A 62,697-nucleotide genomic window follows, 5' to 3' on the forward strand; every position below is an offset into this window, starting at 1 on the left:
CTCGTCGCAGGGGCGGGGGCAAAACCCCTGTGCGGGGGTAACAACCCTGTGCGGGGCAACAACACCCCTGTGCGGGGGTAACACCCCTGTGCGGGGCAACAACACCCCTGTGCGGGGGTAACAACCGTGTGCGGGGCAACAACACCCCTGTGCGGGGCAACACACCCTGTGCGGGGGCAACAAACCCTGTGCGGGGCAACAAACCTTGTGCGGGGCAACAACACCGTGCAGGGGCAACACTGTGCAGCCAGTTCCTCACCCAAGAAGTGGTTCATCCCTCAAATCCGTACGGTTCCAGTTACGATACCAGGATGTCATGCAGGGCAGAAAGAGAAGGAGAAAACATTTGGGAGGAGGAGACACCGCACAGAAACGTTTCGCACCCATCTGCAGAGAGAGTGTGGAACTTCAGAAGGGGCGAACATACATAAAGGAAGAGAAAAAGAAAATTTCATCTGGGGAAAAAAAAAACAAACAAACAACAACAAAAAAACACCACTAAAAATGGGGTTTAAATCTTTATGTTTTGCACCTTAGCTGATGTCTCATACATTTCAGTATACATACAGTTTTCCTGAAAACGCTGCCAGGATCATAGTTCACCCTTCTGAAATTCTTCTTCAAGTGACGCCTTCTGTATAGAAATTGTCCGTCACCTTTAGTCCTGTGTCACAAAATGTCAAATGCTCAATCTCAGCATCGTAACACCTCTTCTTCTGCCCTTATTGCTGGGTTGCCTTCTCTCATACCTGGCAGTACTGGCAATGGAATCAAATTACCTGCAGATTGCTAAACTGTGTGGCTCAACAAAAAAATTACTCTTTTTATCTGCTGTTTCAAACAGCAACTTCTTCTGAGGCACCTACCATGGTTTTGTGTATCTGATTGATACTCATCAATGCTATAATGCCGGAAGGCAACTGCTTTAATTCACCTATAAGTATCTTTCTAAAGTACAGCTACTATTAACCATAAGGGTGAGTTGATCATATTCAGCATTTCATTAATCTGAGACAGATTTATACATTTAACTTTCTACAGCACAGAAGTCATTGGAAGGTGTATGACAATCCATTTTGAAATAAGTGCATTCCTTTTTACTTCTTCATTGAACATATAACATGCAATCATGTATGATTAATTTTTTAAACCTTCAAATGGAATTGAATTTCTTGTAATATTAAAACCTATTTTAAAATCAATAAAAATATCCCCCACTTATCATTTTGTCTTCATTGATTTGCATAGAAATAAAGCAGAATATCATGTTGCTGACTACTTCTTTCATTAGGAAACTCAGTTAAAAAAAATAATAGATTGAAATAGGGTTTTTTCCCCTTAATTTTCCTCTCCTGCATTTTTTTTCCAACTTGTTTAAAAAAAAAAAAACAAACTAGGTCTCTCCTGATGACATAATGCTCTTTGTTAAAATATAATCAACCCTAAGAGAAGGAAGATTTTATTTGTTTTGGGGAAAAGATGGAAACGGCAGGAAATAAAATCAAGACAAACAAATGAGTAGGAGAAAGTAAGTAGCAAATCTATGAAGTGAAACACTGCAGAATGTAATATATGGTTTTTTTCCAACTTCTGCAACATTTACTCCTGTGGAAAAGCAGCATCTTTGAGTCCAATGGGAAAATAAATTGAATGTGAGGTACTCATTTTAGCCACCACACGTTTGGTCAGGCAACTGTGAGAAGCGCATGGTTGGCTCTAAAGAAAAATAGCTGCATTTTGAGAAACTTGAAAGATTCAGTGGGCAAAAATCAGCAGAACATCAACAATAATGAATTTCAACAGTGCTTTGCAATGCTGGACCACCAAATCCCAAAGCAGTTTAGAAGAACTTTGATATCCAGATATACAAGCATAGTTTACAAAATCTGCTTAAGTGGTACCACACAAAATCCAAGTGAAATACAGAATGGTAAGGAAACACAAACGTTTTGCTGGCTTATGGTCAACTTGTCCACCGGAAATTACTTGCTTCACCAACAGTCCTGGGATTGAGGTGGGGCTGAACAACTTGCATTTCCTCAGATTCTCCTTGTACTTTCAGACAGTGGCTCTGTATTTTTTCCAGGTCACCTGCCCCTTTCTCCCACCTCTTGTACACTTCCTTTTTATGTTTGGGATTAGTCAAGAGCAGCTTGTTCATCCATGCAGGCTTCCCACTGCTCTTGTTGGCTTCCTGATGTCAGTGTGGACTGTGCTGAAGCTTTCAGATTGGTGACCTTGAAAACCAAACTGCTTTCCTGGACTTCTCTTCAGTACTATATCCCATGAGATCTTTCTAAACTGATCCCTGAGGCCCCTGAACATGTCAAAGTCTGCTCCCATTAAGTCCAGGGTTGTGATTCTGCTATTTTGCCGTGTCTCTTGGTCACTGCAGCCAAGTTCTTCCCTAAGTATAAGATCCAGAAGAGCATCCTCCCTCCTCAGCTCCTTGATCACCTTTGCAAGGAAGTTATCAACAATGTGTTCAGGAAACATGTCATTGTAAGGGCAGCAAAATTTAGCCTTTAAAGACACTAAGTCATACTTCGGTCCATCCAAATATGCAAGCTCTGAGATGGAAAACATTGCTCTGATTGCTCTGAGTGTCTTCCTTCTATCACCAGCTATGCTAGTAGTACCACTTTCTGTGCTATGAGAATCAGAATACAGATTAAGCAGAGCCAACTAGATAATCAACACAAGGAAAATAAATCTTTTGCTAGAAGTGAAAGACCATAGGTTGTTTCCTTTGGAAGTGGGGAAGAGTGGGCTAGCAGGAAACTTATGAAGTTCAACAGAGAGAAGTGTAAGATTTTGCACCTGGGAACATGTTATCCAGGAGCGTAGTTCAGACTGGGATCCAGCTGGCTGGAGAGCAGCCCTGTGGAAAGGGACCTGGGGGTTTCGGTGGATAACAGGCTCAACAGGAGTGAGCAATGTGCTGCTGCATAAACAAGGGCATCACCAGCAGAGATAAGGAAGTCATCATCCCACTCTACTCGGTGCTTGTCAGATCACGCCTGGAGTACTGCATTCAGTTTTGGTCCCTGCTCTACAAAAAGGCTGCAGACAGGCTGGAGAGGGTCTAGAGAAGGGCCACAAGGGTGATCAGAGGACTGGAGAACCTGCCAGATGAGGAGAGGCTGAGAAAACTGGGTTTGTTTAGCCTTGAGAAAAGAACATTATTACACCGTCCCAGTGCTTAAAGGGTGGCTTCCAAGAAGATGGAGATTCCCTATTTACAAGGACTCACATGGAAAAGACAAGGGGTAATGAGCACAAGTTGCTCCTGGGGAGATTCCAATTGAACACAAGAGGTACATTTTTTGCATTGGAATAGTTTCCCAAGAGAAGTGGTAGATTCCCCCACATTGGACAGTTTTAAGTCTCAGCTTGACAGGGTCCTGAGCCGTGTCATATAAACTATAGTAGCACCTAGATAGGTTGGGCCAGATGATCCTTCTGGTCCCTTCCAACTTGGCATTCTATGATTCTATGATAGGAGAGGAAGGAAAGCAGCTGGGTCTTTGGTTATGGTTCTTTCCCAAAGCTCCTCCCAGCATGGTACAGCTGTGTCTTAGCTATGCTCAGGATGGTGCTGGAAGAGGCAATCTGTCCATTACTATTTAAATTTAATCCTAAACACGGGTATGTTCCAGCATATTGTCACTATTAATGTGTAGCAATGTTGTCCGTATTTGTTACACCATTTGAGTTAATTGTCTGCATACTTTTCTTGTAAATTTCTTTCCTGAACAGTCTGTGCTACAGTATTCCATGTTGCAGCCAGGATCAATGCTGACAAGTGTCTCTGTCAGGAATGAAGGGAAGTCTAGAAACAGATACCAGAATAAAGGTGGTGAAATTCATAACAAAGAGGGAGAGACTTTTGGATTTGCCCTTTATCACTGAGAATTTCCAACATACCTGTAAGTGTAGCACATGAGCAGGGACATTAGAATGGCAGGGACTAAAGTTTCATACCAAAGATTGAAGTTTCTGAGGTCAAGCAGAGAAAAGAGTATAATTGAGAGTTATCAAGGAAATCATAAGGCGTATCATATAAAATTGGTAGAGTCAGTACTTCAGCCTTGCTGAATTGTCATGTGCATACAAATGAATAAAGAATAAATCTTCCCAGCCACTGCATGAGGATTAGAGGCTGGAAGAGTTCATTGCTCCTAAAACCATTTGTATGTTTCTTTAATTACCAAAATATACTATAAAAGCAAAAAGAGGCATGAGCTATGGACTTCTATTAATTTCTTTAAGTAACATATCCTGAAACATTAAACAATAAAGAATGTAATGTTCTTTCTAGGTACTATAATAATTGTCTGTATGACACTTTTGGTTGACTAGATACCACAGGGAAGTATATTATACAAAATCCTAAGCTGGAACTAATCATGGCCTGCAGGAATTACAAGAGTACAATTATTCCTTGAAGAAGATGGTATATCCAGCAAGAAGCTCAGGTATCTTTTGTGAATAAGAATGTTAAAATAATTCATGCACAAGTGAATCTCCTCTGCTGTAAAAACTGTTAAGGAAAATATATATTAGGGAATTTTACAAATGCTATTTTAATATTGTCATTCTTCTCAAGGACATTTTCCTTCTAGCCGCAATGGTGAAGCAATAGCTATAAGAGTCTTTTCTGTCTGATAACATTTGTGTAGTTTACCAGTGCATTTTGCAATTGTCTTTTCCAATAGATCTGTTGCAGGCTTTTTTTAATGGTATAAAACATTCATTGGTAGTCCTGATTGTTTTTATAATACAACACCTGTAAAATAGTTCTGCTTTATTCTGATTATTTGTATAGTGATGTAGGTATGCATAGCACTCTTCAGGCATAAGAATACTAACAAAACATAGCAAGAATTTTCAGGCACTACTTCAGGACCTCAATATAGCAATACAGGTCAAGTATATTTTCGATCTCCTCAGTCCCTTTATTGAAGTAGTATTAGCTAAAGGAGAGGTGGACCTGCTCTAATGCTGAAGGATACTGCAGAGAAAGCAAGGGTCTTTTTTTTTTTTTTTTTAAGGGGGGAAGATGATAGTTTTTGACAGGTACCATCAATTTCAGCTTTTTTGCAATAAAATGGGATGTGTGTGAAGTGTTTTACATCTCCTAAATAGATTACCCAACACAGACACACACACACACTTGTCACAGCTAATGGCATCCTTTCTGCTGAGCCTGACAAATTCTAGTCCTAAATCTAAACAAGAATGAATCCTGGCCAAATGTTGATATTTCACCCTCTGTCTGGGGCTATGTGGGGAGAAGGGAAGCTTTTTCAGCATCCTGAGCTGTAACAATTAGTGCTGTTAACCCTGCAGAATGCACTGTCCTCCTAACGAAGCAATCTTGCTTCTAACATTTTATGTGGAATGCACAAAACTAAAAGCAATACTACAGCTTTCATTCATCATAACATTTTGTGGGCTTGATCTACAGAGAGCTCAGATCTTTTGCTTGCCATAAATGTGTTTCAGATCAAGTATTTTAAAAGCAGAGCTAAACATTAGTGTGTCACCCAGTTTAAGGTTTTCCATTCACAAATAAGTATACAGCAAGCTAGAGTACTCAACCAGAAAAAGTTTGGCAAAGTGAAATGCATCTGTAAACTTCAATGTACAGTTTGCTGTCATTGTATAAAAATACTACATGCAATGCCATTTATAGATATTCTTCTATATTGCCCTAAAATACAGGGAGATATTCCCAAAGATCAATTACATATATATGCTCTGTAGTGTATTCAGCTGTGTGTCTTACCTACTTAGCCAAAATATCCAAGGAAAAAAACGTGCATGTGAGACCTTGAGCATCATGCTCAGCTGTAGGACAAAGTATTTTAGCTGATGGCAAAGGAAAGAGCAGTTCTCCAGCAGTTAAGTCCTTCTGATACCATTTGCTGTCTCCTGGTAAAAATAGGGAGTGGGCAGAAGAAATTCTAGCCTGTCTTGGCTGTCTTTCTCAAAAGTCTCCTGCAGTTTGATGCTTTCCTTCAGGCTTTAGCCTTCTAGTCTCCTTGGGTTAAATGAAAATCATAGCTTTTAATGGAAACTGTCTGTGGTTCTGGAAAAAAATTAAGAATTCAAAACCTTAGCATCTCTAAACCAACAGTGAAATAGTGAAGAGTGAACAGGAGTTTAGAGGGAAGGAGAGGTAGGGGACATAATGTTCTTTTAAATACTTCTTTTCTTTCTCTTTTTTGAATACTATTTCTTTCACAGAAGAGAGTTTTATCTCATCTGAAAGGAAAGGATGAAGTGGCTGATAGGGGATTCCGTGTATCCTTTATAGTGAGAAAGGATCTCTGAAATCTCTCGTTTTTTAGTTGTTGATAGTGCTGTTGAGTTTGAAATAAAGGTTCAATATAGAATGTTCCTCTATGGAAGTTGTTTTTTTTAATTAATGTAATAAAAATTCCTCCCACAAAATTTAAAAAAAAATAATAAATAATAAAATGTTAATAGCTGGAGGCAACAGAGCTTTACTGACAAAAAAGCTTTATTTTGACAGTTTAATTTTCTCACTCCTTTTCCTTTTTTCTCCCCTGTCCCACCAGCAGGAAGGGAGGTAGCCACTAGCTGTGTGGGCTAGCAAGGGCCAATGCACCACAGTATATGACACAGTTCAGGATGTAAAACAGCTATACATATAAACCCTTGGATAGCATAGGCAGCCAGTATTTGGTGGCTCTAGAAAAATGTAAGTACTGGTTTAAAAATCTTATGGAGGAGTTGGGACAGGTTGAGATTTGGTGGGTGTTTGCCTGTTTCAGGAAGCTGCACATGTTGGCATTCTGATACTTTGGAATCACAGACTCTTTAGCATTTATTTAGTATCTACAACACTAAATCAAATGGGGCCAGAGACTGATCCTTTGCCCTAAATCCAGCTCGCACAGACTTGCGCACATGTATGCTGCCTAAGACTAGCCTCCCTTAGGCTAGGAGGAGCCTAAGTGGCTAGAAGGAGCCTAGTGGAGGTAATACACATCTTTCCTATATAGTGTTCAAGCTCCAAGTGTCCTGAGGGACCTGGCAGTACTGCGGTCACCCTAAAACTTAATTATTATTTTGGGGAATATTTCAGGTCAATGTTGTAATGTAGAGGGGGAGGGGAAGGTCTTGCCACCCATCAAAAGTTGTGGTTTAGTAGCATGAAACTGAAGGGCTGATGAACGACTTACTGTGCAGAATGACACAGAGATATGTTGGATGTATTTTAGATTTAGAGATTGCTGGAACACTGTTGGAGGGTTTTTTACGGTAGAAGGAACTAAACGTGGTACAGTTGTATCCATATTGACTTTCCAGAGGTCATCTGGCATGAACTATCCTCAGAGCCAGGCCTGGATGTTGTCCTGGAAAGACTTAGTTAGGATTGTCCAAAACAGAGCTAAAAAATAAACTACCATCAAAGCAATGTGATTGAGCTTCTGATGCTTAGGTTTGTGTTACACCCCTCTTTTTTTGAGCAATGTAGATGTAGACTACTTAAATTCTACCATTACTGTTTGCAGCAAAAACTTTCTAAATTTCAACAGGAAACAGATCCTAGATCTGAATTTTACATACCAATTTAGGATTGAAGATACAGCAGCTACAGCCAGATTAATTATAATCAATTATTGTAATTAAATTTGGGTTATTAAGACATCAGTCTGCACAGGTTAAGAAGAATCTAGATATCAAAGCTGGATTTTTACTAAATAGGGTGCCATTAGGCACAGCACTTACCCCACAAACCTTTGCAGTCCTTGGACCTGACTGTGCTATCATTTTGTTCTGCCTCTAACCTCTCTGCACCTCATGTATTTAGCTCACAGTCCTACATAAGGGACTAAGCTTGATCCATACCTTTGTTTGCCAGCACCTTGTACAACAGAGAGAGAGAGAGGAAGAGGAATCTGGATTGGGATATGTTAACCAGGGCCTGCCTTTAGCTGTGCCTGGCAGCCCACATGAGGCAGGACAGCAAGCCTGATGACTCAGATTGTGAAGTTTCATGCTTTTGATTTCCGGTAAGAATACAATCACTGTCCAAGACAAAATGTCTGTGATCTCTACAGAGACTGGAGGTAAACCCACACATCTGCTTCAAGGCTGTGAGGCCCTTTGCTCTTTTAGCAGTGCCTGATATCTGCCAGAGGAGACAGTCCTGCCCAGGCTAACCTGAAACACTTGGGAACAAGAAACTGCCTATGTTGGCTGCTGGCAACATCAATAATTGCCTAGAAGATATGACCCAGCAATGTCTTACAGGCTAAGCACATTAATTTGTGTACAGCTTATGGCTTTAAACAACATGAGCCTAGGAGGGATGTAGCCTACCCTTGCCTCCTAGGCAGTTTCCAAACCAAGACAGGAGCTTTGTGAGTGAGCACAATGATTAATGGTGCAAGCAGTAAAAAAATAATTGGCATCCATCCCCAGGGAGCTGAGCCAGCTCCCTAGAAAATGTCCCAGAGACAAGTTCTTTTCCTAAAACCAAGAAGACAGACTACTGCCAATGTGGCATGTCTTCTGTGTGTGTTTCAATGAATGCCACATTGTTATCTCAAGAGATATTTGGATTAGCAAGATCAGGGGTTGGCAGAAGGCAGGGGGGTTGGACTTGATGATCTTTCGAGGTCTCTTCAAACCCCTAGGATTCTGTGTGTGATTCTCTGTTTGAGAGAGGCCTTGGGTGGACCATACTGGACTCTCCCAAAATGTTTCTCTGTGTTCATAGACCAGACTACATCCATCACAAGCCAAAAATGAGACAGCTCTGGGAGGAGTGCAAGGGACTATGGACCACCTGGTCCCTTTGCAATGCACAGCCATTGCATGTCTCTGCAGAATGATTAATGTACAAATGAAGATCATCCCAGCTGCAGAGCGTGTTAGGAGGGATGATGGGAGGGAGAGACCCTAGGAGGTATGTGCTGCTGGATGTGGCAGGCCTGCCAGGCATGCTGCTCATGATGAGGTCCTGTGCAGCACCCCAAAGAGCACCACGAACATCTGGCAGCCTGTGGCTCCCCATGTGGCTCTTTATCTTGCTGCTTTTCCAACATGTGTGGGGTGTGCTGTGAGACCTAGACAGTCTTCTCAGTCAGGAAAGCTAGACACAGCATCCCTTCAGATGTGATCACTGAAGGTATCTGTGTTTTCACTTAAGATCGTGTATTTGCCCTTTATTCATGAGGTAGAATTAGTAAAGTCAAAGTAAAAAAGTTTTCTGATTGAGCAGAATTGAAAGGCAGAATTGAAGTTGCACAGGACCATTCCTTTAGTATTTATCTGAGCGTTAGGTTTTAGTTTCACTTTCATTTTTCTTTGTACATTCCTGCAAAATAGAAACCATTACTTTTATCTTTCTTTGTACACTCCTGCAAAATAGAAACCAGCAACCAGTTATTCCCCTCTCTCACAGGCAAATCTGAAGTGCTGGGGTAAAAAAGTTATCAGAAATACAGCTTTCAGCCGAACCTCACTGTGCTTATGCCAAAACAGTCTACCCCAAGACTGCACAAGCTGTTGTGGACTGTTTTATTAGTATAGCTCAGCTTTGCTGTCACCTTCTGACTCCAGTCTGCTTAGGTGCTGTGGCTCAGATGACCAAACTGAGCTTCATCAGGAGGACTCAGAAATAAATGCATGGATTTACATGTGTTGCAGCTCAGAGTCCACCCAGGGGGGCGGGTCTTACAGGGAATCGAAACCAATCTGTAAAAACTCAAAGTTTTGAGTCTTTTCCTAGCCTAAGCTGCAGTACTCCTTTCTGACAAGGCAAGCCGCTCCCAAAGCAATGTCTGGTGTTGGAGGTTGGAGGGGTGGCAGCAGGTACAGGATGGCTGCTGCCTCCAGTACCCCATTTTCTTCTCAGGGTTACCTCTGGGATGGCAACAATAGAAGGGAGGAGAAGGCTGAAAATCCTCAGAAGCTGACAGCATCTGGAGAGGAGAAATGTGGCCGAGCATCGGTCAACCAACAACAACAGCAAAAGCAGTAGTAAGTAGCAAGGAGCCTGGCTGAGAAGGTGGGGTGTGCACTTACTCAAGGTATGAACCTTTGAAGACAGAAATACTTTAAAGAGAGCGTGTGAATGGCATGGGGGACAGAAGCAACCTGTCCTTGTCCTCTCAGAGCCATCTGCAGTCAGCCTGAAGCCTACTTGTGAGCAGTGCTTCCTACCTGGCACTCAAGGTGTGATGGCATGGCTCACACATGATGCTATAGCAGTGGTCAGTTCTGTATGTTTGGTGTTGCCATACATAGAGTGGGTTTCTTGGCATCTTTTTTCAAACTGAAATTTCAAATCTCATTTTAGCTCTGTGTTTTCTGTCTCCTAATATTTCATCTTGGAAAGTTTAAAAATACTTCCTCTAGCTTAAGAGATGGATATAGGCTGTGTTCCAGCACTGATCTGAATGCAGTCCAGGACATAGAACAGCTTCCAACAACATACTGCAAAAGTAAAGCTGAAGCTTCAGCCCTCAATTTTATTTTAGGCTTCATTGATATCTATGCTCATTCCATCAATGGTTCTCCAGTGACAATTCTTAGATAGCTTGTATAAGCTCTAGCTTGCAAATATAATAAAGAATAGAAACTGAGAGTAATGTATTTTATACATGTGTTTAATATATATATGTGTTTAGCTGACCAAGTTGAGTTATTTAGTCTTTTTTCTCCAAATGTGTTTTTTCTGAGTTGTTAGTAGCAGTGCATGTAAGGCTGTTATTACTGTGTGCTGAGTTTGCTTAGCTTGCCTTTTTCCCCCCCCCTGCTTTTTAAAGTGCTGCTGACAGAAACTGAGGGCAGTTTCGGTTCCTTTTCCTTCTTTCTGGATGAAGAAGGTGGTGCCACACTGTGAAAAAGGTGGCAGGCTGCAATCACAGGCAGCAATCAGCAGCCTACCACTGTAACCCATGAGTGCTTGCCTACTAGGTAGTAATGATGCAGGGACTATTACAAGCTGGGTAGCTTTGAAATTCATCAGCACTTTAATGACTGACTTTCAGGCGAGCAAAGAACCATTCCTGAGTTAGTCTATGTTTGTTTTTCTGCCACTTCCAAACATGAAAGACCTTGTGTCTTGCCTGCCCTCCAGCTGGCATACATCCACAGTACAGTGAGAGCAGTCCTAGTTAGCTTTCGCTGTGCATTTTTTTTATTGGTAGGTTCATCTTGGGTTTTTTGGCAGGACAGACTGGATAGTGGGGGTTTTCACACTGGAATAACTTCCTGGATTTGGTCTGGGATACAAACCCTCTGGTATAGGTTAGGTATGTACTTAGTCAATTGGTTAACCTGAGCTCCCTGCAGAATTTAAGGCTGGAACAAATATATCCACACAGATTCTGATCCAAGGATGGGATCTCCTGTAAAACTAAGTGAGCTTGTGGGGAAAAAAATAATTTAAAGCCCTAATCCATTTTTCATCTTTATGTGATGCTTTCAGACAGAAAGTTGTTGTGTATCTACTGCTTGGTATTTTTTTATGATGCAATAGGAAAGATTCTGTGTCTTTATAATATTGTAACAAAGAATTAATTCCTAACCCTGGAGTGTACAATTAAATTCTGCAGTAGTACACAGTTAATGAGAAGGTGGAATGAGGGAAAGGCAGGTTCAAACAAACCATGTAATATGAGTGGGAAACAAATACTCAAAAAATAAAGTGAACAAAACTGGGGTTTGCTCCCTTCCCTTAAGGAGGGGGTTGCCAACTGTAAGTTTTAATGGGATGAAGCCACTTAAACTGTGATTTTCTTAACTAACTCATATTGAAGTGGTAAAAGGTATCTGAAATACTGAAGCAGACAAGGGGAGATTTTTATACTTAAAACAAAAAAATAACTGTTACATTCTTTGTTGTATCTTCGTTTTGTTGTTTCAGGTTACCTTTCAAGAAAAGTCTCGGGTTAAGATACATTTCAGCAATGATCATAGAAAAATTTGGATTGGAAGGGACCTTAAAGATTATCTAGTTCCAACCTTCCACTAGACCAGGTTGTTCAAAGCCCTGTCCAACCTGGTCTTGAACACTTTGAGGGAGAGGCCAATAAATGATAAACAAATTACAAAGCTGTCTCAGATTTTTAGCCATCAATCCTTTTGAACAAGATCCTTAAAACTAGAATATTATGACACCCTCAAAATGATCCAGATTTTCAGGCTCTGGGATAACTAAAGACTGAACAGAGCAGTTGGAGAGCTAAAGTCATAGGCTGTCAGTAGGGAAAAAATGCACTGAATGGCATTAATCTGGAAGGCTTTCTGGATACTCATAGCAGAGGGAACATGCAAGGCCCAAGTAGGATACCTCTCTGCTAAGGAGTGATTCCATGCCAACTTCTGTGCTTCTTGCTTTTTTCTGGAAATAGCCAGGATATGGTTTTAATGCCAGCAAAAGCAGGAGTCGGAATCCCTGTTGAAGCCTCTGAGTATATGTCCGAGTTCCACACAAACTCTTGGTCTTCAGCTGGTATTTCAGAGTGACTAGGAGTGAGAAAACATCTTAGAAGCATCATATGGTGGGATCAGGAGAACTTTCATGTAGACTGGACACGTGACATGTGTGTCGTGTGGCATGTTATAGTTTCATTCACTAGTCAATATTCAAACTTGACTTTAAAAGTACAAGGTGGGCAGCTAGTATTAAAGAGTAATTTTTCTCTTCCTTTGGAACAGCTCTTATATGATATGTCAAGGCTGAGAAGTGATAATAAATGATGCTAATTAAGTTAAGAAAAAAACGTATTCAAATGCAAAATTGAAATTAAGTTTTTACATCCCCCTCCTTTTCTATATGGGATGAGGTTTCAGGCTGTGGAGAAAAAAATCATGAGAGTGGCAAGTGCTTGAAACTGCTTATAATAATAAGCTTGCATTTAAGTTACTTCACTTTGTCTGCTAAGTGCCATGAAATTAACTTGTAGAAAGTGAATTCCCAAATTGCCCCTGTTCATGTCTATTCAGAAAAAAAAAAGTCTGAACAGAAGAAAAAGTGGAGAAAAGTAAAGAAATTAGAGGTTGAACTATATCTAGTGCCTGAAAAAGAAAATGCTGCCCCATTCAGCAGCCTGTCCTTGGCACCTTTAAAGCTAACAAGAATAATATTGGTCCTGGTAAAACCCATTAAAAAACTCAAATTCAAAATAGTAAAATCTAAAGATATATTGTTGCACAGCTGGTAACAGTCCCTCATTATTTTGTGATAAAGGAGAGCAGAGTTACTAGAATGTTTGTCTCATGAAATTGTATTATTTAACTACTAGAACCAATCCACCAGAGCTTTCTTTCCTTCCTTTTCCAATCTTCATCCTGAATGAAAATAAATAAATAATTTATCTGTTGTGTTGTAAGACTTCTCAATCTTTTGCTGATATTTTTAGAATATACTCCTGAAAATTTTCTGTTCTGTTCTGAAGATTTTATTTTATTACCTGAATGTAGTTATTTATTTAAATGCCAAATTAGTCTATGAAACTGGAGGCAGATGTTTAGCAAAATTCTTCTTTTGCCCACTGCCCCAGAACTGGTGGGAATGTTAGAAGGGTCACGTGAATTTTGGGCAGTCTGTTTAGAGCTGAGGTCTGCATTTGCTACCCAGGGCACATCTCCCAACTCTATCTTTCAGGGAGAAATACTAATCTTTACAGCCCAATGAGGTGATCCAGCTTCACTGTGATCAGTAGCCAACCTTGTCTCCAGTCAAGTGTTTGATGGCAGGGTCTGTATAAGAGGATAACTATGCAGTAAGATTTCTGTCAGTCTGGACAATGGGGGTTGCTGTGTTCCTTATAATGCTTGGAGGGTGGGGAGGAAGTCTTTCTAACTCCTATAGCAGAAAGGCCTCTCAGAAGAGCTTGATTTGCGCAAGCCCTGCCTTGTTCCCTTGATGCATAGCTTGATGAGGAGCTGCATTGAGATGAATAAGGAACATATAGGAGGATAGTGTGTTTGGGCACAGCCAACAAAGGGACAACAAATACTGTGGTGCAGAAAGAAAAGAGGAGGAAATATATTGTGGAAGAGAAAATGAGAGAAGCAGAGAGGAGCATGCCACTAGCTTAAGTCTTCATCTTCATGTGGTACAGTGTCTGACCTGCTCAGCTCTCCAGACCTGCTGGAAAGCCTGACTCACAACACACAGACACCTCTGTGGGGGGCAGCTCAGCTCAGTGCTGGTGTTGCCAAGCCCAGTGCCTGGCCTGCCCATGCTTGTGCTCCTCATGGCTTCTGATTCCCAGGTGCTCCAGCTGCCTCTGGCTTGCTTGCTGTGTCCCCGGCCCTGTGCTGTGCTGAGGTGACTGAGCCGTTTTGGGACCTGGTGACAGTATAAACATGGCCACATCCAACTTCACAGACTTTGTTGGGTCGAATATTAGCCCACCACACTGCCACAGCAAAACTCTTATGTTGGTTTAGCCTGCCCATGACCATATGCTAAGTACTGGTAAGTTAGCATTTTTAGGGAAGAGACAAAGCTGTGCTGCAAGCCGAGTTTGGGTGGAGAGGTACTGCTTTGGCTTCCTCATTTGATCCATCACTGTGACAATTTCCTAGGAGCTTTAGAAGGTGGTTTAGGTTGCCCGAAGTGGGATGCTGGCTGAAACACCTGTCTTTCTTTCAGCTGTGCTGTTGCATGCTGAGCCCAAACCAAGCTGCTGAATCTGAGACCCATCTTAACTCTAGGAAATTCAGTTCTAGTTTTCAATTTTATTCTTTGGATCAATTTTTATCTTCAGAAGCTGCTCTACAAACTTGTGGGTACTGGAGAACTGAGATTTGGGTGCCAACAGAAGAGCCTCAGGTCTGTTGCTTTCCTCCTTGTTTCTGACTCATTCCTTCTCCTGGGCCTCTCTCTGCTGCAGTTTTCCTTCTCACTCTTTCCTCATTCAGGATTTAACTCTTCATTTTATCCAGAGGTCTTGCTATGGCAAAAATGTTGGCTATTTTAATGAAAGCTTTAGCTAACTGGAGGGACTAGATACAGAAATGAGTTACTCTGGCTTAATAAGCTTCCAGACATCAGTTGAAATGTGATAATTAAGTGCATTCCTAGCCTGTGGCAAACACAGTACGAAATCCATGGATGTAGACTATTGATGATAAACATTTTCTGCTAACATAGTTTATTTTCTGCCTTTTGTTTTAAGAGCACACATGCAACTAGGATGAATGTGTATAATGTTAAGCCCCAGTAATTTGCTTTTGTCTCAGCTGCAAACTGGTAAGATTCCACTGATAAAGATGGAGAGCCACAGCCCTAGACCTGCACACAAGGTTTGTACTCCCTTCCAGAGCTCTGCTTATGGCATCACCAGGGCACAGAGCATAGTGCTCAACTGAGGAAGACTGGTTGTCATTTGTCATTAACATCTGGCCATGTGCACATTGTGCAACAGGGATACCTATGGGACAATTGTCTGCTTGCTGGGATTTGGCATCTTTTAGCCCTCTGATTTGGCAGCTTCCATGGTGCTTAGCAGCATATGGCTCCTCCATCAGGCATGGGAGTTTTGGTGAAAATAATACTTGGTGTTGGAATGGACTTGACTACTCTTAAAACAATTCCTGATAATTGAATGCAAAGTTCAGCTTAGCATATCTTTGAAGGAGATTCTACAATTGTCTCGGGCAGTTTGGTCCCTTTTCTCTTTTAAATGCAGTCTTAATATGTTATTTAATGCAGTATTTCCCCTATATCTTCCCATGAGTCCTTCCTCTAGGCTGAACCTGCCCAAGTCTGTTTCCCAAGCTTTAGACTTGTGTTGCTCTCAAACTGCACTCTCCTTGGTTCACATCACTTACAGAGATCACATTGCCCAGCGGAGTGAAATATTTAGCTTTCAGCTTTGTGGCATTCATGTACAGATGCACTGGCAGCATAAAACACAGTGGAACTGGAAACAGTTTATAACAGGCATTACTTTTATAACTCTTTAAACTATTTCACACTTCATTTGGAAAGCTCCCCAGTGGTAGATAGCTGGAGCAGGCTTAAGGAAAAATTGAAGGACACAGCTCTGCAAAAGAAAAAACAATTATTGGTGAACAGTAGTTCTCATGTGTTTGGGTTGTTTTCAGTTTTAGAAATAAGCTTTTTTATACAAATCTGAAGGAGAGCAGAACAACGGTTCCTATAGTCTGTACCCTGAAGGCATTGAAAAAGTGTCCTTGAGTTATGTTAGTTAGATGAGTAGAGTTACACACAGGATTCAGAATTTAAGATTGCAGAAATGTTCTCTGTATTTGTGGTCACTCAAACTGTAAACTACCCTTGCAGATTTTCTATGACTGAACTGCTTGTGTCTCCTGATATGTTTCTGTATCTGTCTATTTTTATATATATAGGTGTTTCTCTTTCCACTACTGTGATATTTGATGTTTATCTATTTGAATAATCATATTAGGCTGTTTTTTGTTTTGTTTTGTTTTTCAATACAGATACATTCTCTTATTGGGTTATAATTTTCTTAAGCTCATTAATATCTGTTCAGTCTGTATAATTAGTCTTTACATTCCCATTTTTGTGGAGAAAATAAACTAAAAAAGTATCATCAAGATTAATATGATCTATAAAGGTAGAAGACATTTTGTTTCTCTTTTCTGAGCTATAACCTGGATAAGGTGCTCTCTCCTCCTTATGCAGTGACTTCTGTGTTTTGATTTATAAAACAACCCTACCTCAAAGATAAGCTTAAGACATTTAACAATAGGAATCATCATTAGGGAACCTGAAAAATTAAATTCTATATAATCTTTTCTGGTTGTGGTTTTTTAAGTACTTCCTATATTGGTGAAGTACAAAAAGTCTGGACACCACTGATAGCTTCAGATCTTCACATTTCCTTAATTGCTACCCAGGTAAGTAGGATAATTCGCTCCAGAATTACGGCTACTGTGGCAACTCAGAAACTGACTGGAATATTTAATTGACAGGCTGTAGTGGGTTTTATAGGCTTTACTAAATCAGAAGTTTTGTCTGAACAAAGAAATGACATGCAATAGCCTGCAAACAGGCTAAAAACACCAGGTGAAAAAGCTGCTGTTGGATTGCATTAACTTTCTTTCCTTCTAAAGAAGTACTTAAGAAAATTACAGATTTCAGTCTTGGCAGTAGAACTGGTTGGGCAGATGTTGTGTCTCAGGCAACAGTTCATCTGGCTCCTCTCCTGCTGTTAGCCTGAAAAGCAAGGATCAGTTCATACCCCGACTTTCACCCACCCCACAGGAAGTTTTGCCATTTGCTCGCTCTTCCTTCCTCCTGATCCCAGTACCCAAGGCTAAACCCTTACAGATATATCTTTCCAGAGACCAAGGTGAACACTACAAAATTAGATTAAAAACTCACTATTATTCTTGTTTGTTTGTTTGTTTTGTTGACTTGGACTAAACCAAAGTATATGCACTAGGTAAAAAACAGCCAGAAGTTGGTATCCTGTTCTCCCTTTCCCTCCTCCACTGGAGATTTGACATCCTCATTTTTATTTTAACTTTGCCTGTATTTCAATAACACGGAAAAAAACCACAGCAATTGGTCTGTAACTAAGTACTGTTTTAACCCAAATGACTCTTATGCTGCTCTTTGGAAAACATAGCAAAACTTTCCCTGGCTATAAGTGTAGTGTCACCTCTACCCCTTTCATAAACCAATTAATTTTTGCTGTATTTCGTATGCTGTCCTGCTGAGCTCCTGAATAATGACCTTGGTCAAATATCAGAAGAGTGGCCCCCACCTGCCCTCCCGTACTCTGACCCTTTTCCAGCCAAAAAGCAGAAGCAGATAAAGGCAAAGTATTCATGGCACGAAGGCTAGATTTGATATTGTGATTTGTTATACTTGTGCAAACACACAGAGGCCCATGCTTTCATTGTCATGTGATTCCTAACTTCAAAAAAACCAAAACCAACCAAACACTGTAGTTGTCTGAGTACATCTGATCTGCCCTCTAGTGCTGTGAGGTGTCTGAGATGCACTGATGTTTTTTGGGAGGGAAAAGATATAGTCTTGCAACTCACTATTACAGCCAATTTTTTTCAACAACAAAGGGAGGGGAGTTTAAAAAGTACTTAATATTTTTTCTTTATGAACTTGAGAGAAATATGATCTTAATATCTGAAACAGCCAAGAAAAACTGCTAAAAAAAATTTTAAAAATGAATAAACTGTACAGCAGCTTGTTAAAGGCAGTTTGACTTAAATGGTAATTGCTACTACTTGGTCGAATAAAAAAAAGTATCTGAAAAAAATCACTGGTGTGGAGTGTTATGCCATAAGCAAAATGGGTTGTCACAACTTCTTTTAAGTAACTATTGCAGTTGTGCCACAAATGCCAGAGGAGCATGTCTGCTTTCTTAGCTCATGCCTTTGAGGGTCTGGGATTTGATGGTGAGGTGAAAAACAGTCTCATGGCACCAGCGTGTGCTGGCTGGAAGGGAAAGGATCATATTAAATGGCAGCATTAAAGTTCACATCTCTTTCTTTACTAAAGTAATCTCATAAATTAATCCACATCCTTCTAGAGTAAGTCTTCAAGGAGAAAGAGGTAATTGGATATAAATACTTTCTTTCTTAAACCCTGAATTACAGTGATACAGCAGCAAGCAGATTTTTGCACTTTGATCTCTGTGTATGATTTTCATTCCCCTTTATAGCCTTAGTTTTGGGTCTTATTTTCTCATTGCTTTTCCACAGCCAACTGTACTCTCTCTGCTTCATAGGCCTCTAGCCACCCCCTGTGGCCCTTTCTTCTTTCAAGAGGCTCAGCCTTCACCCTCATTATTCTTTGTTTTCTGCTCTTCTCCTTGGGCCTTCCCAGTGATGAAGTCAAATGAAATATTTGTGCCCACATGTGCATATAAAACCCTGCCAAGTGCTGCAGAGAGACGTGAGCTTTCTCTGATACATGGAGCCAACTTCTACTTAGTGCATTTCTGGTAAACCTGCACCCCTGTGGCTTGACTTCTGCTTAGTGGGAGCAGTTTAACCTTGTAGCCAGACAATAAAACGTGCAGATAAAACCTTTTGTTTTGTGCAAGTGGAGCTGACGTATTTTCATCACTCTTTTGATCACCTCAAGTCTCTAATACACTCTGAACCCTGTCCTGTGTCTTTGCTGTCACCTTAGATTGATAGCTCCCTGAGACAGCAACCGCATTTTGTATTAAGTCTAGCAAAGCAGGGTCTTTGTCCTGATTCACTGAGTCACACGTTAGGCATGACAGCAAGACAAACATGGCCAAGTAATTCCTGATGCCTGACATACACAAGGCTGGCAAGGAAACAGAGGCTCGGGCTGAGAGCAAGTCACCTGAGTCCATCACAAACAACATGATTTTGCGTGCTTCTTGGACAACTTTTGGGTGGACTGCCTAAATCTATGAGGTGCTTGATGCCCTCAGTGGATGGAGTGGGACAGTTAACACCAGTGCTCTTCTCACTAGGCAATGGTCTTCCTGTGTGCTTGAGCAAGCTGTGGACGTCTACTGCATGGAACATTTTGATTCAAGGAAGTGATTTGATTTGAAACAGCTGAGATTTGAAGTCAGCAGTCTAGAGTGAGACTTAAATAAGAAAAGTGAAAGCTATACTAAAATTTTCTGTCAATGTTATCCTTAACGTTTGCAGCCAACTGTAGATATGACAAGTATTTATAGATTATTTACCAACAATTCCTGAAGAACTTAATAAAAATAAATACTGGTTTTGGTATGAACTTACTTGCTGCAACAGCAGACTACTGACCTTGCTGATGAAAGAACTCCCTTTTAGTCCTGGTTTTTGGTAAACAGAAAACATGAAAAAGTGTTTTATTTCATTTTAGTGGTGGCGCATATGTCTTGATGACTCCAAATGAAACCAGAAGAAACCAGTTAAAGCGAAGTAAGTTGAGTTGTCTAATATGGTAATACGTTATTTCTACTTGAGTAAGTTTAGGGTTCTGTGCCATTTATTGCTCTTGCAACTTTTATCCTTGTTTTTACAATGCTTTTATATGTGCAACTGCCACAGGAAAGTCAGTGGATTCCCCATCATTGTATAGGCTTTTCTTAAGACTAACTTCTCATCTGACTAAACTTCATGCAGAGTAAATCTTGTTCAGGAAAAGGTTTTGGTAATTTGGGTGCTGGAGCTCTTCAAGATGACTTCTACAAGAGGCAGCTGGAATTAGCTCAATTCCACTTTTACAGGATTGAATTCAGAGTGGAGAACTGAACTTTGAACACTCATTAGGAGGAAGAATAAGAAAAAGAAAATAAATATTTTTAACAATCATCTAGAGATTACAGCAACTGGAACCACTATTGGTTCTTCAGTCTCCATTTAAGGATTGTAGGTGGCTCTTTTAATGAAGCTGGGAAAAATAATCCTAGATGGAAAATATCTGTGGATTTAAGTTGACTTTTCCTTGGTTTTGAATCTTGCTGGTGAAAGTAGCTAAGCAGAAACAACTTCAACCATTACCAGAAAGATGAGGCACGTGTTAAAAAGCTTCCACGGGCAAAGGTGCAGCATGAGTCAGTCTGTCATGAAAGAAAACTGGTATGCAGAAATGACCAAGCACTGGTATTTGTGCAAGATAAGAAAGCTGAAGGAGTGTCAGTCAACACTCCTCACATTTTGAGCCCTAATGGAAACATTATAATTCAATCCTTTCTTCTCAAACATTTTGAGTTTGGCCAAAATTCTTCACCAGCAGGCTGACATAGAGTTGGGTTTCCTTTGGTTGCAAGAAAGAAAATGGACTTCTGAACCAAACCATAGTCTTCTGGAAGGAGAAATAAAAACAGATTATCCTAGAGCCGACACTAACAGCAAAGTTGCTGCTGTTCTAATAAACACCTGGTTTCACTTTATGCCACCAGCATGAAAGGTCTGAAACGTGCCAATTATTACTGCCTTGGATACTGGCAGAAACCGGGCCTCACCAAATCCAGTCTCTACCTAAATGCTTGTTTAAAAGGTGAAGTAACAAGCAGGTGCCTCTTCTGAGCCTCTTTAGAGAATGACATACGAACTGTCTTTCTCTTGTTAGAGGAGGTGAGTGTCTGTTAGCTATAGTCTGCCATTAAAAAATGCCATTTCACTAAGAGTGAAATTAGCCTTTATACTCTAAAACATAGCTTCTCTTTTCATAGGCTTTGTGGGTCTTGCTATTTAAAGGAATTGTTGTGTTTTTTCCTTTGTCAGTCAATTCAAGGGAAAAATTTGATCAACCAGCCATCTTAGAGCATATGGTTGGTGCCCTGGATGTATTCACTGACTACACTGGGAACATGTCACCTGTCTTGCATGTGGACATCTATGTTGAAGCATCTTAATTTAAAGCTGAATCATGCATTCCTCCTGTTTTCATTTAAGGAACCTGTAACCGAGACGCAAAATTACTTATTCTTCATGTTCCTGCTGGGGAGCATTACACCACAAGCATTTCCCTCCATGCAGCAATAACATCTTAATGATAACAACTTTTGCCTTACCTGCAGGAGTAAGTACTGTGGCATTTACCTACAGGTTCCCAGGGATTTAAAAGCAGTCTATTAGCAGTCCCTCAGCTGTTGTCTGTTTTGTTTTTGCTTTTGAGTTTGAGTCTTAGGGTTTGCTTACCATACAGTCTTGAGTTTGGCAAAACGTTTGCCTTGTTAGTTGATCATTGCATTGACTATGTAACCTGGCAGGCATTTGCACCCCTTGAGAACAAGTTTGTCTGTTACTGGACAGGTCTTCAGGGTTACATACAATTAGTGATACTGCCTGCTTTTAGTACTGTCTCTAACTTCCATATGTTTCTTTCTTTTTGTACCTGCTTAGTTGCTAAGAAAGAGCTAGATGACCTGGAACGGTGGAGGGAAGAGCATAAGCCAGGGCCAATTAAGATGGTTCCACAGGTACTGGGTAAGACATGTAAATCAGCTACTATGACTTGCAAAATTTCATTTGAGACATTTTTCACTTTTTTTCACATGCTACTTATTGAAGAGATTCAATGTCAGTAAGGGTTAACATGAGCCTACTGGATCTGTTCTGTGCTTTTTATGGTCATAGCCATGACGATGTTTCTGAAAAAAGTCAGCATAGATTGTCGCTCAAGAAAAAGAACAAGAGGGAAGGGCTTCAAGCTGCAACAAGGTAAGTTTAGACTGGACATTAGGATTTTTTTTTTTCACAGAAAGAGTGGTCAGACACTGGAATAGGCTGCCAGGGAGGTGGTTGAGTCACCATCCCTGGATGTGTTTAAAGGTCATTTGGATGTGGTGTTGGTGGATATGGTTTAGGGGAGAACTTTGTAGAGTAGGGATGATGGTTGGACTCGGTATTCCCAAGGGTCTTTTCCAACCTGAATAGTTCTATGATTCTGTGAAATCTGTCCAGACCAGTGTAGAAAATCTATGCTAACATTTGGTAAGAAAGAGGTAGACGTGCTGGAGGGAAGGATGCCATCCACAGGGACATTCACAGATGTGAAAGGTGGGCCTGTGCAAACCACATGAAGTTCGACAAGGCCAAGTGTGAGGTCCTGGACATTGGTTGGGACAATCCCAGGCACAGATACAGGCTTGATGGGGCATGGATTGAGAACAACACTAAGAAAAGGACTTAGGGGTGTTGGTTGATAAGAAGCTCAACATGAGCTGTTATTGTGCGATTGCAGCCCAGAAAGCCACCTGTGTCTGGGGCTGCATCAAAAGAAGCATGACCACCAGGTCAAGGGAGGTGATTCTCCCTTGCTACTCCACTCTCATGAGAGCCCACCTGGAGTACTGTGTCCGGATCTAGGGTTCCCAACACAGGAAGGATATAGAGCTGTTGGAGCAAGCCCAGAGCAGGGCCATGAAGATGATCAGAGGGCTGAAGCACCTCTCCTATGAAGACAGGCTGAGAGAGTTGGAGTTGTTCAGCCTGAATAAGAGAAGTCTTTAGGGAAGACCTTATACAAACCTTCCAGCACCTGAAGGGGGTCTATAGGAAAGCTGGGGAAGGACCTTTTACAAGGCCGTGTAGTGACAGGACAAGGGGGATTGGTTTCAAAATGAAAGTAAGTAGATTTGATTTAGAGATTAGGAATTCTTTCCTGTGAGGGTCATGAGACATTGGAAAAGGTTGCTCAGAGAAGTTGTGAATGCCCCCTTCATGGAAATGTTCAAGGCCAGGTTGTGGGAGGGGTTTGAGCAACCTGACTTAGTGGGACGTGTCCCTGCCCATGGCAGGGGAATTCTATGATTACTCCTTCTGCTGGTGGCATTTCTGTGGTTGATGTCTCTGAAGGGATGCACACTTGACATTAGCATGCAGATGGACAGCATGTGTCAGAGACCCTCCCTGCTGTTACCCATAAGAAAACTCTTCTATTTTAGGGGCCAGTATGTGTGTTTTCTGGATGTCTGGCTTCTGAAGAGGTTGAAGTGATCCCAGCCGCTTCAGACATTTGCAGGCTAAATGTGCATGAAACTCTGTATTATCCATTTTATAAAAATAACAACAAGGTAGGTAGATGAAAAACAGGATAAAAAGCTACTAGAATTTAGGTCATGCTGAATTGAACTGATGTGTTTGATAATATAGCCAACTTTTTTTCTAGACAAGTGAGAGGAACAGTAGTGGGTCTCTTCGACTGTAACCACTATAAAACACTTAATGTAGTGCTATTTGGGAGTAATTTTCTAGAAGAATTAAAAGATCATAAAGAACCTCAAACCCTCCTCCCCCAGTCCTGTACAGAGAATAGGGCTGCAGATTGTGCTAAAGTTGGAGTAAGGTCAGTAGAACTGCTTTTCAAGTACTAGTTTTCAACCTATCTGATTTTAGAATCTTTCCTTAATGTCTTTGGCACAGAAAGTAGTAGAGAGCTGACAAAACTTGCTGACAAGAAAAAGCTTGAAAGCATCATCTATGCAGAACATGATGAGGATACTGCACAGCAAAAATGTGGTGACCTTGAGGACCACACTAATAGAAATGGGACAAAATTCATTCTGACAAAATTAATAGCTATAATGATACCTTTATTAGTTTTTTTAAAACTTGAACACCTATTCCTTCTCTTGGCTGTCATAGGAGAATTTGAGGTTGTCTTCTTGACCTGGGAACTAAGTTCTTTCTTTGCCGTGCTATACAAGATAAGTTTGGGGTGGTTTACTCTGTATGAAAATAGATATCAGGTGGAAGATAGAGGAATTTGAACTGACTACAACACCAGATTTGTTTCTGGGGTCAGGGTGATACTGGACTCACATGATTTCAACTCTGTAATACTTGACTAGCAAACTTTCAGGTATCTTAGAGAGATAAGAACAGTGAGATGGGATGTAAGTTCCGCCTTCCTCCATAGCAATGAGTGGAGCAACAGATCATGCCTGGTAAATGCAATGGCCTCTTGATTGTATTATATAAAGCCAGTCTACTTGTTTAATAGAAATGTTATTGTCCAGTATAGCTGTCTCACATGTCAGGCATCTCGAGTAGCACAGATCAGTCTGACGTTTTTTTGTAGAGTTAATGGTCACATAGTGGGAAACTTCTCAGAAAATCACTAGTTGAAAATACAACCCTCATCCTCAGAATGGTGTGGGGACCGCTGTTGTTTTTTTGCAACACCTGAGATAATGAATTATTTGCTTTCCCAAAGCAAGAAAACTCTTTGGAAAACAGTAAAGCAGAACAGTACGATCAAAACCACTCTGTCCATCCCTTAAGACCTATTATCACTATCTCTATGTGCTTTGTCTTTTTGAGTTGTTTTTTTTGTGTGTGTATGTGTTTTGTCTTGGGGTTTTGTTTGGTGTTTGTTTGCGATATATTTTATTTTATTTTCAATTGAAAGCTGAACATTATGGCCAGAGCTTTAGATGTTCTCAAAAGAGAGCCTCTGCCTTTGGAAGGGGCATCTTCTGCTACTTGGGTATGAATAAGAGGTCTGTGGGAAAAGGCTTGAATTTCCATTTCAGAAAGGGGGTTCTTCCTCAAGCCCTAGGACAATACTTATAAGACATTCAAATGTAGCATCCTATTAGAGCTGGAAGAGACTCCAAGATCTTAAATTTGATAAAAGAGAAACTTTTTGGCAATAAAATTTATTACCCTGTGTGTGACAAACTGAGCAAAGGTGAGGAGACCTGGATCTGAAAATGAAGACTACTCTGCAAAGCGTGACTGATTTTTTCTGAAAATTAAATAGTTGCTCAGTAAACTGATCATATACTGTGGGACATATTTGCTGCTAGAGTGGATGATACAGTGGATGCTCTGTAAATAACAAGCTACTGCCTTTGACGGATGGGTAAAATGATCAAAAAGGTCTCCTGTCTGTTCTTTTTAGTGTCAGACACCTGCTGTAATTATGAAAAATTTCTTGTATATACATACATCCAATCTGTTATTGCTCTGTTCTGAAATGATTGGCATTTGAACTTAAAATGTTCATGCAAAATGCAATTTATATTTTTTTCCTTTTTTAAGGTGGAAAAGAATCAGAAGCTCAAGCAAGGCAAAACCAGCAAATGATGCTCATGCAATCTAAATACCAGAAAAAGGTAAGGAAGAATAAATTTCTTTGGTAATTTTAAGTACTCAAAAAAGAGCATGTCATTAAGTGTTTCATAGCAGCTCACAGCTGCTTGATGAAAGAAAGTCATGAAACCTGGAGGAAGCAGCAGAAAACTAGAAACAAATGTTCTGCACCAAAGAGAATGAGAAATCTGACTATAAATATGTAGCAACCCATGTCACAGATCATATCTAAAATGATAACCAGTACAGTTGTAAAGCTACTTATATGCCTCACTGTATCTTCAGGCATGCTGCCTACACTTCTAATTGATCAATGTGCCAACCCATCCATTGCTTATGTAGAAATGTTGTTGCTGTTATAAAAGGTACAAATGCTTTTAAGTTATCAATCAGCTGTGTGTTTCCTTATGTGGATTCCCATTTGTCAGTCCTAGATTTCTCAGCCTTCCTAAAGCAAATATTGGAGTAGCTGGTGCACAGCCTGCTTTATTCAGGGTCCCATTTAATGAAAAAATTCTGGAAACTTTCCTCAAGCACACTTGAGGTTTGAAAGATGTGCAATACAGGAGTCTAGGTACTTTATGTGTTCTTTGTAAAATAATTTTCTATGCTTACATCATACAGCACAAGAAAGAAGAATATGTAAAAGCAAAGAAGGCAGCTGAAGAAGCTGAAATCCTGAAAAAGAAAGCAATTCAGAGAGAGAAGGTAAATATTATTCCTGTGTAGTTGGAGTCATATAACAAAGTTCATGTCTTGATGCTTGATTTTGCTGAACTACATGAAACAGGCTAAATGAAATATTAACCCCAGATTGCATCAGGCGGTTAGGAAATCTAGTCCTCCTTCTCTTAGTAGCTGACTGAAGCATATCTGATCTAGTGTTCTTTGGGGACTGGGTGTTCCTTTGGCTCTTCAGAAACTCCAGCCTTTTGGTTCCATCCATCTTGAAGACTTAGCAGAGGAAAAGTGAAGACACTAGGGTCAGGATTAATGTGGTGAATGGTGATACTGGTTATAGAGTTCATTTTGTCGTGAGCTTTCTCTTTAAGACCTAATTATGGCAAATGGCACAAAGACCTGATAAAAATCCATAATTGCCTGCTGTACACGTGGGAAGAATAAAAAAAATCCAGCCTGTCATGGTGGAAAAGGCAGTGTAGTTTGTCTGCATGTTGCTGAGTACCCCCTGAAATTCAGATGCCTCTCCAGCCTCCCTGTGGGGGGACCACAACCAGATGCATTGCTAGTATGTAAGATTGCATCCCCTTCTAGTATTTCCCACATATTGACACCAACAACAGCTTGCTTTTGAATCTTCAATTTTATTTTGCATTTGTTTGGGTTTTTTCTAGTGATTCTCACAAAACACTTTCTCATCCTGTATGCTGCATGAACCTTTGTAAAAGTCTGTTCATGTCTCCTTGGTGGAAATCAAGCGACACTCACTTGAGAGTATGACATGGAATTTAAATGAAAAAAAGGAAATATGAGGAGTGTGATACTGATGTGCACAGTAGTAATGAGAGAAAGGGAGATCAGAGGTTTGCAAGTTTTGTCTCCAAAAACAGTAAAAAATATCCTCTGTGCAGAAGCTGAAAGCTGAGAGTTAATTTAAAAATCATCACTACTGGATGGCATACAACAACATTCATAAACAAAAATAGCTTTAATTGCTTCTAGGTAAGGGTTAGTCTGTTCTCAGTCTTCCCTGGTTAGCTTCATCACTCTTTGGGGATAAGGCCATACACAGTATCTCAGAGGTGTATTAAATATTATGGTATGAAAATGTTATTAACAGTTGCCAGCTCATGTATAGCTCCAGAAGCAGTGATAATAAGGGGTAAAAAAGGATTAAATATATTTTATTCACCTATTAAATATATGTTGTTTGCCCATGGGCACTGGACAAGAGAAATGTTGCAAGACTGCTATAATTTATAGTTACACCTAGAAAATATATTGACGTTTTGTTCTCATGCTTCTTAATTTCCTTACCTTGACTCACACAGTTTATAAAATCTTTATAGATGTTGCAGATAGTAAAACTGTAACTATCAGTTTCTTCTAAAGGAGAATGCAACATCATGGCAAACATCTTTGCCAAACAGACTGTTTGATTTTAATAAATAAACATATACCCACAAAGCAAACAAACAAAACAAAGGAGCATGAGAAGGACTCTCAATTTGCATTTGTTTATTCAAGTTTGTCTTCCACAATAGTGATTGAGCTGATGACGATTTCTTCTTGGAAGATATTTATACATTAAAAATTCCACTCTGTGTTGGAATGCATGCTGGAAGGCCACTGGAAAGTGTTAACTTGGCTGTCTCACCCTGCCTGCAGGTGAAAGGCTGCTGAGAACTAGGAATGACAGGAATGAGGTCCTAAAGAACTGGTACTGTAGAGCCAATATTGGGCCCTGGTTACCATAGGAGGAGAACATTCTGTAGACAACTGCACCTGCAGGGCAACACCTGAAAGCGTGTTTTTCTGCAAATTTACAAGCCTTCTTTTCTTGGTGGCCAGCCTTTCTTTTGAGCAAGGTTATTTCCCATTCAGTAAAAACCAAATAGTCTGATAGTCTACAAGGAGAGAATGGCTAGCTGGCTTTATCATCAGGGGCCCTGAGACTTTCACAGCTGGAGAAGTACTTTGCCAACAAGTGTGAGTGGTGAAGCTCTACAGACTAATGCACAATGTCTAGAATGGGTTCCTGCATTCAGATCAGGTCTTCCTGGTTGATGGGCCAAGGCCAATGCAAGAAATTCAACAAGACCAAGTGCAGGGTCCTGCACTTTGGCCACAATAACCCCGGGCAGCACTACAGACTGGGGGAAGAGTGGCTGGAGAGCAGCCCAGCAGAGGGACCTGAGAGTACTGGTTGACGACCAGCTGAACATGAGCCAGCAGTGTGCCCAGGTGGCCTGGAAGGCCAATGGCATTCCGGCTTGTATCAGGAATAGTGTGGCCAGCAGGAGCAGGGATGTGATTCTCCCCCTGTACACAACACTGGTGAGGCCTCATCTCGAGTCCTGTGTCCAGTTCTGGGCCCTTCACTTCAAGAAGGATATTGAGGTGCTGGAGCAGGTCCAGAAGAGAACAACAAGGCTGGTGAAAGGACTAGATGGAAAGTCTTATGGGGATAATACTTTCCTGAGGGAGCTGGAATTGTTGAGCCTGCAGAAGAGGAGACTCAGAGGGGACCTTATCACTCTCTTCAACTACCTGAAAGGAGGTTGATGTCAGGTGGGGGCTGGGCTCTTTTTCCAGGCAACTAGTGACAGAATGAGAGGGCACAGCCTCAAGCTGTGCCAGGGGAGGTTTAGGTTGGATATTAGGAAGGACTTCCTCATGGAGAGGGTGATCAGACATTGGAATGGACTTCCCAGGGAGGTGGTGGAGGCACCGTCCGTGGATGTGTTCAAGGAAAGGCTGGATGTGGCACTTAGTGCCATGCTTTAGCCAATGTGGTGGTGTTGGTCATAGGCTGGACTTGATGATCTTAGAGGTCTTTTCCAGCCTTGGTGATTGTATGATTCTGTGTGATTCCTGGATTGTAAGGATGATTTACTGTAAGCCAGAGCTGTTTATCAGCATAGGATCTGTTTCTGTTAATGATTCGTTCTTCTTTTGGAGAGAAAAGCAGTTCTTCTTCAGTTATCTTTGTGACCAAGAGAGAACTGTCTACCAAAGCAGTACCCAAATGTGGAAAGTTTGCCTTAACATCCATAGAAGTCCACCTGCCTTGTCTCTGAGATTCTCAAGTTAACCAAAAAGTTAGATGCTGAAATACCAACGCTCTTTGCATTTACCTTGCCTCTATCCGGCTCCCAGAGAGAAGAAAGGTGGATCCTCATTTTGTGTTCCACGGGACCAGTTTGTGTGAGCTGGTACTTGGGTCTACATGTGTAGCAATCAATGGGATTTGGGATTGATGCTTTACATGTCAGACAGTTTGTCCTAGGACTGCTTTGATTTGTTCATGGGATAACCCTAGGCTGCATGAGTTTGGATTGTCTTCTAGACTAATAATCTCATGAGTGCTTGCTAAGGTAACCTCGGGGAGACTTTGTAGCATTAGCAGGGGAGTATCTATTTCTGTACTTGTCCCTGGTGCTGAGATTCATGTCTGATCTGCAAAAAGTGTGGGAGAACAGGGGAAGCAGCATTATTATTATTTGCTCATTAGTAGCAGGCATCTGCAGTTTGGTATCTTTTGTGCAGCCTTTCACAGGTTTTGCTCAGACTGAAGCATAACTTCCTTTGAGTCTATTGGATGAAAGGGCTGTCAAAGTCCCTGAGAAAATAAACAAGTGGCTGATAGTTGGCTTCTTGTTTTTTTAAACTTTCTGCATTTGTGCTGTACACAGAACAGCAAAACTTCAGTACAGTGAATATTTCTGGTTCCTATCATTCAGCCTCTCTTCCTGTTATCCTACCTTTAGCCATTCCTTGAATATTCTAAATCTTGGCTAAATATTAGAAGATTAAAAAGGTTCAGTGTAATTCTACTGTGTGTAACTTTGTTTTGCTCTCACATTGCATAGTAACAGTCCTGCCATCTTTAGAAACTGTTCCATTTAGAATAAGCTGTAATTTCATTTTATTCTTTATCAAATCATCTGTTCTTTAATTTGACTGTTCATCAGCATGAATGGCCTTTTTTGGGGGAATTTGTTAAAACCAGGCACTTTACAGACCTTCTGTTAATGCTTTTCAACATGTTTACCTTCAATATCACAGCTGTTCCACTCTTGGCTTTGTTTTTGAAGACAGTGCCAAATGTGGAGTGCTTTGGCAATGTCTGTTGATAGGTTGTCATGAGTCAGAGAGTGTTCCAGTCCCATTGCCTGTCATGTACATGCATCCTAAGCAGAGGTTCCAGGGTAATCTCCAGAGTAGAAAGCAGTTACACCAGGCACCAGTAAATAATTTCAATATGCACAAGTTTTCTTCAGGCACCATTCTGGTAGCAGAATAGGGCATTTCCTTCTTTTTATCTAGTGTGAGATGGGGGTGATATTGAAAGTTTGTATGGAGCAAGATAATATCACTGTGTTGCAGTAGCTAGGAGTTAGACCATAATAACTCTGGTGAGCTGTGGATTTGATTTGCATTTGAACTTTTAGGAGTGTTTTGATTTGATGGTGGATTCCATGTCAAATGCTTTTCAGAGGTGAAGGTGTCAGTTTTCAGTGTTGAGCCATGGCAGGGAAAAGCCTGGGAGATATCAGTGATGCCATGAGGGTATCAGCATCACCTCTGACAATAATAGATCCCATCAGCTTTCCTTTCTTTCCCAGTGAATTGTTAAGTTGCACAGATGGGTGAAAGTCTTTTGCATAAAATTTCATGTCTCTGGATGGAGAGATGGGAGCATACAAGATATCCCATGAACACTACAAAAATTTACCTATACTGCAGGGTGATACTCCTTACTTTAGTTTGATTATTTTTTTATATTACATCAGTACTTCATACATTCTACCACTGTCTCAGTATGTCAAATGACTCGACAATGGGAAACCTTTTTCAGAGATCTGTCTTCCTTCATTTGTTTATTTTTCCATTGCCTCTTTGCAAATACAGCCTCTAAGTCATTTGCCTTCCAACGGTTTATATCACTGTTACACAACTCTTTTCCTATCTGCAGACATCTGACAGGATTTTTTTTTTCTTAATCCAATGCCTGCCGAGGATGAATTTGCTCTTGTTTTGCAGGTGTCTTTCAGGCAGTCGTTCTTTTTCCAATTAAAAAATACCACTCTGAAATCCCTGAAGGCAAAGTAATTGAGTAACTGCCAGTAGAACTGTAATTTTTAAAAATGTTATTGATTGCAGGACAGGAAGAAAATGATGGGGGGCAGGGATTACAGCCCTGTTCTTAACACCGCTTTTCCCTTTACACGCACACACATGCACACACACACACACACACCCTGTTTTACCTGGCCTTGCACAGTACCTTCACCCAGATACCGTGTCCTTTCCCTGATTTGAGGCTTGGACCAAATGGGCCCTTCCCACCTATGGCTCCCTTCTCACCTCTGCAAGGTATTGTATGAAATTGCCAGGGCGCTTTGTTCAGAGCAATGTCTGGTTAGTGTGTTACTAAACAATTACTTTTTTTCTTTTTGAGGTTGAGCTATGAGTGGAGCAACAGTCCAAGTTTGCAGTTTGCTCAACACACTTGTGGTTGTCAACCTTGGGTGGGAGCTCTTGTTGGAGCATCCCCCTCCCCCAGTTGCAGTGTTAGAGCCTGTGCCCAAAATATAATAGGGCTGAAATCCCAGTTTGACAAGTCTGATTTGTGCTTTTAATACACTGAACTGACTGTTCCTTCCACTGGACCTACCTACAGCTTGTGCATCAAAAAAATTTGTCTGCCCTCCTTTTTATTGGAATTTTGTTTGACCTATGTATTGCTGCTACAGCAAGTTCTCTAGTTTCTGCTTCATTTTGACATTTTATTCTACTTCAGTCTGGGGAGTGGGGTAGCTTAGATGACCCTTCCACTGGAAATTATGGGAAATTTTATATTAAGGGACTTTATCACCTCTGTGGTATCCAGATTTCCGGAGGAATTTTGTGTGCCCAGGCTTTGGTTGACTCCTTCACAGGACATGGTATCTGAGACAGAGTAGTTCTGGTGAAGTATAAATGTCTCACACCTTCATCTGTCTTAGCGTATATTCAGCTGACCAGTACCTAATGCTCCTGAAGGCCACAGGTTTACATGCAGAGCTACATGTACTCCTATCACTGTGCTTTCAATGCTACAAAACTGTAATTTGCTTTGGTGCCATGGTTCACATCCTCTACCTTCTTACTAGAACTAACGTTCCACCAGTTACACTGAAAGATGCCCCAGCAGTTCTGTGGCATGAGAACTGTGATGGCTCACGAGGGCCTTTTTGTGAGCCTAGGTGGGTCTGCCAGGAGCACAGGGTGGTTTTCTATTTTAGACTGGTCTCTTTACGAGTTTATGAGGAGCTATTTGGTCATGTCTGAACACTTGAATTTGGGATTGGGTCACTTCTGTACCCAACTGTTACTATACTTATTTTGAAATACAAAATATTGAAGTACTTGAGATGAAGTAATCAGTATTGTTTCTGGCTTGCTGGAAATCTCAAGTATGTTTTCCTGTTTTTAATGCTGTAGGCAGAGAGACTTGAAGTTAAAAAAAGGCAACAAGAAATGCAAAGAAGAGAGATGTTCTTTGAGGATCAAAATTAGTAAGTAAAGTTTGAAACTTATTACTTAAAATTCCTCATCTGCCTCTGTTTTGGTTTTGGGGGATTATTTTTGTTGGTTGGTCATTGATTTTGTCTCTTTTGGGGCTCAGGAAACGTTTTCCTTCTGCTGTTGGTTTTTTCACTTTTTGACAAGTGAACACAGGAGGTTCCCTCCGAACATCAGGAAACACTTTTTTCTGTGATGGCGACTGAGCACTGGCACAAGTTGCCCAGGGAGGTTGCGGAGTCTGTGCAGATATTCAAGAGCCAATCAGGTCATGAACAATTGGCTCTAGAAGGTCCTTCTTGAGCAGTAGGGTTGGACCAGATGACCTCCAGCAGTTCCATCCAACCTCAGCCACTCTGTGATTCTGTGAAATTCCAAGCCTCCTCCATACCTTACTCTGTGAGCAATTTGGTTCAGTAGATGTCTCTTAGCTTCTCAAAACATGCACTTTGAAATGAAAACTGTGAATGATAGGATGACTTTGTGATTTCTTTCTCTAACTGAACCAGTATGTGATCATTCAATCCAAGACTAATTATAGAAATCAGATCTGAATTACATCTCCACTCATTTATTTTAGTGACTAGCAAAAAAATCTAACCTACATGGAAATAATGAGGACTTTCTGTATTTAGCATTGCAGCTTAAATGTAGAGATCTGCTGTGAAGACCTGTTTCCCAAGACTGCTTTTTTAATGTTAGATTTAGATATGGCTTAAATCCTGACATAATTCATTCAATTGGCAGTGAAGTTCCTGCCTTGCCAGCTAACACTGCCCTATTAATTTCTTTTTAACTGATCCAAACCAGTTCTATCACATAATTAACACACAATGCTGTTTAGTCACCTTTACCTTTTTTATCTTTGGCTCTTGAAATTACTCACCTGTGTTCTCAGCAAGATTGATTGCTCTTTCTTCCTCTATGACCTTTAAAGGAGTCACTTTTGTCCCATTCTAGTAACTCCAGTTCCTTCATCATTTGCCCAGTCTCTGCTCCCTAATGTATAGACATTTTAGTGCTTTCTTACTGATCTCAGCCTTTCTTGTCTTCTTCCTTTTATTACTTCACATTCGGCATTAGGTACAGCTCTTTCCTTAAATATGTTGCCAACATTTAGATATTGGTATTTTGCCTGCTCCATTAAAAGTAAGCTTAGTCCTGTCAAGCAGACTCCCTGAAACACCTTAATGGGAGTAGTTAGTTGGTCCCCAGGTGTTGCAGGAACTCAGACTACCTGAGCCCTGGGAAGGAGACTGACTAGTGGATATCCTGTCCACTGATTTAGGAGAACCTTGGGAGCATTCAGCTGGTGTCATCTTAGAAAACTAAACTGGCTGATGCAACTGAAGGTAAAGATGGACTGTTGAGCTCCATTGCTCAAGCTTATATTCAACTGCCAAAAGATTATTTGTGTGTTCTGTGATGCTGCACCTGGAGGAAGTGAGCTGAAAACCTACCTACAGTGAATGCAATTTTGGTTAACCAAAAACCTTCCATACTGTAGAGACTGACATTAGGGCCTTGCCTGTTCTGAAGGAATCCTCTGATGGGCAGAGGAAAAGGAGTCTAGGGCACTAATGGATTTACCACTGGATGGTGTTGAGGTCATTTTGCTAAGATACATTGGCACTATGGAGCACCACACCAAGTAGTAATGGGAAGATACATGTGATATATCTTGTAAAGTGACTTCATTGAAGTGCTGCTGGTTATTAGGGTCATGTTAGCAGAAAAGTGTTTGGTATTTAAAGCTGCACTTTTGCATATGACACAAAATATGAGTCACTTATTGCTTCTATCAACTAAGAGCCTATGTCTAGAGGCGAAGAGTATGAGGTTGTGCCCTTTCCTTGCTATCTCTGCTGGAGTATTTTGATCTTCTTCTCTGCTTGCTGAGAGAGGGGGGAAAGAAGGTCATGCACTGCATTTAAAGCAGTGACCTCTGCAAAGTCATGGCCTGTGGAGCCATTTCAAAAGATAAGCTGCCTTGTTATTCTCTCTTCTGTGAGCACCAGTAGCTGCAGCATCACAGTTTTCCTGAGATCAATGCCCACCAGCAGTCTCATTAGCTGGGAAACCTTTTAAAATTGATCACCACTTCTATCTGTATCTGCCTCCACAGCATACAGCCCAATCAGTACCTCTCTTCTAAGAAGTGCAGCTCCTATTTGATATGGAAAGGCACTGAAGATTCTCATGTCTTTAACATACTCTGACAATAAAGTGTGCGCAGAAGTTTGTGGTTCTGATTAAATTTCTGTCACTGTTAAAAATGGGAACTTCTCAATGAAATCCCCTTTCAAGGGGTGTAACACAAAATAAGCAAATGCCAAAAGGAAAAATCGTCTGCAGCCTTGTCCACTGTCTGGAGGATACAGCAGCATTGCTATGGTTTGTACTAACAGGACAAACACTTGAGGAATTTATTGGCAATAGAACTGTGGTGATTCTGCCTCTTCAGATACCATATCTAAAAAATAAAGAGTATGTGTGCACTTTTCTACCAAAAACTACTTACATATGGAGTCCTTCCTTCTGAGTAATGGTGCTTTGGATGCATTGGCCTGAGGTGGGGATTCTTTTTCTGTCAGAGGCACCTAAAATGATAATGAAAGCTTGAGTAGTCCAGATTTTCTAATTGTTAATCCTTGTGAGGAAAGAACCAAGAGTCCATCTTTCCAAATAGGAATTAGGAAGGTATTAGACGACTGGCTCAGGACTTTTCGGGACAACTCTGTTTATTTATGACAGAAAAAATGTCTTTAAATTGTAATGAGGGCTGGCCACTTCATGACTTGCTTTTCTCCGAGGCTTGCTGTGCAGGCTGTATGAATCTCTGCCTGAACTGTATCATGTCTCACCATAAGGTTTTAGTCCCATGCCCTTGTAAGGTGCTTTTATTTAATTTGGATTCAGCTTCCCAGTAACTGTAGCATCAGATGTGATTCACTGTGTTTCTAATAGCTATCTACCTATTTATATAATGGGAAAAGCAGTCTAGCACATGGAGTTTCTTTTTACTAGTACATCATTGCTGTTGTATCACTTCATCTTTCCCTTTGTTACATATTCATGCCTCTGTTTTTGTGAAGGTTGTACTCCTGTAAAAATTCCTGGCACTGCTGCACTCAAGTACATGCATGCACTCCATATGTTCTGCTCAGAATTTGGAGCAGAATTTGCCAGAGTGCCTTTAAGTGCATATTCCAAACATAATGCAGGAGGTTCAACAAACCAAGCTGATGTACGCTTGCCTGCCAAAGCAGTTTCCTCAAAAGTCATAAAATGCAAGAAAATAAAACTTGAATCAAACCAGATTTTATTTATTTATTTATCTGTTTTTTACAGGATAAATCCTGGTGTCCTTGCCAGTTTTCAGTCCCCTGTGATGTGTGGTTCAAACAGCAGGCTGGTAGCAAATTTTCCTCACAGAAGTGCACATGTAAATCTGACCAGACTTTTAATACAAGCTGTTAGAGAGAATGAAAGAGGGATCACACAAAAGGCTTTTGCAGCCTTGAGACTCTTTTGTTGGCTTCCTTTCAGCACAATGGTCTTCGTTTTGTTCATTTGCTCCTGATTATTTTAAGCGTTGTCAATTATTTAGCTAACAGGCAGAAAACTAGGCTTTTATAGACATCCAAAGGGACTCTCTTGAGTGTAATAATGAAGGCAGTTTATTGAATGCCTGTAAGGTTGCTTTCTAATTGTGAGCATTAATCTGCCCATGCAAGCTGGCTGAAAATACAGAAGCAGATTGCACATGCAGATGGAGCACACAGAATGGAAGATCTATGCAATAGACTTATATAAAACTGCATTTTCCTGAAAACTGGATTTATGCTTATTACTGCAGATAATAAATGAAACTTGATGTCTAAAATAACTTCCAAGGATATTGGATGGGTTAGTGGGAGGAAAGTATAGCCTAGCTGTATTATTTCATCCAGTCAGAAAAACAAAAAAAAGCAAGTGAGTTGACAGGAAAGATTAGTTTTGGGGGTGAGTGGGTAGTGATGAAAACAATTCTGCTGAGAAAGTTGCCTTTTTTAAAAATAAAGAACAACCCCAACCCAAAAAAAGAACCAATTTTTATACTGTCTTGGAGCCTCATACCTAAAATGAAGTAGTACCACATTTTTTGTTCTTATCCCCAAGAACAGGAACACATGCTCAAGAACTTGCAGACAAGAATGCCTGCCAGCCAGATACCACTGTTTTGATCACTATCACTGGATTTCTCTGAGTCCTCCTTAGTATGCTTGTGCTTTACTCCCAGTGAAGTCTGTGAATACTGCATTAAGCTTGGTATGTGGCCACTGGAAGGAGTTATGCTGGAAAGCAACCAAACTAATACCCAGAGGATGGGCCTTTCTTCCCAGCAGAGAGCATTAGGGAAGGAAGAGCCATCAACACCACACAGAAATTTTATGGGTTAATTGTTTCCCATTGTAATTTTTCACCTTTCATCTTCCATCAAAAGATTAATTCCCCACCCACACACACCCCCAAAAATGCATATTCATTCATGCTGATAACTTTGCACATGACTGACATCTGTTTTTTTCTTCTTACCCTAAAGTGGACTCTGTCCTGCAGTTATGGGTTAGATTGAGGTACAGGAAAAGAACCAGAATGTGTGCAGAACTGAGGGTATGTCTGTTGCTGATAGACAGAGGTGTTTTTACTACCTTGCCTGTTTTTGTGGCCCAGCTGTGGTAAATAAGCCAGCTGCTTGCAGCCTTCTGAATTTACTTAAACTTTGTAAAATTTTTGTGGCTGTGATAAATCTTTGCAAAAAGGAGTGGATGTGAGAGGATGCATGGATAATTGCATACCCAGCAAAAGCCATTGGCTCCTCCATTCAGGCTACTTGCAACATTCTTAATGGCTTAATTTTAAAAGATATGCCTTTTGGTGGGATTATTTTCACAAACCATATTATCAGTTCCCCATGTCATTCACAGTTTAGAAGATGGTTGTGATTTGTACGAATCCCAACTACACCTTAATTTGGAGTCTCTTTCTCCATCTCCCGATACAGAATCTATGGGAAACCTGCATAAATGGACAGCAATCTCATATACCTTAGAGTCAACTTCTGGAATTTCTTCTATTTTAACATTTTAAGTTGTCAGGCCACGTGACAGAGGAGCAACAGCAGCCCTAGTAGAGCCAGCTTGGGTTGTGGGTCATAACAAGTGCCTGACCAGGATGAGTATGGCAAATGCACAAGGCAGACCACTCACCTTCGAAGAATCAAGGGCATTAGCAAAAAGACATGCACCATGGACCTTTCTGAAATGAAGGGCAGCTTTTCCTGTGGGTAGGCTTTGATAGTGCTAACCAGTTGATCTTAATTTCTGTAAAAGGTGAGGAAGTTGTTACACTTAGCCAATTAAATATATTGAAGTGGGGAGGAGTGTAGATATGCCTACTGGTGCTGCAAAAAGATGAGTCTTTAATGAAATTCAGTTTGGGGTTTTGGTTTTGTTTTTGAGAAGGGGAGTCCTGCTGTTCTTTAAAAACCATTGTGAAACATCTGGGCAGATGTGTGAAACTAGGACTGTGTATGCATTATCACAGAATCATAGAGTAGTTTGGGTTGGAACGGACTTTTAAAGGTCATCTGGTTCAACCTCCCTACAATGAGCAGGGACATCTTCAACAGGATCTCATTTCTCAAAGCCCCATCCAGCCTGATCTAAAATGTTTTCAGGCATGGAGCATGTACTGTATCTCTGGGCAACGTGTTCCAGTGCTTCACCACCCTCATTGTAAAGATTTCTTCCTCATACCTAGTCTAAATCTACACTCTTTAAGTTTAAAACCATTAACTACCCCTGTCCAGTCATAGCAGGCCCTGCTAAAAAGTCTGTCCCCATCTTTATTAGACCCCCCCTTTAAGTAATGAAGTATTGAAAGGCTGGTATAAGGTCTTGATGCCTTCTCTTTCCAGACGGAACACCTCTAGCTCTCTCAGCCTCTCCTCTTGGGAGAAGTGTTTCAACCCTCTCATCATTTTTCTGGCCCTCCTCTGAAACCACTCCAACAGGTCCATGTCTTTCCTCTGCTGAGGACTCCAAAGCTGGATGCAATACTCCAGATGCGGTCTCACGAGCATGGAGGGACAGAGTTGCCTATGCACCATTACTTTTTCAGCTGGATTGAAAGAAAACGGTGAAATATCACCTCAGCATTGCTTACTGGCAATGCTTTTGGAAGCTGATGTGTCTATGTCATTCAGCACTAGATGCTATGTTTGTTGTCTTACTGAATAATTATTCTGTTTTGTCTCTGAAATGGTTATAATGATTTACCTGTCTTGAGATTCTTTATTTTTTTATTACTGTTTTTGAATAGCTCTTGGCATACTTGTGGATGTTCATTAAAACAGAATTGTAATGCTGGAGATCCCACAGCTTGAGAAAACAAGGAGTTCAGAAGCTGTCTTGTTTTCAGTGGTAATAAGAGCAGCCATTATCTTTTAAAAATTGTCAAGAGAAATATATAGATGTATGGTTTATGCAGAAGGATTGTGCTTTTTTTTTTTTTTTTTCTTTCCCAAAAGCACTGGCATAAAAGCCAGTATGTTTTCCTATATCCTGACATTTCAAAATACACCAATTAAAACAAAATAATTAACTGCCACTGTTTTCATTGGGAAGCAATAATGAAGGTTACAAGAAGCTGTTTTAATTGATGCATTTTAACTTTAGTCTGTAAAACAGACTTAAAGCCAAGCATTGTAAGTATAGGCAGAAAAATTATTTTCTTTACTTCTTTGTTCTGAGAGGAATTCAGTCTCAAATGAAAAGCTTAGTGAGCAGTGCTGTATGACTCATGGGTGGAGGAAGATGCTGGTGCTTCAGTCCATAACCTTATTCATACTCCTAAGGATTAATCCTTTCCAGGACTGCTTCTTCTGTTCGCCTTGTAGATGTAACAGGAGTTAAGACCAAGTGCCACATGAAATTAAAGCTCTTACTCTTCATAGAATCTTAGACATCAAATCCTGATCATTGTGGGTCTCCAAATCCTTCATAGTTGCCTGCTGGAGTCAGCTGTAGAGATTTCTGCTTTTTGACTGTCAAGACTGGTGACCCTGTTAGAGCACAGGAGCTCCTGTTTAGCCCAGAGGAAATTAGGCTCACTCTGGATTTTATATCCACTGCCTTGTTTCACCCCAATGCACATGCATTTAGTCCCAAACAATATGAAATGTGTGCAGATTCTCTGATCCAAAAGCAGCTTGTGAGTGCAGGGTGCTAACTCCAAATCCCTGAATTGCACTGTTCTCAGTGGAACACCTAACAGATTCATGTTCCTGCATTTTACGTGTCCATGTTGAGCCAGCTTCAAGTATATGCTTTCAAGTAATAGCCATTGGATCGAATCCAGAGGAAGGCCACAAAGATGATCAGAGGGCTGGAGTACCTCTCCTATAACGTTGTTCAGTCTGGAGAAGAGAAGGCTCCAGGGAGACCTTACAGTAGCCTTCCAGTACCTGAAGGGGCAACAGGAAAGCTGGGGAAGGACTTTTTACAATGGCACACAGTGACAGAATGAGGGGAATGGTTTCAAGCTGGAAGAGGGTACATTTATGTGAGACATTAGGAACAAATTCTTTCTGTGAGGGTGGTGAGACACTGGCACAAGTTGCCCATGGAGGTTGTGGATGTCCCATCCCTGGAAGTGTTCAAGGCCAGGTTGGATAAGGCTTGGAGCAATTTGATCTAGTGGGAGGTGTCCCAGCCCGTGCAGGGGGGTTGGAACTAGCTGATTGCTAAGGTCCTTTCCAGCCCAAATCTTGATATGATATTTTATGATTCTATGATGTTCATTCCTGGACAGCAGTGAGGAGTTATTTGGGAAAGTACTATTTGGTAAAGGTCAAAACTGTGCCACAATATGGATGGCTGAGTTCCCATGCTAAGAGTTTTGTCTGGTCCTAATAAATATACTGGTATGGGAGTAGCCTATTTTAATTAGCAGAGCAAAAGGCTTGTTCCCAACAGTGTAATGGAAAACAGGGCTACTGGGAAAGACAAAATACACTCCTAAGATTGCTCCATATTAACCAGTACTTCTGAACAGCCCTCTTCCCTTAAGGGGAATTGCACAACACTGTGCAATTTTGCCTCAACTAAAGACAAACTTGTTTTTTACAATGCTACAAAAGGCTTCAAAGTCTTGCTGCTTGATTAATTAATCTGTTGTAAGGCTGCATAGCGCTAAACATTAAGGGAAATTCCTTGAAATAATAATTTAGATTGCTTATCTGAGATTTAGGGATCTGGTAGAAGGATTTGCGACAATTCAGCAAAGCAGTTTGATGTATGAGAGTCTATGTTTTAGAAGCTTTACAATGACAAAAGAAAGCATAGACACTGCAGGCCCTATATATACAAATGACAATAGCTTTTTGCTTAAGAAATCTTCCTAGGGGATGTGTTATCCAAAATATAGGTTCTCTATCCTCTGTGCCATTCTGTCTCCATAACCTATTGTTCCACCTGTGATGTTTTTCAGCAGTTACATGGTACAATGTCTAGGCTAGATTCCATGGGTGGAATAAAAAGCTATAATTATTTTTATGGAAGTACTAACAATTCTATTTGGATTGGATTTCTTCATAGCAAAACCAATGAATTATTGAACAGATTGGAGTCAGGTTTGCCAACAAGTGATTCCTGTCAGATTGCTAATCATGGCCCAGAATCTACAGCATGGGTAAGCACACAATTTGTCATATTTTTTGTCAGTTTTCCAGGTGCTGTCAATAGTGTGATATTAGAATATCCTAATTGAGCTTAATTGCCTAGACATAACTTCATGAGGACGAAGGAGTCTTTCCGGGTGAATGAGATTGCCTGCATTGACTCTTACACACTGGCAGAGTGTCCTACATAGTGGACTGACTTTATTACTCACAGATCTTGCTCTAATAAATGAGAGACAGATTTATATTCTAAGGTTAGACCAGAATCTTAAATGTGCTCTGTCCCAACCATTGGTGGCAAACTTATTTGAAATCTCAACTAGTTCATGTCAGTGAATGCTTTACTGCATGGAAAATCTAGTTGAAAGGGAAGCTTATTTCTCACTGCATCCTAGAAGTGATTCCACAGGCTGCTTGGGATGAGCCTGGTAAGTATCAATGTAATTAGGAAATAGATAAAGTATTGCTTCACTTTCATTATTCTAATTGCCTCAAAAAGCCTTTCTCACATGTGATTGGTCTCTTCATGTCCAAACCCAGCTTTCCTACTTATGTAAAAACTTGCAGCAAGGAATATTAACCTTGAGACAAAAGTATTTCTTCTTTAAGGAGGTTTATAGTTTGGGGAAGACAGAGAGAAGGCAGCCATGTGGACAGAAATTGTCATTACAAGAAACAGTACTTAGAAACTTGGAAGTTCTCAATCTGGGCAGCCCTCTCCTGTATACAAAGTTACACAGCAAGAGCTGAGTAAACGGAGGGAAAGATTTGCCTCCATATTTTCTTGGAAGCATTGGAAAACTGCAAAACCCTCCCATTATAGAAATTGCTGTAAGTAAAATAGATAGCAGCTCTTTCATGCCTTTAATATATCTTCTTGATTTTCTTTGCACGAAAGGGAAGGTGGTGCTTAAAATAGATTCCTTTCCCCTTTCATTCCTCAGGTCATTCTGTGTCTCTGGAAGCTCTAAAATAATCTTAACCAACTTCTTCCCATCATTGTTTTGCAAAAGGTCAATTGTAGGAGAGTGGCTTTCAGACTGTCGTTTGTAGTCTTGAGTACACAAGCAAGATGAAAGACTGTAGGAAGGGTGACAAGATGTCTTGAAACTACATCTATCTCCCTCTTGAAGTATCCGATGCTCCAGACAGAGGGGGGCTTGTCCCTTGTTAGGAAGCTCTGCAGCTTTTCATATTGTGTGAACATTGAACTTCAAAGACAAGTGATCTTGTGTCCCCAGAGTTGACTTGAATATCAGCATTTTGTTGTGGTTTCTTAATACCTATACAGGTGTGAGTGAATGCCTGAAGAAACAGTGAATTCTTTCAAGTGTACTGTTCCTAATTTTAGCTTTTGCCTTCTATTTCACCCACCTGGTTGCTTTTCTCGGTCCAGTTTTTGAGGGATTTCTTAATAAGTTTTGCCAAATTACATACCATAGTTCATCTTTGCCTTCACTACTATTCAAGCAGATAAAATACCTAATTTATCTGTGCTGTTCCTTATTAACATCAGCTGATATTATGCATGTCTTTTGCATGGCAGCTTTTCTATAGCTTGGTGAATCAACTCATTGCCTGCTTATAATGCAGCAATGAAGTTAGCAAATTCCCTTCCCAACCAACTTGGATGAGGTATGGCCCATAGGCATGTGCACAGCCTCTCTGCTCTGTGTGAGCGATCTGAAGGACATAACAAAGGAGTTGCTATCTAAATAAACTTGGTGTAGTATCAATATGCTAAAACAGTGGGAAAACTTGAACTCTATTTTGATATTATCTTGGACCTGTTCTCTGTCTTGAGTAATCAAAAGATTGAGGAGTAATGAATTAGAAATAGTGTAGTGTTAGAAGCTTAGGAAGTGCTTGATATCCATGTTAAAAGGGAAGAGGATATATATATGTGATTTTTTAAAAATAAAAATTCATATTCTAAAAAAAAAATGGGACCGTGTAATATTCATCAATATTTTTTTTCCTCACATAATTTATTTGACAGTAATATTAATTTAGCACACCTAGTTCAAATATCAGTGTCAAATATTACTTGATGTGCATTAACAAATTTGACTTCTTTGGAATGACTGTCATTGGTGACTTTTTTGGCCTGCTTATTTAATCAAGCTCATAATTAATTTAAATCCTGTCTTTCAAAGTGTTACCAATCCTGTGTAGATTTTTATTGTCTTCCAACTTGATTAACATACACTCCACACAATTCTCCAAGCCATTATGGAGAGTAATGAATAATATTAGACCCAGAATGAGTCTCCCTGGGCACATCTAGGAACTCCTCCCAGCTCAAAATTGAACTATTAATAATTGCTTTCTCTATTTGGTCTTTTTAGCGAGTTATGTGCCTCTCACTTTAATGGCATCATTCTGCACACATATATCAAGCTTTGAGAACATCATATAGGCCTGCAACAAATTCCTCACTAAAGTCAAGCCTGCACACTGCTTGTATTAAATTATACTGGCTCATTATTTAGTGTGCCATGCTCAGTCCCTGCTGAAAGACTTTACAGTAGAAGTTCCTATGTATGAGATCCTAAGGATGCTGTAAGATCCTAATGCTAGGCTTGCTCTTGCTAAGAAATCCAACTTGTGAAAGACTAGGACTACTTACTGTAATGAAAACCTGCACGGTTGAATACTTTATTCATGATGAGTAGTTCAGATTTTCAGTTGTCTTGAATGCTCCACAAGCAAAATAGCAGACTTGGTATCTCAGCTTCTGTTGCCTAAACTCCACAAATGCCTTTCTAATACTCCTATGGAAATAATCCTGAGCTCAACTCTGTTACCACACCTTCCTTCTGCTTTGTTGTCTAGGTAATATTATCAATATTATCTCAATATTATTTTCTTTCTTCCTATAACATCTCCCTCTCACCACCATCTATCCTGATTAGTTTTTTTCTGGCTGCTCAGGGTATCTTTATGCTTGCCACATGGACAAGGAAAAGCCTGGGCTGTGTCTGCCTAGTTGTGATGTGCAGAGAGACTTTCAGCCAAATCAAATGACTGAGAGGCTTTAGACCACTTCTTGTTTAAATTCTAGTCTTGAGACTAATCTGTTTTTTAAGTAACAGGAACCATTCAACCATTTCTGTTTTGTTAATTACCCATATAAAGATTTGGGAATAAGGTTTGGGATTTTCGTCCCCTCTCTTCTCACACCAATATGTTTATATTCTCTGCTGAACAATAGGCTAGGGGCCATGCTTACAAGCAAGCTCTTCGAGAGGATGAAAACAGAAGATTAGAGGAAATGAAGCAAGAACAACGGAGGAAGGTAATTATACATTAAGAGTTTGCATATTGTATCATTTTTGCATGCTGTGAAACCAGTTAGATACATTGATTACTTGTAGTCTACACACAGAACTTCTTTTTAGCAAATGTTATTTAGTCACTGTTTTTAAATATTGTGAGAGACCCAACCTGTACATTTTAGATAGGGACAGAACAGGTATCTTCTGAGTTCAAGGCTATTGACATCTGGATGACTAGCTCCCACTTGTCTGTCCATTTAACAATTGTGCAGGGCATTTTTTGACCATGGTAGATTATTTAGCAGTCTAAGGAAACCAATTTCCTTTCTTTCAGGTAGAAGTAATCTTACTGAGATATTCATGACCATCTCAGACTCTGAAAAGTCTCTTTCTAGGGAGTTGAGGCCCATGTGCCCTGCCTCCCCAAATGGGGTGGGAAAGCATCAGATTTGCCTTTGAGTCTGTTGAGTCTGTGTGCTTCTCTGTTACTTTGCTAACCACATAATTGAAAAGATTTGAATTGTCAAAAAAAAAAAAAGGCAATGTCATAAAAGCAAGTTTGAACTCTGTCTTCTGAAATGCATTTGAACCACTGTAGCTCTTCTGGCATGGATCTGGCTATCATATCCACACAAAGTTCATTACAGAAGGCAACAGCACTGTGCTATGTTGCCTGTCTTGGCTCCAGGTCTGACTCTGCAAGTATGAGGAGGGCAGCATTGACTGCAAATTATTTTAAAATGTATTAGCAAATACTGAGCCTCTTGCTATGTCTCTGCAGTTATTAACATCCAAATTAATTATAAACTACTTCCCCAGCAGCAGAATCTTGGTGCAACAAGTTTAATGCAGTGAATTTCTACTAGGGCTGGGCAGGTGACTCAGCCCCTCACAAGGATCTCTTTTATTTTTAAAATGTGGGGGATAAGGGTCCTCATTTTATAGTATTGTTGCAACCATGATGCATCAGCCTAGGATGGAGGAAAAGGAGTCTCTTAATTGCTTTCCCATTATATGCTTATTCCCAGCAACTCTACAGAGGGAAAATCTTGAAAAGCCAGCCCTGATGGGTATACAACTGATAGCTGGTGTATTCTTTACATTTATTCCTCCATAAATAAAATAACTACAGGTGTGAATTAACTTGCCCCACTTTATGAGTTTGGTTTAAGGGACTCACGTGGAGCTTTGGACTCTTTACCAATTTCCACAGAAAGAGGAAGGTACCGGCTGCTTCCCTGGCTGCTCTTACTTGGTACAGTGTCCCAAGCCCTCCTTGCCTTCAAGGCTTCTGCTATCTATTACACAGGCTAATGCACTACTTGAAATCCTACTGTGAATATTACTGATTTTAAAGGCTCCAATAATTGTCCCTCAGATATATGGTGACTCGTTTCTACTTCAAACTAATATTTATTAAAGTAATTGTGAATTCTGTCTTCTGTGTACCTCCTAGCAGAGTGTAGCTATAAAATGTGTAGGCATTGTCATTTCTTTTTATTTTTTTCAAAACAGGTTTTAGTATGTATTTCTTGATTTAGAAATTTCCAGTACACTTTGAACACGGCATCATATACACAGAATATATTTCAGAACATTACTCCAAGAGAGGACTCAGCATATTGGAAAGTCAGATACTGGGTTTTAATTTTCAGGTTGAATAGTTATTTAAAACAGGGAAAATTAAGGTTGGCTTTTTTATTTCTTAATCCTGTTTCTTCTTTTAGGGCTAGACAAATATTGATACACAACACATTCACCATTATTGATTTTCTTCATACATTTATTGCATAGTTTTTATTTAATGTTCCACTTACATTGATTTTTTTTTTTTTAACTTGTAGTTTCTTTCAGTTATTGAAGCTTTTGTCTACCTGCATAATTTTCTTTTACTTTCTATTCCTACTGCTACTCAGTTGCTATGGAAAATATGAAGGATGGGTCTGTTCCTCTCCCTTCCCCTCACCCTGCAAGCCAAAATTCTCTTTGCATAAAAATCTGCATCTTCAATTCTTGGGTGCATTGCAGGGAACAAGAGACAGACAAACAAATGCACATGCAGAGCAGAGTCACACAAGCTGAGTTTCCATTGCAGTTCTGGCTAAATTTGCATAAGCAAGCACTCCTCTGGAAAGAATTCCCTTTGACAGTGTTTATATACCTTAATATTATGTAGCGTAAGGGTGGTACCCTGCTGCAGCACTGGCAGCTTGCACACACTTGGACCACACCAACAGGTACCATTCGCCCTTCCCTCACTCTCGGAGAGCCATGAAACATGGAGTTGAAACCCTGTCCCTCATACCCCCATTCTTGTCTTCTCATACTCCATGGAGGCCGGAGGCAAAGAACATGAATCCTTCATACCATGCAGATATAATGGCTGTGATTTAGATTGTCTTCCCCCTTGGACCTGCAGGAAAATTCAGACCCATAGGTTGAGGCAAGAGGAAGCAGACTGTTGTCTGGCATACCCCTTTAAATGCAGGACTGTAAAAGTCTGATTCTGGTAACTTCCCACTTTTAGGGCACAAACAATGATCATCCAGAGCAATGCTGAACAGAAATATTAGCTCAGTGCTGCCACATGAATAAAATGCTGGTGAGAGAAGTTCTGAGAATGACACGTGGCTCTAGCTGAAGTTAACACCATGTGGAGTTAATTATGTTTGCAACATAGGTATGTGAAATAAAAGTAAGTTTATTGATTTATTTATTTTTTTCTTTCATCATTCCTAGGCTGAATTAATGGAATTTCAACAAAAGCAGAAAGAAGAAGCCAGGACAAGAGCACTTCGAAATGAACAGAGGAGGTATGATGCAAAAATGCAGAATACTCTTTAATTGAATCCCTATCTGGACATGATCTCAAAATTGCAGGCATTCATGCTTTAGAAGATGATTGCAATGAATATCCTTGACTTCTCCTCTGGCTTAACGTGGCCTTCAAATGAACTGCTAAAATCAATGTAGCAATAGAATAAAGGGAAATGGTTTCAGACTGGAAGAGGGAAGATTTAGATTAGGAAAAAAATTCTTCATTATGAAGGTGCTGACACACTGGAACAGGTTGCCCAGAGAAGCTGTAAATGCCTCCCCCCTGGAAGTGTTCAAAGACAGGTTGCATGGAGCTTGGAGCAACCTGGTCTAGTGGGAGGTGTCCCTGCCCATGACAAAGGGTTTGGAAGTAGATGATCTTTGAGGCTGCTTCCAAGCCAAACCATAAGTAACTAATACTACTGTAGTTTCAGCTGGGAAACATTTTATCTGTCTGCTTATGTATCAATTTATTTCTTTTTATTTTATTTTAGAATGGATATTTTGTGGTTGTCACTGTGGTTCAGAGGCAGAGATAAGTGTGGGATTTGATAGGGATACAGGTAGAAGCTGCAGTGCAGCCAGCAAAGCCTTCTGCAGCTGCACTGCTGCATGCCCCAGGCTGTGCCCTGCTGCTCTGCTCTCTGTGCTCAGCAGTTCTCATCTTGCACTTCTGTCACTTAACTGGCTTTCCATTATCTTGAAGTACAGCTTTATTCTCAGCTTTGTTTTCTGCTGGTAAAAAGAAACAGAGCTCAGGCTCAAAAAGAAAAACACCATTTGTTTCTTTTTTTATATCATTAGGGAAACATACTTAAAAAAATTTAGGTCTGTAGGCAGCCACTCTTCATACTGTCTTTATTTCTTTTTTTTTCTTTAGCAAAGAGATTGAGATAATTACCCATAGAAGTTAATGAAGGGTTTTTTTATTCAATCCATCTCATGTCCCTAGATAGAAATAATGCAGTATCTTGCTTTTTACATCATTCTTACAAATAGCATTGTAAAGCACTAAAACAAATCATGTCTAAGCACGTGTGTCACTCCTAAGCATTAACAAGGGGAAAAAAAAGAAACAGTTTTCAGAAGGTTTGAAAATATTTAAAACACTGAGGAAAAGTGTATTTCTAAGTGTGCATGCTTTCCAGATTGATAAAGTGGTACAAGAAAATGCTAGAGTTTATTTCAGAACTGGATAGCAGGGAATTATGTCAGCTACACAAATTATTTCTATTAGCAGCAAGCTTAAGTGGGTGTTTTCCACAGCCATTAGGGAATCAGTTCTTCTAGAACCTCTTCTTGTGCGCTGAAGACTGGAAGTGTTGAAGGCTGGGTTGGATGGGGCTTAGAGAAACCCAGGTAGTGGGAGGTGTCCCTGGCCATGCAGCAGGGGTGGAGCTAGGTGATCTTTAAAATCCCTTCCAACCCAAACCAGGCTATAATTCTATGCAAGACTACCTAAGGTGCATTGTTGAAATAGCTCACCTCCCCGATAAGGTGGGTAGTGGTATGCAGGTCATCTTTCTGTGGGCAATTTTGGTCCAGCAGCCAAGGGAAGCCTTTTAATCACAAGACATGGATCACAGGAGAAGGATGCACCCAGTGAGTTGAAATCCACCCTATCTCATGCCATTCCATGGTTATTCTGCACAGGCTTGAAAAACATAAGACAAATATTGAACTGAGAATAGGGAAAGCCACTCACGGAATGTTAAAATTCATAAGTTTGTGAACTTCTCAGCTGCCTTCAATAATTTTTTTTTGTTGGTTTGCGTTTGTTTGTTTGTTTGTTTGTTTTTAAGGGTAAATAATGCTTTCCTGGACCGACTCCAGAACAAAACACAACCTAGTAGCATCCACCACCCGGGATATTCTGGAAGTCTGGACTACCCCAGTAGCAGTGCACAGGTAAGCTTTTTGAGTGCAGAACAACAAAGTAAGAGGATGGTTTAAAAGTTAACTTTTCTCTGAGATGCTGTTATGTGTCTGTGTGTGTTTAGCCTGCCTGACAGAACTTGCAGTCTGTCTGACTGCTTAAAATAGCTTATAAGAAGAAATCCAGTTTTAAATATGTAAGCTGTTCAAGTGAGAAGGGGAAGGAACATCTGTGCTTTGCAGCAGAATTCTGTTGGTTGGCCTGCAAGGTACTTATTGTAAGGAGCCACATCCTGGATACATCCTTAAGTTCAGAACAAGGGTAGTGAAATTGTAAGGGTGAGGTTTTTTTTACGTCTTTAAATGGAAGATATTTATAAATGTTGTACATATTTTATTATTATATTGAAAGTGCAGGAGGAAAATCCCATTAAAGGTAAAACTATTCATTTTTTACCTGTGTAAAATTATGACAAAAATGACCCAAATGCATCCAATGGAAGATTTACAAAGACTGAGCAGCAAAAGGATGAGCATCTAAAGATGATTTAGTGAATGTGCCATGGAGAGAAGGATGTTTAGTTGATAACCAGAAATGCTTGAGTTGGATTAGTTGGACTGTCTCGTGTGCATGTGTGTCTTGGCAGATGCATGCCTGGAAGACTTGGGTTCAAGCATCTACAAAGTCAGGACATCATAAAGAAGCAGATATTCTTGCTACTGAAGTTTTCCAGATACTTGAACTGGAAAAAGGAGTGCCTTAATCACTACAAGCTTTGTGCAAGACCCGGGCCATGGTAGAGAGCTCAGGAACCTTGAACTGAGGCTGCCATTGTGTGTAGCAGTTCTCTTGGTCCTTGTCAGATCAGCCTCCCATAAGATCTAGTGGCAGCTGCTTGGAGAAACAAATGGTTAGAGGCTTTACTGATAGGGCTTGTATTATATGCCAGGAAATCCAGGAGGTGTTGGAAGCCAAACCACAGATGTTCAGGCTAGTAAAAGAATATAAGAACAAGAGCACTCTGCATTGCAGTCCTGAACCATCTCCTGAAGGATGATGACATGTCTGCAGATAGCAGAATTAGAGATCTCAGAAAGAATGGAGTCAACTGATATCTAGGAAAGGGCAAAAGTTAATGCCTGCTGGATAGAGCCTTGTTAACAAAGGCAGCAAAGGCAGAAATTACTCTTTTTATTTCACTTTGTGTACTTTATCCTAATTTGCAGTGTTTCTTGATAGACTCAAAAGAAGGCCTATGACACAGCCAAAAACCCAAATATCTAAACTCAGCCATCTCCATCAGAGTGCCTGCTGTCACCACGGAAAACCATGTCATTGTGTGCAGAGAACAGGGAGCCTTTAGCCAGATGCCATCTGTCTTCTTCCACAGGGCAGGTGTTGGTGCCACCAAACAAGTGCACTCAGCCTAGGCACAGCTTTAACAACAGACGGCTCTGTGATGTGCGCAGCCAATCTATGCTTTTCTTTAAAGATATATATTCAAAGAATGCATCAGCACAAAGGCAATAAAACCCTGTGTGTAGAAGTGATAAGTTTCCTACTCTGTTTAATGGCTCCCAAGGAGCCTGCTTTCTGCTGGGTAATGCTAGATTATCCATTTTTTTTCCTTTATGTTATGACATGAGATTAGAAGACTAAACAAAGCAGGGAAAGAATAAACTATGAAAGAATACATCATCATGGAAAGGAATTAAAAATGAATATTGGTATCAAGCCCAAGAAAGAAAAATATCTCTGAGAAGACAGGCTGCAGTCTGCAACCTCAGTGTCTTTGATTATACTAAGATTCTTCTGCCTTTCCTTGGGATTTTCAGCAAAAAAAAAGCTGAACACCAGGTTGGGTTTACAAGTCATGTAGTCTGCAGTGTAGTATTTTATTTTATAAGGGAGATAACCAAAGCAGGTCAGACTATATCTTAAGATTAAAAGAAATGAAAACGGTTCCCAAAGTTAGACCTGCAGGTAAGTTTTGAGCCTGCTGTGTCTGTGCACTGGCACTGAAGAGGAAATAAGGAAATATTTGCTCTCTTTGCCACTTTTTTTTAGTCTGATTGAACTTTTTATAATCACAATAGTTTCACACTTACAGATACTGTATGTATCTATGTAGATACTTACAGATACTGTGCTGTGTTATGAATCTACCTGCTGTATTTTTCATTATTATTTCTATCAGCCTGGTTTTCTAAGGAAATTAAGTTCATATGATCATGCTATCTGTCTATATGTAAGAATATTTTCAGCTTGCTGGGCAATCTGAGCCAAATTTAAAAAGGAGTATAAATCTCAAAGAGAATTAAGTTTCCATGTGTCTCATGAAAAGCAATGGCTGGTTGGAGGAGAGACCCCAAAACAGTACCCCACTCTGAAGGGCAGTGGGAAGGACCTGGGCACTGAGTGTGTTGTCTGGCTCCAGCCCTCCAGCCAATCCATATGGGCACAGCTCCGGAGCAGCTGTGGCTCTGCCCTGTCTTCCTGGGGGCTGGGCAATGCAAAAGGGGACATGGAAGTCACAGGGGACATGGAGAGGAGGGGAGAAAGCAAATCTATTGTGTACGTCTGGACAGGGGAAAGGAGAGCAGTTGCATTGCCCAATTGTCTCCTCATCAATAGGAAAGCAGTTTTCATTAATTCATCTGCCCTCTAGACATCTTTTGTTTTAATTGGGATATTTATAAGCTATTTCAAGAACAGTCTTTCTGAAAGTAGTCTTTTCTCCCTTTTCAGTTAGAAATGTCAGGATGCTTTCTGGGTGGTTGTGTGATTTTCTTTTTTAATGACAAGACGATTTAATGAATTTCTACTTCTCTCTGTGGGTTACTGCACTCTTGAGAGAGCATTGAGTCTTGTTGTATGCTATTAAGAAAGTTTTTATGTCCTTTGAGCTGCCAGTGTCTCCAACAAAAGGATAAACCTTTTAGGATAGGAGGGTAAAGACATGAGAGTTATGGTTTTGACATCAAAGTTTAATCAGTAAGTTTTAATCCTTACTCAGCTGAGACCTATGACTGAGACAGTATCTGTTCACTGTACTGGCAGAAATGATCAGTTTTATTTAGATATTAAAATACTTCTTTTTTACAGAATAATAATTTTTAAGCAGTTGCACATTTTAAAATTCAGTCCCTCATGAGATTTGCCCAAGTTCAAGTACAGAGGGATTTGCAGAGGCCAAGTACTAATTGCATGGCAAGCATCCAACAGAGCTCTTGTTTATTTTTCATGTGGAAATGGACCCTTTTGTCTATTTTATTAATGGAGAGAGGTCACCTGATAAATAAATGAAATTTGTGTATCTATTCTTCTTTCATGAAATACTAGGTGTCATGTTGAAACTGTGAGCTGTGGTAAGCTCAGAAATAGAAGGCAACATGCCATATTACACCTTCATGTTTCCATTACACCTGATGTCATGCAGAGGAATGAGAAATTTTCTCTTTGATATTGACTCTGCTCTTTCAGTTGATGCATAATTCTAGATATTTGTTGTGGGAAGCAGCTATGCCCTCAATACACAGGTGCAGTGGGACAGAAAACCCCATTCTCTCTTCCTTTCCCATATGCAGAACAGGAACTGGAGGGATGCTGGATAAATTTGTTTTAAGGAAACATGATGTGTGGATAGAACTATTTTAAATAATCATGGTTAGTGGGTAAGGACTTCATTTACTTGTAGCATGATCCTTGGGAGTCTATCTTTGAAGTCAGAACCAGCACTCAATTTCTGCTATTTGCTACCGATCTGGGAGGGAGCATGTAATGAAGTTTACAGCTGCACAGCACAGAGGAACCATAGCTCAAAGGTCCCTGAAGGTACAAGGCCAGCATGCATGCCACAGTTTTCTGTACGCAATCAGTCTTGAATGCAGATTTTAATGTACTTCTAGATGGATAAAGTTACCATGAAAACGCTGGTTTCTCAGCACAAAGAAAAAACTTTTATTTATAATGGAAATATTGAGAATAGAATATTTATATTAGAAGGTTTCAAAATGCAATCCACAATGGTCAAGTTTGTTTTAATGAAGAATATGATTTGCTAACTTAGCTTTAACCTGGTTAGTCTATGTATGATCTGTGTTGGAAAGATTAGGTGGATAAATTATAGTAGGGCAGTAGATGTGTTTTATCTTGATTTCAGTAAAGCATTTGACACCATCTCCCACAACATCCTCGTAGATAAACTGAGGAAGTGTGCTCTTGAAGGTCAGGTAGTGAGGTGGATCGTGAACTGGTTGAAAGGAAGAAGTCAGAGAGTTGTGGTCAATGGGAAAGAGTCTAGTTGGAGATCTCAGGGGTCGGTACTGGGACCAGTGTTGTTCAATATCTTCATCAATGACCTGGATGAGGGAACAGAGTGTGCCCTCAGCAAGTTTGCTGATGACACTAAGCTGGGAGGAGTGGCTGACACACCAGAAGGCTGTGCTGCCATTCAGTGAGACCTGGACAGACTGGAGAGTTGGGAGGGGAGAAATGTGATGAAATTCAACAAGGGCACATGTAGAGTCTTGCATCTGGGGAAGAACAACCCCATGTACCAGTACAGGTTGGGGGCTGACCTGCTGGAGAGCAGTGTAGGAGAAAGGGACCTGGTGGACAGGAGAATGACCATGAGCCAGCAATGTGCCTTTTTAGCCATGAAGGCCAATGGCATCCTGGGGTGTGTTAGAAAGGGTGTGGTTAGTAGGTCAAGGGAGGTTCTCCTCCCCCTCTATTCTGCCTTGGTGAGGCCACATCTGGAATATTGTGTCCAATTCTGGGCCCCTCAGTTCAAGAAGGACAGGGAACTGCTTGAAAGAGTCCAGTGCAGAGCCACAAAGATGATGAAGGGAGTGGAACATCTCCCTTATGAGGAGGAAAGGCTGAGAGAGCTGGGTGTCTTTATCTTGGAGAAGACTGAGGGGCAACCTCATTAATGTTTACAAATATGTGAAGGGTGAGTGTCAGGACGATGGAGCCAGGCTTTTTTCAGTGCTGTCCAGTGATAGGACAAGGGTCAGTGGGTGCAAACTGGAACATAGGATGTTTCATGTAAACATCAGAAAAAACGTCTTCACTGTGAGAGTGACAGAGCCCTGGGACAGGCTGCCCAGAGAGGCTGTGGAGTCTCCTTTGCTGGAGACATTCAAAACCCACCTGGATTTGTTCCTGGGTGATGTACTCTAGGTGATCCTGCTCTGGCAGGGGGGTTGGACTAGATGATCTTTTGAGGTCCCTTCCAACCCCTAAGATTCTGTGATTCTGGGATTATTATTTCTTTTTTTTTTTTTCCCTAAGCTGTTTTTTTGAGGGGGGTGGTGTTGTTTGTTGTTGTGTTTTTTTCTTTTGGTTTTATTTGTTTTGTTTTGTTTTATTGAGAGTATTGTGCTTGTCTTTCCTGGCAGAAGGATGGCAGAAAATAGATAAACTACTCAGCAGAAGTATCAGTATTACTGTAGGGACTTCAGATGAGTAAGTCCAGGCATGCTGTAGCTGAGTTTTATAACTTACCTCTGACAAGGCAGTCAAACATCATATGCAGATGTGTTCTGCCTGGCTTGACTTTGAGCTCAATCATTCCTTCCTTTGAAAAGCTCATCTTGAAGAGAAAAGTGGGAGTCTGGGGATGTGCGAAAGAAACTTTTCACTCTTTCAAATTGTGTGTGATCACAAAAGATTGAAGTATCTGAAGACATCTGGAGCACTTTTAGATTGATTTTTTTCCAGCAAAAACAAGATATGTTCATCTCCTGAGTCAATGCACCCTGCTAGTCATATTGAGTTCCAATCAAATAAATGTTTATTGCTAGAATTGGAATATTGCAGAAGGGTTTACTTGTTATTTAAGGTGCAGTTTCAAAAGACAGAAAGGGCACCAAGTAATCAAGAAAGTTCCACGCAACTGGCTAAATATAATTCCTTGCATAAATATGTGATTATACTGTACATCATACATTGTACTGTACTATGCATTTTTTTTTTCTTTTATCCAGGATTCGGACTATATGGAATAAAGGAGGAGAAATGTAAGAATAATGGATTTGTTCATTCTCTTTAGTAGCAGAGCTGCTGTTAATTTAGCTTCGTATATGACATTTCATTATGACAGCTCATACGGTTTAATTCTCAAGTAACATAAGAGGGGATATTAAAACAAATGTTTTCCAGCTTTGTGTTTTGGGGTGATGCAATGGCCCATGCCTATTGTCATCTTCCTGCTGTTTTGGTGAGCAAAAAAGGAGACTATTCCTATCCATGGAGGCAATCAGTCAAACACCACCACTGAATTGGAGAAAACAGGCCCTCAGTTTTCAAATTACCTTTCCATTAGGCTCACTGCACCTATGTTCTTTTCTGAAGAGTCTTCCCTACCCTTATTCCCAGTTCCAATACAAGGAGTTACACAGAGCCTTTACTTCTTTACTTGGAGGCTTTTGAAGCAGTTTCAGGGACTAACACACATTAATTCTTGCCTTAGGAGATGTCTTTGACATAACTCTTCCTTTTGAGAACTAGGATCTTACAAAGAGGAAGTTTAAAAAATAAAACTTACAAAAGCCCCTTATTTTCAACCCTTTTCCCACAAATGTGAATATTCTTCTCCAACTTTCTTCTTCATTTTCTGCTCCAACAATTATTTTAGTATTTTTGCAGCAGGATTTTATTCTGCAGATGGTATCTAAATAATATTGTTGGCCTCCCATGAGTTGCCTTTTCAGTTGTATGGGGAGAAAAATTGTTATTAAACATTAACTCAGATTCACTAAAGAAATGACGATGAGTAGATAAAGGCAGTTCCCCACAGAGAAAGAAATGACCATATTTTGCAGCCCACAATGCTATCAGGTTTTGTAACCTGAGGACAACTAAAAGGAATTCAACAAGTTGGACTCTATGTTGTTTTTCACAACATCTACAATACCGATAGCATATAGAAATATGAACTGTACAAGACTTATGGATGGATGTATTTTTTTAAGTCTTGTTTTACTGCTGTTTGAAAAGCACATTTCAGATTGCTACATGAATACATTGTTCAAAGAGTTGCTAATGTATCTGCAGCTATTTAGGACATTTTGTGAATTAAATTTACAAAAAGATAGAAATCCCTCATGAAGGCTTTACATAATTAAAAGCTAAAACCCGTTGGAAGAAAAAGGAAATGTTATTTTCCAGTGGACTTAATCCTAGAGAAGTTGATTTTTATGTTTATTATTTTTGCACAAGATAGTTTTTAATTCTGTTTTCCTCCTCTGGTTACAGGGTATTGGAGAAATATTCCCTTTTATCTGGCCTTGGCCAAATGACCTTGTAAAAGGTCCAAGAAAGTGGTTTTTTTCTTACCCTGACTTCAGCTTCAGACCCACATCATGAGCAATCTGCAGAGCCTGGTTTCTAGTTGTCGTTATCAGCTTCAGACCCAATCTGCAGAGCCTGGTTTCTAGTTGTCGTTATTCACGCACACTTGAAGCAGATGATTATGAAAGTCCTGTTTAATTTTTAATAAAAGAAGATGTCGTTTTGTTTTCATAAATTGTTTTCTCTTGCAGAATGTAATTATACCTGTCTTTAGCATCTCAGAAAAACAAGACATTAAGAGGCAGCAGAAGCTGCAATAATATTTGTGCTTGCTTGCTTCTCTATACCCAGTCAAATATATTACAGGGCTTGAAATAATGAAGCAGGTAGAGGGTTTTCTTTTGAAATGGGAAGGAGAAGGGTTGCTGGTTTAGGATTTTTAAAATTTTGTTTCAGTGGGGATTTTGTGGAATTGTTTTACTGTTGTATTCAACTGCAAACACTCAAGAAGAAACAGGTGTGTGTATTGTAGACAAGATCTTTAAAATGTATTCTTCGAAAAATACAACACATGAAAGAAATAAAACTTGAAATAACACTGAAATGTATTCAATCTCTCCCACATATTTTGTGATAAACCAGTTTTTCACTCTACTTGTTTTACCTTAGTAACTTCTGTTACATGAATGGGAAAACTTAAGTTGCTTGCTTTCTTTTGTCCCTGTAGTCTAATGGACCTTAATTTATATCCCTCTGTTGCTGCAGATGACAACATGTTAATGCTTTCCAAAAGTCATATGCTCAGCTGAATATTTCTAATGGAAAAGAAGGGTCCACAGTACATCTTGGATAAACCATGCAGACAAGAAAAAGTATCTGTGGCATTTACAAGTACATCTTAGGCAAAGTTTAAAGTTTCCTGATCATTTTATTTCAGTGTGCAGGCATGCCACAATATTTTTCCATCACCCATGCAATATGGAAACTTCATAATGGATCACCTGAAGTTTTCTTTGGAACCATGGATATTACTTCCCTATCTGGAACTCTCTGCAGTTGCCCTTGGCCCTCTTTGCCTCACAGAATATTCAGACCTCCCGTACTGCTAGTGAGCTGATGCTAATAGGAAATGCAAGATATCTTGGTAATGCTCTGTGGTTTACCCTTTTTTTAAGTATCTGACACTGGGAAAATTTATTGGGAGGACTTTTGTGTATCTACACACTGTATTACTAGTGGTGTTTGACTGTGTTTTCACTCTGCTGTTTTGGGAATTAAATTCACATCTCCCTCCAAGAACTCCCCCAGCCATTCTCCTTTAGTCGATATCAGAGTAGAGGGTTAAATGTCTACAGAGCGGAATATCTGGGCATGCATGCACATATATTTTAAAGGAAATGTCCTTGCTTTTATCAGATCCTTGTATTGTAGTCTAATCGGACTAAGATTTGTAGGTGGTCTTGTTGAAGTAGTGAACCTGCAGCCTGTCCACACTTGATGAGCAATAGACCCCACTGACAAAGGCTGAGTGGGAGAGAAAGTCACTATGGTCACTAATGAGTTAAAATTCAGTGTGATAGTGTTGCTGTGTTTCTATATCCAAAGAAAAAGAACTTTTCTGTTATCCTGCTAATTTCATATGCAGGAACAGTGACAGCTAGTCACCTTTAGTAACCTCTTCCGTTAAGCTTGTCTACTTTCTTTTGGCTGTCTTCAAAGATGAAACTTTATCACAATCTTCAAAGTACTTCCCCTTATCCAGCATTTTAATCTATTATTTGAAATGCTCTCTACAAGCTATTTCAGACATTAACTATTTCAGCTTTTCTTGATGGTGAAGTATCTGGATTTTTCCTCTCCTATCTTTCTGAACAGAACAAACAATTCTATGGGAACAGCTGCCCAGGAAGTGTCTTTGAGAGCCATAGCCTGCGATGGAGATAAGACATTACATGCATCCATCCACAAACTGTTGCTAGCAGAATGTCTGGAAAATGTGGTTCCTATTCTGTTGGAAAGCTTCAAGTATCTCAGAATTACCACCTCCCCACACACACATCCTGACCAAAAAATTGAAGCTTGAGAGCAAAGGCATATTATGACATCTCTTTAAAGGAGTTATCAAGAAATGAACTGGTGATAGGCTGGGAAAATGGCTTCAAGTCTGTCAAGAGTTAGGAACTGATACTTGGGTATGATTACTATCTACCTGCTAGATTATACCTTTGATAAAGGTTTTCAAATAGAAATAGGTTCCTCTAGTTGTAACTTACACCAACTGAATTATTTATCGTATTACTATATAGCAGTATATGAGGTTTGGTTTTTTATTTTGAAAATGGTGGTTGTCTCAGTATAATCTGCACTGATGATCATCTTGGTATTTCAGAAACAAACCTTCCAACAGGGAGTGGTACAGGGCTGGAAGCTACAAGAGGAAGCCTCCTTGCTTTTTCATTGCTGTGAAAAATCAGTTTTAACAAACCAAGTAAAACACTATGATCAGATATTCTGGATTCCAATAGCACTTGACAGCAAGATTCCTATGCTTGAATTTTATAGTCTGCCTAAATCAGAAACTAGCTTCCTAAGAAGAAATGCAATGTTAGTTTAAGGACTTACAAGATTGATTCTCCATTATGTACCTAAAATTGTTTCAATGGTTTAACTATCCCTACTTTTACCAATATCTGCCTGACTCCTAGTTCCAACTTCCCAAGTTTCAGGTATCTGTTATTGAATGTTCTTAACCACTTGCCTGGTAAATTAAAGAGTTTTCAGTTCTTAGGACTCTTATTTTCTTTTCAGTATGCATATTTGGACAACTTCATTCTATTTGCAGTCCTTGTTCAGCTTTTATTTTTAAAAAGATCCTAGATTTACAGAAAGCCTTAAATAAGATAGGATTCAGCATAACTGACTTTTCTTTTTGGTATGTGCCCCACTACCCAGACACTGAGGTGGAATATTAATAGTGACTAGAAAGGGAGTTAATCCATAGCTTATATTTTATGATCCTCATACATGTTCATTTCACACCTCTGCTTCAAGAAATCCAAATCCCTCTTTCCTGTCTTGGAGAATACCTTAACCACTGGGCTCTTTAAGGCAGTTGTCTGTGATGGCTCTTCTGCTTTATGTAAAAGAACAGATCTTCATGTGAAGTGGGAAGGAAGCCTTTATCTAGCCTGAGAGCTGGATGTTCCTCCTGTGGCCCATGCCATGACTCTGCACCCCATCATGGTCTTCCCTAAGGGCTCCCTCACACAGTGCACCCACTCCTTTATACTTCCAGATATTTATTTTCTACAGCCCTGCTCCTGGAGTAGAGACTCACACAAATCCTTTTCACTCCATCTGTCAAGCATTCTTCCTCCTTTCCCTTCAGTCATGCCCCCTTTGTTGTTAAATCCCCCTACTTCACCAGCTGCATTGAATCAGGTGCCTGTAATCCATGGGTTCCTTTGCACTCTTGACTCCCTCATCAACAGACTCTCTGCTAAATCTTATCAGAGAACAAATAGACAAAGTGCTATTGCTACTTGCTTCTTCAGCTTAACTTTTTCCTTTTGCAGTATTTTATCTCTCCTTTCTGAGAGACGGAGGTGTTTTCCTGACTCCTCTCTATGTCCCCTACTTATCCCATCCTTTCCCATCTTGGTGTGGGGCTGCATTAGGAAGATCATTGCCAAGAGGTCAAGGGAGGTGATCCTTCCCCTCTACTCAGCACTGCTGAGACACATCTGGATTGCTGGGTCTAGTGCTGGGCTCCTCAATACAAAAAAAGACATGGACATGCTGGAGTAAGTCCATCAAAATGCCAAGAGGCAATGAAGGAACTGGTGAGGCCGAACGTGGAGTACTGCATTCAGTTCTGGGCCCCTCACAACAAGAAGGACCTTGAGGTTCTGGATCATCTCCAGAGGAGAGCTATCCAGCTGATGAAGGGTCTGGAGAACAAGTCATACTAGGAGCGGCTGAAGGAACTGGCGAAGAGAAGGCTGAGAGGAGGCATCATTGCCCTCTACAAGTACCTGAAAGGAGGTTGTAGGGAGGTGGATGTTGGCCTCTTCTCCCAAGTAAATAATGACAAGACCAGAGGAAATGGCCTGAAGTTGTGGCAGGTGAGATTCAGATCGGATATTCGGAAGTATTTCTATAGTGAAAGAGTGGTCAGGCACTAGAACAGCCTGCCCAGGGAGGTGGTTGAGTCACTAAACTTGGAGGTATTCAAGAAACATGTAGATGTGGCACTTTAGGGCACGCTCTAGTGGCTGAGGTTGTGGGGCTTTTTGTGGGTGTTTTTTGGTGGAGTGTGTCTGGTTGTTTGTGTTTATTTGGGGGTTTTTTTTGGGGGAAGGAGGGGTTGTGTGTTGATGGCTGGACTCAGTGATCTCATAAGTCCTTTTGCCCAGCCATGACAATTTGATGATTCTGTGATTAAAGGCTTTTCAGTTTTTAAACCATTCTAGAGATTTCATCTGAAGACTCTCCAGTCTGCTCTCATTAAAAAAGGGTGGAGGTTTTTTTTCTTGCCAACATTAATTCATTTTTTATTGCACACACAGCCCACATTCCCTGTTCCTAGCTGTTTGATCTTTGCTCCTAGCTCTTCAATTAAAAGGCAGGCCCAGATTTTCCTGCTGTCTGGACCTCTAGAAGCTATCTTTATCTCTCATTCAGTTAGTGCCAACCACAGCCTTTGCTGCCAATTCCTTTTGCGTTCCCTCCCAATCCGTGAACTCCACTGAACTACATTTGGAGAAAAAAACCCTACCAGAAGTGTTATTCTTGACAGATCATTCCCACTTAGGACTTTCTTTTAAAATCTCTCTAGTAAATTTTTAATTTACTTATCTAGACTTTGAAGTTTTAATACTTCTTTGTTTTTAAATGAGAAAGTCATAGGGCCTTATATAACTGCTGTTTTAACAAATGCACTTTTTGTGAGACTAGTAATCCCACCAAAAATGCAGTTTATTTCTCTTTAAAGTTTGATCATTCATTAAGCTGTGTTGTCTGGTATTAATTATGCTGTTCACCCTTCATTCTTTATTGAGCACATCCTGTTTTGCCTTCCTGAGATTTTGCACTGGGTAAACATTAAATTAACAGACCTATGTCTACATTTTCAGCACACTGCCCTTTGAAAATATTGAAATATTTGTTTCCTGTCTTCTCTGTTCAATCTTTTGGACAGTTACCATACCTCAGAGGACTGGCCCAGCATCCTTCTTTGAGAAGAGCAGTTTAACAATCTCATGAGTCATTACGTTTATAACCAGTGGTCCACGTTTTCTGCTTTGTTGGTATTTAGTAACCCACTGCTTTACTAAAGGAATAAAAAAATATATATATTTCCCCATTCTAAATGGAAATAGCCATCTATCTGCTTCCCAAAAATACATTTATTTTATTACCCAAAGTGAGGATTTTGCCCTTTTGCCTTCTCTTTGGCACAGTGTTTGTTACTGAGTTAATCTGTGCTGGTGGCAGAGTTTCTTTACTGGTGCCCCTTTTCTTCAGTACTTTGGCCTCTACCTGGAATGAGGTGTTTCCCTGGATGTAGACACATAGTAGCAGTAGCCTCCCAAATTAACCTAGCCCTTAACAGAAGACATATTCCACTGCCATTGGTTCCCGAACTCCTCTTGGGTTACAGATGTTCCCAGAGGCTCTGTTTTCACAAGTTTTGGTACATGACTAGTGACCACTGGAGAAGCAGGGTATCTCATTTTTGTAAAATTTGATCCGCATAGCAGATAAGATTTAGTAGTGACCACCCATATTTACTCCACCAAGGAAAATGTTAAGTTGGAAGGCTGAAACAAAGTTACAGAAAGAGGAAAATAACAAATGCAGCCTCGGTGTTTCCCTGGTGCCAAAGCTCTCATCTAATTGTCCCTTCAAATCTTTTC

General features: G+C 40.3%; 1 protein-coding gene across 1 annotated transcript; it reads left to right on the top strand.

Moving 5' to 3' along the window:
* Nucleotides 1-9,820: 9,820 nt before the first annotated feature.
* Nucleotides 9,821-50,243, top strand: EPSTI1 (epithelial stromal interaction 1 (breast)). The gene is made up of 11 exons (XM_010000872.1): nt 9,821-10,020; nt 19,850-19,908; nt 21,838-21,921; nt 25,483-25,556; nt 26,158-26,241; nt 32,704-32,777; nt 41,427-41,520; nt 44,724-44,807; nt 47,527-47,600; nt 49,407-49,512; nt 50,127-50,243. Exons 1-11 carry the CDS (start codon nt 9,821-9,823, stop codon nt 50,241-50,243), a joined length of 1,050 nt encoding a protein of 349 aa, XP_009999174.1.
* The last annotated feature ends 12,454 nt before the right edge of the window (nt 50,244-62,697 follow it).

Source organism: Chaetura pelagica, unplaced genomic scaffold (assembly GCF_000747805.2).
Source record: "Chaetura pelagica isolate M959 unplaced genomic scaffold, ChaPel_1.0 scaffold115, whole genome shotgun sequence".
NCBI lineage: Eukaryota > Metazoa > Chordata > Aves > Apodiformes > Apodidae > Chaetura > Chaetura pelagica.

Coding starts and splice junctions, on each gene's coding strand:
- EPSTI1 (XM_010000872.1), top strand. CDS start 9,821: ATGTCTGGTGTTGGAGGTTGGAGGGGTGGCAGCAGGTACAGGATGGCT. Junction 10,021..19,849: donor CAACAACAACAGCAAAAGCA/GTAGTAAGTAGC, acceptor ATTTCATTTTAG/TGGTGGCGCATATGTCTTGA. Junction 19,909..21,837: donor AAGAAACCAGTTAAAGCGAA/GTAAGTTGAGTT, acceptor GTACCTGCTTAG/TTGCTAAGAAAGAGCTAGAT.